Source organism: Mangifera indica, chromosome 10 (genome assembly GCF_011075055.1).
Source record: "Mangifera indica cultivar Alphonso chromosome 10, CATAS_Mindica_2.1, whole genome shotgun sequence".
NCBI classification, from domain to species: domain Eukaryota; kingdom Viridiplantae; phylum Streptophyta; class Magnoliopsida; order Sapindales; family Anacardiaceae; genus Mangifera; species Mangifera indica.
In genome coordinates, this window is record NC_058146.1 from 10,740,857 (window position 1) to 10,812,945 (window position 72,089).

A 72,089-nucleotide genomic window follows, 5' to 3' on the forward strand; every position below is an offset into this window, starting at 1 on the left:
GGTTCATGTAGGAATATGATTTTTTCCTAATAGTTGGGAACATATAAAGGTGCATATGATCCATAATGAGAATATAAAGACTTTTGTTGACATTTCTGATGGCATTAAGCTAAAGGACGAGTGTTTTGAGGTGGGTGGATCAAGTACTCATGCATACATTGCAAAATCTTGTTCCAAGAGTTATTTATGGCTTCAAATGTAAGTGGTACAAGTCTAAGAAAAGGAAGAAGGCCACATAAGGCTCAAATTATAAGAACAAGCAATTAAAACGATATAGAGTGATAAACATGCTAGAAGAAGAGACAAAACCAAGATGACATGTTGCAATGGTAGCAATAAAGGTTATATCACCCATGAGTGCACGAAGCCAAAAAAGATATTGTCTCATTCTACTTTAAGTGATGAAACGTTAGTTTCCAGTACTATACAATTAACTGAGTCTTATTCTACATGGACTCTAGATTTAGGAACCATAAACCATATAACCTATGATAAAGAGGTTTTTGTGGAATTTGATTGAATTTTAAAGAGATGAGATGGATTTATATAGGCAATAATATTAGGGGTGCAGTGAAAAGAATAGACATATATAAATTAGTTTTGCAAGATAGTCAGATCCTATACCTACATAAAGCCCTATAAGCTTTAGATATTTAATTAATTTTTGGTCATAGTGTTTGTTCTACTTAAACTAAGATATAATTTGAATTTATCTAGGAACTTGGTTAAAATATATATAATAGTGTTGACTTTTATGGATTTGGTTTATTGCCGAATGGTTTTTATAAACTACAACAAATATTAAATTTAAAAACAAAATATTTAGAGACAATTATAATTTTGTCCCAAAATGTAACTTTTAGAGATAAAATTTTAATTTTGTCCCAAAATAATTATTTTAAGGGACAAAATCTTAAATTCGTCCTCGATAAGTTAAGATTTATTTTTAAGGACATTTTCAATGTTGTCCCAAAATGATTATTTTACAGACAATTTAATTAGGGTGGCAAAATGATAATTTTAGGGGACGAAATCTTAATTTTGTCCCAAAAAACGTACGATTTATTTTTAGAGACAATTTTAATTTTGTCCTAGAATTTCACTTTTAGGGACAATTTTATTTTTGTCCTAGTATAATAACTTTAGGGGATGAAATTTCAATTTTGTCCACAAAAACATAGAATTTACTTTTAGGGACAATTTTAGTTTTATCCTAAAATATTACTTTTAAGAATGAAATTTTAATTTTGCCCCCAATAAGTTAAGATTTATTTTTAGAAACGATTTTGATTTTGTTCTAGAATGTCACTTTTAAGGACGTTTTTATTTTTATCCCATAATGATAATTTTAGGAGACGAAATTAAAATTTCATCCCCAAAAGCATAGGTTTTATTTTTAGGGACGATTTTAATTTCATTCTAGAATATAACTTTTAGGGACGATTTTATTTTTGCCATAGAATGATAAATTTAGGGGATGAAATTTTAATTTTTTCCCCAAAAACATAAAATTTATTTTTAGAGATGATTTTAATTTCTCTCTAAATGTTACTTTTAGAGACAAAATCTTAATTTCATCTCCAAAAAGTTAAGATTTATTTTTAGGGATAATTTTGATTTCATTATAGAATGTCACTTTTAGGGACGATTTTATTTTTGTCCCAAAAAGCAAAAATATAGGTTTTACTTTTGAAGATGATTTTAATTTTGTTTTAGAATGTTACTTTTAAGGACAAAATCTTAATTTTGTCCATAAAATGTATGATTTATCTTTAGTGTCTAATTTAATTTTATCTTAGAATGTCACTTTCAGGGACGATTTTATTTTTGTCCCAAAATAATAACTTTAGGGGATGAAATCTTAATTTTATCTAAAAACATAAGATTTGTTTTTAAAGATGATTTTAATTTCATCTTAGAATGTTACTTTTAGGGGTAAAATCTAATTTCATCTACAAAAATATAAAATTTATTTTTAGAGACGATTTTAGTTTTATCTAAAATATTACTTTTAGAGATGAAATCTTAATTTCATTCCCAATAAGTTAAGATGTATTTTTAAGGACATTTTTTAATGTCGCCCATAAATAATGATAATTCTAGGGATAATTTTATTTTTGTCCCAAAACAATTATTTGAGGGGATAAAATCTTAATTACATACCTAATGATTTGGTTTATTTTTAGGCACATTTTTAATTACGTCACATGATAATAATTTTAGAGGCAATTTATTTTTGCCTAAAAATGATTATTTTAAGGAATAAATTTAAGATTTAAGATTTATTTTCAAGGACGATTTTAATTTCATCTCAAAAAACATAGGATTTATTTTTACGAATGATTTTATTTTTGTCCTAAAATGTAACTTTTGAATACAAGTTTATTTTTGTCTTTGAAACATAATTTTAGGGGATTTCCAAAAATGCATGATTTATTTTTAGGGATGATTTTAATTTCGTCTAAGAATGTTACTTTGGGAACAAAATTTTAATTTTATCCTAAAATATTATTTTAAATCAAATAAACCTCGAGTTAAAAGATGTTTGTTTCCGATTGATTTTTGATTGATAATTCAAATTTAGATCTCAATTCAATTTAAATTCATCACTAAGTTAGTTACAAATTTATAATTCAAATGGGTAGTTTCATGGCAACCTTCTTCGTTCCTTTTTTTTATTATATTATTTTTGGTTCGCTAATTTTCTTTAAAATCTGAAAAATAGCATTTACAAAAACAAGGCTCCAAAATCAATCACATTTCTTCCTCTTTGAAGGTAAATCTTCTTCTGAATTACTAGTACTTCACTTACTAATTCTAATCTCGCACGAATTCTTTCTGTAATTTTGTTTCTTTATCATTTTTTCTTTCTGATCAAGAAACGATGTAGTGTTGATTCTTTTATGGTGGTGACAAATACGGTTGATGAAACCACAAAAATATGCAGTCATTAGTAATCATATTAGTTAGCCTATAAATTATGTGATAATTTGTGGTAGCTTATTAATTTCGAAGTGTTTTTTTTTAAGTTTCCATTTGTGATTTTTTTGTAGAATTTGTTTTCCATATTAATTGTGTTAGAGAAAATTTTTCATTTTGATATATGATTCATCTCCAGTTTGATATCTATAGAGTGAGTACTAAAAATCGTAAGTCAACTTAGTAAACCTCGACCTAACTAGTTACTTGGATTCTTAACTTTCATTCTATCAGACCTTCCATATGGTTAGATTCTGTGTTTTGTGTTCATTCCTGGATGATCATTTATGTTGCATATGACCTTTGCTTTGTATTGTTAACACAAATTGATGTGTTCATCGTTTTAGGCAAGGTTTATTTGAGTCTATGGTATTAATTGATTTTTTAAAATTTTAGTCAAACCTAATTAACAAACGTAAAATGTATTATGTATATTATGTGTCTATTATGCTTCATCTTTTATGCTAAAGCTAATTATAGAGCATGGCTGCTATATATGACTCATTTTTTTTTCTATTTATAGCATCACTATTATGTCATCTGAGCCAATGGACAACTTCCAGGTAAAAGAAATTGTTGTTGATTAATCTTATAGGTCCAATTTAATATATTTATGTGTATATGCTGACAGTTGATAACTTATTTAATTTGATTTTTTAAAAAATCTTGTGCAACACTATCTATTATTTTTTCATGAGCAAGTTTGTAGGATCTATGTCATTGTTACTGTAGTTATCTTTCTAGTCTCTATGCTTTCATTCTTTCTTTTGAATCCAAGTTAATATGGCAAATAGGTGAAACTGCTCATATATGTCATTTTCTATGGTGGATCTAGGGAAGGTAAAAGAGATTGTGAGGTGGAAAATGGTGATTCAACCTTATTGGAAATGGAATTTGCTTTCGGTAGTTTAGTTGAAAGAATTTTGCTTTATGACAAAGGAGTTAAGGGTTCTGGTCATTGTCAATGGACATGTATTTTCCATGGAAGTAGCTTGTTTCAATGCTACATGAGTCAAAATAGTGTGATCTTAATCATATATTCTTACAAGCTATAAGGTTTTCATGATTCTTCTTTCATATTTTTAGAAACTATTAACATTATACATCATCTTCTCTTTGTCTTGTGCCATTACTTTAAACTTATAATGTAATGTTTCAATGGCTTCAAAGTACAAAATTGGTTGTGTCAAGATATGACATTTCTTTGAAAAATACTCTATGGTGAGATGGAATACAAAACAGTTTGTTCCCTTCTATCCACTTTTGAACTCTTTTTTTTTTTAAATGAATAATACAAGTTTATTTTGTTTTGATGCTTAGAAAAAAATAAAAGTTTATTCCAGCCCATATACTGATATACCATTCACTTTACTTAATTTTATTAGATGTGGGACTCACTTTCTTTTTAATTGAGTCCCAACACCCCCATTCAAGAGCAACTACCATAGACTATTAAACTTATTGTTTGGCTTAATTGGTTTTTAGTCGGGTACATTGTCACTTGTATCCAGGAATACTTTAGGTTGTTAAACCTACTGTTTGACTTATGTTTTAATACCATGTCAAAAATATATATTAAGCCTATAAGTGTGAAGATTGAAACTCATATTACACAAAACCAATTAGCTTATATTAAAGTCTAATCCGCACATTCATATGCCACTCACTTTAATTAGATATAAGACTCTCTTTCTTTTCATTTGAGTCTCTAACAAATCTCCAAAAAGGCAAATTGGCATGGGGTGTTAAGGATGAGATTCAAAAACTCAACGACACTATCAACACTATCAAATCTACTCATCTTGATGATGAGGAATAACATAACAAAATGAACCAATAGGTATGGTTCCAAAGGCTTAAAAATGCATTTTACAGTGCAAATGACTTGTTAGACAAATTTTTTACTAAACTTCGATGGTGCGATGTGATGAATAGAAATAGATAGGAAAATGAGAATGTCATAAACTATTTTCAATTAAGGATGTGGGTGTATGTCTACGAGGATTTTACAGTGAAGATAATTTTTAAAAAGATAACAAAATCTGCAACTCAAAAAGAAATGAATTACAAGAACTCCTTAGAAAAGAAATTGATGGGAAAAGATATCTATTAGTTTTGGATGATGTATGGAATGATAAGCAAAATAAATGGAATGAGTTGACTAATCTATTAATGAATGGTTGAAAAGGAAGCAAGATATTGGCTACTGCACGTATTAAAGTAGTTGCTAAAGGTACTAGTAAACTTGAATCTTATGTTTATACCTTGGCAGCACTAGATGAAAAATAGTCTTGATCTTTATTTGCTCAAATTACCTTTAAACATGGGGTGGAATCATCAGATTCAAAATTAGTAAAGATGGGAAAGGGGATTGTAGCAAAGTATGGTAGAGTACCTCTTGTCATAGTGATAATAACACTATTATTGTCTAGTAATACTAAGGTAGATATTGGTTAAATTTTAAGGATAATGAAATGCCAATGGTGATTAAAGAAGAAAGTGACATTTTACCATCACTCAAGCTCAGTTATGATCATCTAGCTTCAAAATTGAAATAATGTTTTACGTATTATGCATTGTTTCCTAAGGATTATAAGATTAAGAAACAAAAATTTATTTTTCTTTGGATGACATAGTGGTTTCTTCAAATGTCAAACAATGAATGTCCAAAAGATGTTGGTAATAAGTATTTTAGGACTTTATTTTTAGGATCATTTTTCCAAAATACAGAACATGATAGATGGGACAATATACTCACTTATAAGATACATGATCATATGCATGACCTTGCAGAATTAGTTGTACGAATTGAATGCACAATGCAAACTTTTGATAAGGTTAAAAGTATGAATGTAAGATATTGTCATTTATCACTTGATTATGGTTAAGTAAAAACATCATGGACATTTCTAGTTGTGTTATATAGTGGAAATAATATAAAAACTTTGTTTTTGTTTTGTAGATTAAATTGAGGTTTCAACTTGGATGATGGTGATGAAATTTTAACAAGTTATGAATACTTATGAGCATTAGATTTTGGAGGGTTAAGATTTCATAAACTGTTGAGTTCAAATAGGCAAAGATATTAGGGTTTAGAATATTTTGGGTTGATTTTTCTCTCTTCAATCATGTACTCTCTCATCTCTCTAAAACCTTAAACACTTATCCCTTACTGTTTATTACTTAACCATTATTGGTTTTCTCTTGTCTCGTCCGTCTAGCTGATGGCCCTTTTAATACTAGCCTCCCCATTGGGGACCCTTCTAGTCTCTAGTTTTCCCCTTGTTTTTCTTTTTTTTTCCCTTTTTTTATGGTTTGTTTATGTCATTTCCTTTTTGCCTATATTATGGAGTGTGTGGTTATGTCATTTTTCCTTTCTATGTTGTTGTAGTACCTGGTTGTTCTACATTTAGGTGGTGGTGTTGGTGTGTTTGGCTTGGGTTTTCTATTTTTGTTTATGTATGGTGGCTCCAACTTTCCTCTTTCTAGTGGTTTCCTTGTGGTGTTCCTGCTTATAGTGGCATATTATTAGGTTCAATTTTGTGCGTTGCATTTTGTAAATTAGTTTACTCTATCCATGTGATTCCTTTGCTATGTGACCGCTAGAGTGTTTATTTTTGCCAATGTGTTTTATTTGGCCTTGTTATACGCTTTTTCCTCTCTATGTAGGTTGTTTTTTTATAAAGCAGGGTGTTGGAATTATGTGGTTCTTTATGGTAGCATCGGATGGTTAGGGTCCCTTAGCTTAGTTTTTCCTTTGGGGTTATACGTGATGGCAAGAAGATTGTAATAAAGTTAGAGAATTTCCCCCCTCCTCCAAGGAAGTCTCCAAATAGAACTTTTATAGCTTTGCCAAAGGAAGTCGTAGACTAAGGTGCTAAAATGTGGGAGTTATGTGTAATCAGTTTCTTCCTTAGTGGAAGGATTCCTTTCCTCATGGTGAGAAGATATGTCGACAACATGTGAGCAAGTTTAGGCCTTCAAAAGATCACTACAAATGGAAGAGGAATGTTTATTCTCAAGTTCAAAAGTGAAAAGATCTCACAAGAGTTGTTAAGGAAGGAACTTGGGTTGTAGGAGGCTAGCCTTTTTTTGTTCAAAGGTGAATGAGGAATTTGTAATGGAAACGGAGAACATCAAGGTAATGATAGTTTGGGTGAAAATTTATGATATTCCATTGGAATTTTGGAATGCCAAATGGCTAAGTCACTTGACGAGTAGCCTTGGAAAGCCATTTTATTTGGACTCGGTGATAAATGATAGATTATAGTTGGAATTTGTGAGAGTGTGTATTGAAATGAAGATGGAAGAAAATTTTCCAAATTTTATTGACATGAAGCTACTAGACAGAAGTAATATGGAATTAAAAGTTAAATACAGTTGGAGGCTACTGAAATGTAGTAAATGTAAAAGTTATGGCAATTTTTAATAAAAATGTAGAATAAGTGCTGAGAAGAAGTCTTGAAGCAGTGACCTACATCGTAAAAGGAGTCTTGGAAGTAGAAAAATAAGCAATGATAAAAAAGCTATTGTTAAAAAAAATTTGTAAGAATGGGGTTGCTACCAACTCATGATATTATTGGTAATAAAACTAAAAAGCTCCCAGAACAATTTGTCACTTTATTGAGAAGGTAGTATTCAATGAGACGAAAGGGAGCATTGAGTCAATTCCTAAGGCTTATGAGGCTAAATTAGCGGAAAAAAAAAGAGGTGATTAAGATTAGTAAGGAGCAAGCTAAAAAGAGTAAAGAAAAATAGTTGTTGATAAGTAAGAACAAAAATGGGAAACCTTTAGGCATTAGAATCAATAAAGGTAGGAAAGAGGAAGAAGAGCCTAATTCAGATGATGATGAAATGGAATCTCTTTTAGTTATAACATTCAAAAAATTAGTAAAGGTAGATGAAAAAGATATAAATAAGGCCTTTAGCATCACGATGAGCAAATACCAAAAGAAGAAACTTACTGAGAAGAGGGGAGTCTAATTCCACTAAACCTTATAATGTTAATCTTGTAGCTTGGAATATTAGGGGATTAAACTCACCATTTAAACAAAAAGAAGTAAAACTTGTTATAGCTAAGAATAAGTTGACTTGTGTGCTATTCTTGACACCAAGATGAGGAAGGAAAACATAGAGAAGATTAGAAGAAATATTTTTGGTGATTGGGATTTTGTGAATAACAATAACCTTCATTCTAGAGGTTGTATTTGGCCGGCTTGAAACCAAAGAATTGTGAATGTGTCGATTAGCAGTATAGATAAGCAAAGCATTCATATAAAGGTTACCATTTTATCCAACAAAGATAAGTTTTTTTTTACTATGGTTTATGGTATGAATTGCTATATTGATAGAAAAAAGCTTTGGGAGAAGCTTAAAAAGATTTATGGCTACTTAAATCAATCCTTGTGGATCATCCTTAGAGACTTTAATGCCATAAGAAATAGTCAAAAGAAAGATAGAGGTTATAATTCGTGGGAAAGACATACAGATGAGTTAAATGAGTGTTGTAAGAATATTCAAATAGATGACCTTAAATATATAGGTAGTTTCTACACTTGGAATAACCAAAGTGAAAGAGAAATGAAAGTAAGTTACAAGCTTGATAGAATTCTTGCAAATGAGAAGTAGGTGGACAAATTTCCAAGATCTTTTATTAATTCCTTTTTGAAATCATTTTAGACCACTGCTAGAGTATCCGCATTGGTATGAAAGAGATGCAAACTAGAAGACCTCCTTTCAAGTTCTTCAACTGTTGGGTGGAGGATTGAAAATTCATACAAGTTATAGAAAGCGTTTGGAAGAAAAATATAAGAAGTAGTCCCATGTTTAGGCTTTATTCTAAGCTTAAATTAGTCAAGGCTAAATTAAAGGAGTTAAATAAGAAGAAGCATTAGTGTTTGTCTGACAGAGTTAAGCTTACTAGGAGCGATATAGAAATAGGTCAAACTAAACTTTCTAGATCCCTTTATGATGGTAGCTTTATTAAAGAAGAAAAAGAGAAAACTCAAGAGTTTAGAAGATTAAGTTAGAGAAAGGAGTCTTTTATGAAGCAAAAATATAGAGTGAATTTGTTAAAAAGAGGATAATCAAATTACTTGTTATTTCCATAAGTGCACTAAAGGGAGAATTAATAAAAATGCCATTGAAAACATTTGTTGTGAGGATGGAAAACTTGTGATGGATAAAGAGAAGGTGAAGATGAAGTTCATTGATTTCTTTAGAAAGCTTATTTAAGAGCAAAGTCATATATAGGAAGAGAGGAATATTAAGGAGGTGTTTGATTATAAAATTCCTTTAAAGAAAAGTAGTAACAAGATTTGAGAAGTCATAGGAGAAATGATAAAAGAAGTCATCTTTGCCATGGGTAACAATAAGGCCCAAAGTTTGGATGGCTTTAGAGCTTATTTTTACAAGAAGGCTTGAAATGTGGTTAGTCAAGATATGATTGTAGCTATCAAGGATTTTTTCAAGAACGATGCTCTCTTTAAAGAGGTAACTTGCACCATTATTGCACTTGTTCCTAAATGTCCTAATCCTACCTTTTGTAAAGACTTTAGATCTATTTCTTATTGTAATACAATCTATAAATGTATTACTAAGATTATGGCAAATAGACTCAAGTGTATCCTCTCTAACTTCATTAATCAAACCCAAATAGCTTTCGTAGAAGGAAGAAAGATTGGTGATAATATCCTCTTTTGCCAAAAGCTAATGTATAAGTATTATAAGGAGAATGGGATCAGCAAAAGATGTGTCATAAAAGTTGATCTCTTCAAAGTTTATGATACAATTAGATAGGAGTTTTTATTGAAAATGCTTTATGTGATTAGGGTTTACCTTACTTTTGTAGGATGGATTAAGGAGTGCATTACCACGCCTTCGTAGTCTATTTGCATAAATGGGGAATTAAATCTTCAAGAGTTCTAGAGGATTGAGACAAGAGGACCTCATATCCCCATATCTCTTTGTTATTGCCATAGAAGTTCTCTCTAAAATTCTCCAAAAGATGGTAGTTAAAGATAGGTTTGAGTTTTATGGAAGTGCAAAAAGAATGGTGTCACTCACCTTTGTTTTATAGATGATCTCATTATTTTTTGTAAAGCTAGTGTTACATCTATTGACTTAGTCAAGAAGGCTTTTAAGGAATTTTTTAAGTGGTTAGGTTTAAAGGCTAATGAGAACAAAATTTGTGTTTTTTCTCTAGAGTTACTAAGGATAAGAAGCTTGAGATGACTAGGCACTTACATTTTGGAGGAAGGGATTCTTCCTTTTTCTCACCTATGTGGTGATCTTTTCCAATCTCTCCTTTAATGATTGCAAACCTCTTTTAAGTCGTATTCTAGGAAAAATTCTTTCTTGTAAAAACAAGTTTCTTTTTTATGCTAATAAACTTATGCTTATCAACTTCATGTTGTTTAGCATTCAAATTTATTGGGCCTCTATATTCATGCTTCCCTTTATGGTAAGCAAGGAGATTGAATCCATGATGAGAGCTTTCTTTTGGATGAAGTTAGTCAAAATAAAAGGAAAGTCAAAGTACCTTGGAATGAAGTATGCAAGCCAAAAAATGAAGAAGGTTTTGGAATTTTTAGCTGTAAGGAATGGAATAAGGCTGCCTTTTCAAAACACATGTAACACCTAGATTCAGGTATATCAGTAAACACATGTAACACCTAGGTTAAGGGTAAATTAGTCCAAAATGCTTATAAAACCATCAAACTATTCATTTTCTTCTTCCTTGGCCGAGAATCTCCATAATTTTACTAACGCTTTTTCTTCAAGCAAAAATTCAACAAAAGATCTAGCTAAACCACCTAATTTCCAGAGCCTTTAGTTATAAAAAGTTTAGATCAATCAATTCTAGTAAGTTCTAAGGAAAAAAAAATTAATTTTTAAGAGATGTGGAGTTTAGAGTTTTGATAGATGATTATGTTTTTGGTTGATTAAGGTTGCTAGGAAGAACAAAAGAAGGAGGATAGACTTAAATCACCTAATTAGCAAAGAAAAGGTAAGAATTTCATACTTTACATGAAGTAATTTGAGTTAGGTTATTTAAATAACCTTTACTTATATAAGTGTCTAAGGTATTAGAATTAAGGTGATTTATGCTTAAAAGAATAAAGAAATTCATTAGGACTTATGATGTAATTTTTGCTATAAGAGTATTTTCGATATTTCATATTCTTGGGGTTAGCTTAGTGGATTATGTGTGTTGATTATGTGAGAAATGATGAATTGATGAAAGAATTTGCACTAAAGGTAAACATGTAATTTTTAACCATAAGGGTAAAAGTGTCATTGAATGTGATGTAGGTTAATTTTTGCTTAATTATGTACATGATATGTGGAATAACCCTTACATTAAGCCTATGTTGTATATTTTGAAATTAATTTGATGCATGAGATATATATAAATGCATGAGAAAATAATATGATGTTTGATAAGGAGTAAAAAGAATAAGGGAAAACAATGAATGGACATATTTCATATTATGGTTATACATGCATACATGAGGAATCATAACATATACACGATTTCAGAAAAATAAAGAAAGAGGAAAAACATTTTTTAAGTTATGCATGTTTTCAGGAAATGGAAAACAAGTTTTTTTTTGGGTTTTATAATGACTCATATGATACAGGAAAGCAGAAAGCGTACTAAAAATCTTTACATATGAGCTATACTGTGTGAACAGCAAACAAAGATATCGATTGTACTGTATGGACAACAAACAAAGATATCAACTATATTGTGTAGACAACAAAGAAAGATATTAGTTGTACTGTGTAGACAGCAAAGAAAGATGTCAGTTGTATTGTATGGACATCAAAGAAAAAATAGTGAAATATGGGTGTAAGAGAGGATTGTACCTTATATAGTGACTGCAAGTACTGTCCTATGTATTCTAGATCGATCAATGAAAATATTTGACAAATAAAAAAAAAGAATTAGCAAATATTTTATGAAAGTTATTTGCATTAGAATCATGTATGCAAGCCTATGTGGCTGATAAACAGTTTAGAAAGATGTATGATCAAAAAATTGAAAAATCATGGCATTCATACATGTATAAATCATAACAAGTGAATCATATTTGTATAGTAAGAAAAGGAATGAATATGTGAATGAAGAGAATTATGATATGTGTTTAATACGTGTTCTGTGTTAATTATTTTGTATGTGAATAGCCCAGACACATTGAGTATAGAAGAGATTAATACTAGTATGAAATGCTTTGAGTATTGAGTATGATTTTCTTACTGAGTCATGGTTGCTCACTCCGTTTAATTTAATATTTTACAGGTAAAGAGTTACAGCAAAGGTTTCCGAATAGCACTAGTGAGACATAAGGCTAAGGGAGAAAAACACCATATTTTTTATGTATATGCGAATATACGCATATATATATATACACACACACACTTGATATAGATATTGGTGGATATGTATATATGTTGTTTCCTATATGTATATATGTGATTGTGTATATATATATCTATATATGTATATATATATGGCTAGTCTTTGAAATTGGTTATAAAGTTTCTGTGGATGCTGATTTTTATGATGGTTACTATTAAGTATTTATTTTGTTAATTGTGATTATATTGATGAAAATCCAGTCGATTGGTAGGACTGGTTTGTATGACTTGTTAATTAGGAGTGTTATAGGACATTAAAAAAAAATTTCCTTGGGCCCTCTATAATAGGAGAACTCTTATCGTTTTTTTATAGCACACCTATTGGTTAGAAGAGGTTTCAACACATATAGGACCTTTGCAACCCTTTAAGCACCTCCCTTTTGGTAGATTAGATTAAAACTAATAGAATTGGGAATAAAAGTTTATGGGAGATAAATATTGAAAATTCTAACCTTTGGAATTGGAAGAAATTAATAAAGCTTAGGGAGTTTATGAATAATAGAGCCAAGATGAAGATTCGTAATGGTAAGGTTGTTCTTTTTTGGAAGGATTGTTGGCATCCTCTTGGTCTTATTGTTGATAGGTTTGGAGAAAGAATTGCCTATAAAGCTCGTTTGAATTTAAATTACAAAGTGAAAATGATAGCCAATGGAAAACCTTGGAGATGGCCTACTGTTTTGTCTTGGAATTTAATAGAGGTTAAGAACCTAATTGATTTTCTGCTTTTAGGTGAAAAAGGCAGGTTGGTGCGACTCCCAGATCATGATGCTAAGTTCTCTATCAACGTAGCTTGGAATGAAATTAGAGCTAAAAGGCAATACGTTTATTGGAGTGGGGTGGTATGGCATAAAAAATATATTTTTAGACATCTTCTTATTCTTTGATAGCTATGAAGGGAAAGTTTCCCATGAGAGCTAAACTTACAAAGTATGGTGTTATTAATTTGGCAAAATGTGTCCTTTGTAATAAAAAGAAGGAAGAATTGAACAACATTCTTTTTTAATACTTTTTTAGCCAATTCATTTGGTGTAGGTTGCCGAAGTTTTGCCACAAAAGATATATTTGTCAACCTTGGAGCATTTATGTGGAAGGGGTCACTCATTCTTAGAGGAAAAAAAATTTGCCAAATTTGTTGTTAAAGATGAGTCTTGCGGCCATGATGTATGCAATTTGGATAGAAAGAAATTGAAGGTGTTTCTCAAATGTATTTTCTTCTAAAGCACAGATTATAGGCAACATTAAGAGAGTTTGTGGCCATAAAGGAGCAAAGTTTGAGAATATGAAAAAATCAAAAAGGAATGAAGAAATTGCTAAGAGATGGGGTTTGTCGAGTTGTATCTTCAAAGAAGAATTACAATGTTAATACTTTGGATTGCTTGTTTGTTGCTAGTTTATCTAACTTATGGGTTATTTTGCATGTTTACATTAGATATGTTGAAATGGTCATGGTTGTTTAAGAAGGCTGAGCCCTAGGTTTCAGTTTTGTTTCATAGCAATTTGTTGCTTCTTATGGCTAGTTCTTTCTTTGCTCTTGTTTTCATCCTATTGGCCCATCTCTTGTTTGCTTAGTTGAGTTATTGATAGTCTTGTTTTAGATAAAGGCTATGTTGAAGGTCTTTCCTGCTTGTTCCTTGATTCTTGTTGGCCCCTTGTACTCTTTATCATTAAGAATTTTGAAGGTAGAAGCTATGTTACCCTTTTATTTCTGGTTAGGTAGCTACATTGATGTTTGCTAGATTTTGCCCTTTAAGGAAGCTGTTTCTATTAGTTTCAATTTGTAGGAATTTTTTTTGTTGGTTGGATAACTTCATTTTGCTTATTGGAGTTGCTTCTTTCTTTTCTTCCTATTCTGAGAAGGCTTAGAGTTTGTGGTTGGTGTTGTCATCTTGTCTTGTTGTACATGTGTAAATGAATGTATATGGTTATTTTTCTTTATGGTTGTAAATGTGTTTTGGATTGGTTTGCTCTTTAGTCGTGTGCAGTACTCTTTATTGTTTTCAATCTTGTTTTTGTTTGGCAGGATAGAAAGAAAGGGAGTGGTGTTCTTAGGTTGTTGCATGTCTTTGACTCTACCATTTCCTTTGTTTTGGGCTTTCGAGTTCCCTTGCTTTATTCAATACTTACATTCTATTCGCAAACACAGTTTATTGAATCAAGTCTAATTTTTCATTAACTACTTGTTTAAAAACTTTATTTAAAATATTATGTATTTATTTGGATATCAACCTTGTAGGCAAAACATCCAAGTCTCGAATTTCCCATGGTAAATCAGTTAGAAATGAAGTTTGGCAGTGCTTAAGGAAGCACTTGAGGAGGATATAATAAGAACCAATCATTTAGTTAAAGTTGGAAATCTATTTAGAAGAAAGTTGTGTAAAGACTGCCTAGCATTCAATGATGTCAAATTTTAATACACTTCCATGGTGGCAAGACAATCCAAACAAGGACAAAATGCTTTCCCTTAAGGCAACTGAAATCGTGGCCTCTAAGAGAACATTAAGTATTTCTTCTAGAGTAATATAGGAAATCTTTAGTTATAGAAACTATAAATATGTTTATGCATAAAGGTGGTTAAGTCAAAATCATGCATTGAATGAAAAATATGAAAGTTAGTCAGTTACTTTGTACAAATGTCTACTCTTTCTACTTATCATTCATTTCCTTGGTTGGCAATCTAATTTATTTATTTATGAGCAATGTTATATGTACATATTTTTTTATATAATTTAGATATATAAATGATGTGTCATCATTTGATTGAGTATTATTTTATCTTTAATTCAAAATCATCTAATTGTATGATAATATATTATCTGTGTATTCAAATTATATATAAAAAATATGTATACATAGTTTTATTATTTATTTATCTATATATATATATTCATGCAGGTTTATAGTGAAATTGAGGTTACATTGCCTTTAAGAGGAAGTAGTCACCCCTCTTCTAGGCTGGCCACCACACATAAACCACCTATAGGTAATAAACGAGGTGTTTCTTTAAAATTTGGTCACTTAGCATGAAAGACAATCTCTAATGAAGCAATAAAGGGATTAAAAAAATTGAAAACTTATAGAAGTTAAAGAGATTGAAAATAGACTTTGTTAGTTTTGCTAATTTTGTTGTGACTGCAAACAAGAGAATAAGATTGAGTTTGTCTTTTGTATTTGATACGTAATAGTGTTTACTTGTAATGATGCTTGCCACTCAGCTCGTTCATATGCTTTGTCCTAATTTGTTCCTTGTATTATATTTGTGAGTCTCCAAACCAAAATATTATAGAATTGATGAATGTTTTTATGTTTTGGCTTTTGTAATGAGCAATCTGTATTTGTTATTCAATTAATTAAAAGAATTCCATTTGAAGATACTTTAATTACATTTGCATTTTAATTCTCGAACTCGATTATGGTTAAGCTTGTTTCTACAGTATTGAGTCCATACAAGTCAAGCGTAAACATCACTTAACACATTGAGCTCTAACTTGAGCATATATCCTTCAAAACTCATTGAACTTGATTATGTCTAGGCTCAAGTTCAACTCTTCTTATGCTAAGTTAAGCTCAAGTAAGTTAAAACTCAAACTCAACTCAATTTGAGTCCATCCCTAATTTTAGATTACTAATTTGCTTTGTGAATAGACGATGCAAAATTTTGCACTAGATAATAAAATCTTACGATTATTTAGTGCATGTTCATACGAATTTTCAACAATTCTACGCATTATTATAGATCTTTACTGGCTTAAATAGTTATGCCAAAACATAAATTCTTTTGGATCAGAGAACTTCTTGTTCGATATTGCACAGTTTTCAATTGCTTTTTTAATTATATAATATAATCTTGATGATAAAGTGGACAATTTTTCTAGTACAAGCCTTTTTTTAGAAGCATTACCAATTATACAAAGGAATTCTACACCCTTTCACTCATAGTTTCTATGTGATAATATTATTTCTTATATCTTTAAAGTTAAGTAGATTTTTCATTGGATCTACTTGAATATAATGTATCATTTATGCTTAATTTAATCTCATTTTTCAATAAAATTGTGGCTTTTCTGAAGCTTTCAACAAGATTTATTGATCTTGAAATCATGTTTACTTTAACTTCAATTAGTGCTAAAGTTAAGAAAAATTACATTTCTTTAAGAATTGTGCTTATTGTTGCACTGTCCACCAAACATATATCTCCATCATTAGTTTTTTAAGTTTTTATGTTTCAATTTAGGAGTTCATATCCTTCCATTTAAAAATTACTTTAATTATAACGTATACAAAATAGTGAAATAAAGGAGAACATGATAATAAAACACAAAATAATATTCATAACTCCAAAATAAGGATTTATTATGGATTTTAATTATGAAAATTTTTGGGCATGCACGTCATTAGTCAAGTGACATATGTTTTTATTCTTGAAAGAAGTCTTAAAACATCAAGATTCATTAGATCAATATGATCTAAATCATCAAAAAATTTGATTATTTTTTTATAGATGTTTAATATAGATCTACCTAATGTTTGTATATACTACATGTATGCAACCAATGACGTTTACAACCACACTGATTATTTTATAGTTTACTCTATATTATTTTTTATTTCATTTCAATCTTAGTCCACTTCTGAAAGGTATGACTAAGATTTTCTATTATAATCATTTTTGGGTCAAAATTGTTTCATCCAAGATGTTACTGTCACCTATGATAATTAATTTTAGTAGTTGTGTTCACTTTAGGGAATGATGCATTGTTTGTGAGGTGAGTTTAATAGTTTTTCATTAACAAGAAATATAACATTAATTTAGAATTTCTTTTCCCGATATTGTTATTACAAGATCACATTATAAGGATGAAATGTGAAAAATATTTTCTCTTTCACATTACTTTAATTAGGGAAAAATTCTAAAAATCGCAAAGTTGTACTAAATTACAGAGCTATTAGGAGTATTATTAAATCTAATATTTAAATTTATCTTTCAAAATTTTTCACAAATTTAGTATATCTATCATTATATCCACATATTCACTATGCAATCATCCAAGAATGTGATGTCTATAATATAATGGCATTAGATTTGTCATTTTGGGATATTTTATTTAATCACTTTTTCAAGGCTCATAAATTCTAGGTAGAGAGTCATGTAAAAAGTCAATTTAATTATATCTTTCCAATTTTAAAAAATTCAGGTTCAAATATTGTCCATACTCATAGAACTTATAGTTTTGTAAATAATATATTGAGATTAATTTTTGAATCTTCAGTTTAGATATTTTCTCATATTTACAAAATTTCTAGTTTAGAGTTTACGGTTTAGGGTTTAAAATTAATATTTAGAATATTAATATTCAAACTATTATAGTATTTTAAATTTTAATTCTAATGATATTTTAGACTTCAAATCCATATTTAATTTATACAAACTTCAGATTGCAAAAGAGATATAGTTATTATAAAACAAATAACTATTTTGATGAAATTTGGGACTTTGAGCCCATATATATATAAATATATCAATAAAATTATATGTACTTATTTTTTATACATAATTTATGTACACAAATGAGATGTTATCATATGATTGAATATTTATTTATCATATGATGATACATGTTTTAAAATCATCTAATTATATGATGACACATCACTGTATACATGAATTATGTATCAAAAATGGGTACATATAGCATTGCTCTAAATATATATTCTCACAATTTTACAAACTTTAAGTTACAAATCAAATACAATTACTATAATACAAATAAATGTTCAAGTGATATTCATAATTTCGGGCCCAGATTCATGATTTTACAAACTTCGAGTTACAAATGCGATGCAATTATAATTTGCATTTACAAATATGGAACAATTATAAAAATTGATATAACTACAGTTTGTTATTCACAAAAGGAAAAATAAATATAATAAAAAACTTAAACAGAATAATAATTAAAATAATCATAATTTGTATTATACAAATAGGATAATATCATAATTGAGATATCTATATTTATACAATACACACAAAATAGTAATATAATTAAAAAATAACTAATATTAAAATAAATCTGAATAAATCATACTAGTAATATATTATAAATATACGAAGGAAATAAGAGTTGAGGCAATTGAGAGGCAAGTTGAGAAACGTGAATATAAGTTACTTTTTTGAATGAATTTCATTTGTACAAGATGAGAGGCATTTAAATGCATTCCCACTGCATCAACTGATTTGATTAACTGGAAAGCTACTTGGATAGGTAACAATTATTTTATAACAGCTTTAAGCTAATTAGTTTTAGAAGTGGTTCTGTTTCAGTTTGAAGTTATTAACTTTATTAAGTTCAAACTAAAAAGATCAATTCATTTTTTAATCAAATTGTATTCTAGCTATAATCAGTTTGACTTAATTCAATTTAAGTTTATAGTTTAGATTTCTGATTCAGATTTATAGTTAATTAATAAAATAATATTGTTTGATTTATTATTAGATAAAAAGATATTATTTTATCAATAAATAATAAACTTGAGTCATTGATTCGAATTATAAATTCGAATCGAATTCGAGCTAAATTAAACTAAACCATTTTTTGTTCAATCCAAATTTAAATTATCTTTAATTTTAATTTGATAAATTCAATTCGAATAATTTTTATTTAAATTAAATTAAAATTAAAGGATCTTCTAGCTGAACTCAGTTCACATAGGCTCTACCTATTTTGAAGCTTTAGGAGTAATTACAAAGTTTCGTAATTACATATATTAGCATTTCTTAAGTTGATTCAAATGAATTTTAATGATTGATTCTCACGCAGGCATTGTACGGATATGTTCAAGACTCAATCGTCTCAAAGTCAATGAATGATTCTCCCCAAGGACAAAATCACAATGTTAATTGTTTAGTTTTCTAGATTGTAAATCATATTTTATATATACAAATGTATGGAGTTATGGATATCCACCATCTGGTGGGTAGACCCTGCCCGGCGTACCACAGAACGTGGCCAAAAAAAAAATTGGTAGTAAATAATGTTTTGATGCAAATAAAGAATTACAAACCCTTAATAGATTAATGTTTAATATTCACAAAGCAAAACATCCTGCTGATAGTTGCTCGTCTTTTTCTATCATTACGCCAAGAATTTACTACCTTTTTCCTTTTCGCTTTGGATTCCATCAACAAGTCAAGTATCTTGTTCATATTTTATGTTAAGAGTCCTGACTTTTGTCTATAAACATCACCAATATTGCCTTACAACTAATTTTTACAGCTACCTCTTGAAAAAAATCAGTTTGTATCGCAGCAACTGAGAACAAATGGCTGAAGGCATTCTATTTAGTGTTGCGGGCAAAATCTTGGAAGGGTTGGGATCCTTGCTTCTCCAAGAAGGCAAATTGGCATGGGGTGTTAAGGATGAGATTCAAAAACTCATCAAGACTGTCAACACTATCAAATCAACACTTCTTGATGCTGAGGAGCAGCACAACAAAATGAACCAATAGGTAACCGATTGGATCCACAGGCTTAAAGATGCTTTTTATGATGCAGATGACTTGTTAGATGGTTTCTCTACTGAACTTCGATGGCTAGAGGTGATGACTAGAAACAAATTGGCATATGAGGTACGAATCTTTTTCTCCGATTATAATCAAATTGCATATAGTCTTAGAATGGCTCATAAGATTAAGACTATCAGGGGGAAACTCGATGATTAAAAATGATAAGCAGTTTCACTTTTCTGAGCGTCCTGTTGAAAAGGGAGTCATAAGTATAGAAAGGGAAACTCATTCTTTCATACGTGCAGAAAAGGTAATTGGAAGAGATAATGATAAAAGTAAAGTTATAAGACTTGTATTGGACTTAAATGATTCTATGAATGTTTCAGTTGTTACCATAGTTGGACTTGGAGGAGTAGGAAAAACCACACTTGCTCAGCTTGTTTATAATGATGAAAATGTCATAAACTATTTTCAGTTAAGAATGTGGGTGTGTGTCTCTGAGTATTTTACAGTAAAGACAATTGTCGAAAAGATAATAAAATCTACAACTCATAAAGAACTTGGAAATTTTCATTTGAACGAATTGCAAGAATTCCTTAGAAAAGAAACTGATGGGAAAAGATATCTACTAGTTTTGGATGATGTATGGAATGAAAAGCAGAATAAATGGGATGAATTGACTAATCTATTCATGAATGGTTCAAAAGGAAGCAAGATACTAGTTACTACACGTAGTAAAGTAGTTGCTAAGGTTACTAGCAAACTTGAATCTTATGTCTATCCCTTGACTGGACTAGATGAAAAAAAGTCTTGGTCTTTGTTTACCCAAAAAGCCTTTCAACATGGGGTGGAACCAAAAGATTCAAAATTAATAGAGATAGGCAAAGGGATTGTAGCAAAGTGTGGTGGAGTTCCTATTGTCATAATGACAATAGCACAATTACTGTCTGGTAATAATAAGGAAGATGATTGGCTGAATTTTAAGGAAAATGAAATGTCAAAGGTGATTAAAGAAGAAAGTGATATTTTACCATTGCTTAAGCTCAGCTATGATCATCTCCCTTCAAACTTGAAACAATGTTTTGCTTATTGTGCATTGTTTCCAAAGGATTTTAAGATTAAGAAGCAAAAATTGATTCATCTTTGGATGGCGCAAGGGTTTATTCAAATGTCAAAAAGAGAGTGTCCAGATGATGTTGGTGATAAATATTTTTTGACTCTACTTTCAGGATCATTTTTCCAAGATCCAGAATATGATAGATGGGGCAATGTAGTTGCTTGTAAGATGCATGATCTTATGCATGACCTTGCACAATCGGTTGCAGGAATTGAATGCATCATGCAAACATTTGAAAAGGTTGAAAAAGTGAATGCAAGATGTCGCCATTTATCTCTAGATTGTGGTGAAGTAAAAGCATCATGGAAATTTCCAGCTGTGTTATATAGTGGAAATAATATAAGAACTTTGCTTTTATTTTTTAGATTAAATCGGGGTTTCAACTTGGATCATGGTGATGAAATTTTAACTAGTTATGTATACTTACGAGCATTGGATTTTGGAGGGTTAAAATTTCATAAACTTCTGAGTTCAAATGGGGAACTTTTGAGTTTAATTGGTGAATTGAAGCATTTGCGATATCTCAATTTTTCTGGTGGAGATATTAAAATACTTTCTGATTCATTGTCAAGACTAATAAATCTGGAAACATTAGATCTGTCTTACTGTAGTGAGCTTATGGAACTACCAAGAGATATTAAAAAAATGGTGAACCTTAGGCATCTTATAAATAAAAAGTGTGATTCTTTAACTGGAATGCCACATGGACTGGGGCATTTAACCAATCTTCAGACCCTACCACTATTTGTAGTAAGTCAAAGAACTAAAGAGGCCAACAGAAAAAGCAATCATAGTGGGACAGAGGAATTATATAGGCTGAACAACTTGAGAGGAAAACTCAAAATTAAGAACTTGAAATTTGAGGAAAGTAGCAAGTTGGCCGACTTAGAAGGGAAGCAATTTCTTCGGTCTCTGACATTGGATTGGGGAACACGTGATGGTAGAGAGTTTCAGGGAAATGAAGGAATAGATGAAGTAGTGGTGCTAGAAGGTCTAAAGCCACACCCAAATCTTAAGAAAATTAGTGTGAGATCATTCATGGGTGTTAAACTGTGTGATTGGCTTTTATCTCTTACAAAGTTAACTTCAATTAGTATTAAAAAATGCAGAAGATGCAAACATATCCCACCATTGGATGAATTGCCCTGTTTGAAGACTCTGTGTCTTAGCCATCTAGATGATCTGGAGTATATTTCAGATGAAGCAAATAAGAGTTGGTTCAAATTGCCAGCAACATTCTTCCCATCCCTAGAGCAATTTACCCTTTGCGATTGTCCTGAATTAAAGGGATGGTGGAGGAAGCATGATTATAATGATACAGAGTTGCCTTCATTTCCTTGTCTTTCCAAATTAGATATCCAAAACTGCCCCAATTTGATGTTCATGCCACTGTATCCATCTTTGGTAGAATTGAAATTGCTCAAGACTAGCTCGAAACCGCTGCAGCGGATGATGACGATGACGTTGAAGAATAAAGGGGAACCATCAACTTCCTCTTGCTTTTCCGCCCCTCTCTCCAATTTAAAGTCAATGCTTATGTTTAAAATTCCTGATCTAGAATCTCTTCCAGTGGGTGCCTTGCAAAATCTGACTGCTCTTGTGGATTTGAAAATTTTGTCATGTCCAAAAATTAGTCAAGTGGATCAAGCATTAAAGTTTCTCCCATCTTTACAAAATTGGAAAATTACATCCTATGAAGAACCTGAGCCAGAATGGGAAGATATTCGTCGTATGTGTCTTCGTTTCATACCCGATTTCGGTTGAATCCAGAGGAGACTTCTTCTTAAACAGGTCAATACTTCTCGATCAATCATTCTTAGTACTTTTTTTTCCCTATGGCTATTTTTGAGTAAATACTTGTCCTTTTAATGTCTTCTGATTCAGTTCCTTGTTATTCTATTTGCAATTGTTATGCTGCTTCAACAAATATGCAGATGCAAGAATCATCAACCATCCGCTAATATTTCTTATTCTTGTGTTTACTAGGGGGTGATGCTATCAAGCTTGAGTCATGGGTATGTGATGCTATCAAGTTCAACTTTGAACTCAAACTATAAGAGTGTTAAATTAATAGGCTTGTAAGCAGTTTGCATATATAGATAAAATAATATCGTTTTATCTAATTCAAAATGATGTCATTTTGCATTGCTTACATAATATAAGATTGAAGCAAATTAACGTTTTTTTGCTATATAACTATAGTCAAAGCAATGTTTTCATTTTTCAAATTTATCAAAGTTATTTCGTTTTTAATGTGATGAATTCTCATAGTTTTACACCCTAATCTCTTTCTCAGACAGTCCTCCAAACCTCTCAAATCATAGTTGACGTTATGTATTCTACAAAGGCTAACCGATTTCTCCCATAAGTTAGTTTTGACTCGGTAAGATTTCTTATTTATTTGTTTAATAAGAATGATTCTGTGAAATTGTTGGTTGTCATTTGTGAAATTATTGTGAAGTGTTGTGGTTCTTCCTTCGAATATTGTTGTCGGTCATACCACAAAGCTTTTAGCTTTTGCACTTATTGAGCTCGTAAAAAACAATTTAAAAACCTAGAGGGTTATGGGATGTGCCCCCACTTTTAAGGTGGCTTGTGACGAGATCCAAAGGGCAAGTTTAAAATGACCCGTAAAAATTTTAAAATATTTTTAAAATTAAAAGACTTAATTTTTGACCATTTAATTTACAAATACGTTGATTGAAAAGGTGGGAGGGAGAGAGTTGATCGTTAGTGACGGGAGGTTAGTCACTAAAGATGAAGATTTGGAAACCCAAGTTGAATAAGGATTAAACTGAGATTTTTTAAAACTCTGGAGGGCAACTATTTATGACAAAAAGATAAGAGTTTGCAATCCTAAATTTGGGGAGGGGAAGAATTAGTTTTTTAATCTGAAAAATATGAGGTTTGGGGATAGAAATAAAAATTTCAAAAAATTGAGAGTAATTCAAAATATGAGTTTAAATAAAATTTTTAATTAACGATTTTATTTCAGACAATAATAGTGAAATTTAATAGATGAGTGGATACTTGGATTCATGGTTTACAAAATCAGACTAGACCAGACAAATCACGAATCGATAGTTCAAATGGTTTCTAAAGTTAAAAAACCCGTTTAATGGATGTTTGTGGGCTAGACTGTGACTGGACTGGCGGTTTGTTTTTGGTTCGCGGTCCAATCTGGTTCAGCCTGCTTTGGTCCTCTCTAATAAAAAATATAAATTGAAAAAAAAAAACCAAAACCAAAAACACCTCTCCTCCAACCCTTTCTTTTGCATTGCCGATGTTCTTCTCACGCGTTGCTTCTTCTTCAACTTCGACTCTTCCTGCAGAAAGAGCTTCCAAATCTCAAAGTTTTATGTGCAATCACCGGCGGGGTCACTCACCATGTGCCCTTCTTGTGAAAGGATTGGTGGCATTGCTGATAAGGCTCCATATTCAATGGCTAAATCCCTTTACCCATTTGACCTGCCTGGCCCCTCTTCTTGTTGTTTGCTTTTACTATTTTGGTGATCCACTGACTCTTATCCAATCAATCAGATTTGAAGACATTTAGCAAATATTTAGCCACATATCTACGTTTTATTTTAATCATGAGATAATACATTTTTGGTCACATATTGACTTAGAAATGAAATCAAAGTTAAAACCTAGTACTTTGTTGATTTAATTATTAAAAAATTATAATTTTATGCAATCTGAGTGCATATTTTGTGTATGTCTATAACTTTATTTTATAAACTAATAAGTGGACTCTACTGTAAATTTATATATTTCATATTTTAGTATTATAAATTATGAATTGTTCATATTGTTATACAAAATTGAAAATTCGATTTGATCAGTTGGTCAAAATGGTCTAATCAGTTCATCCAAAATCAAACCTCAAAATAGTTTATTATTCGATTTGATTTGTAAATCTTTGTTTAAATTTTCAATAATTAGCAAGTGAATAATTAAGTTTACATCAAATCTAGATGGAAAATAGTCTTTTGGCCTTTGATGAATAAAATGTTATTGTCCAAAAAACTTTAGGGCTGACGACATGCTTTGCTAAAACTTCAAATGGGACATTTGGTTCTGGAAATGTTTTATTATTAAAATCGAAAGAATTTGAAGATAGATTACTTTAAAGATTATTGAGTAATCTTTTAATACCTAAGTGATATGTGATAATCAGATTAACTCTTATATTACCTCTCACATCACCATTGATAATAAAAAATTATCAGAATCTTTTATTACTTAGTAATATAAATAATAAAAGATAGATAAGTAATCTTTAATCTCGCTCAACCAAATGCACCCAAAGAGTTTCATTCCATGATCCAACCAAATCCACCAAAATATTCTCAAAATTTATCAGTTATGGTCACCATTCACCCCATATGAAACGATATCATTTTCCTTTTCCAACCAGAATCATCAAATTTATTGGGTTTTAAGAAGGTTAAAAGTAAAATGAAAAGAGGAAAATTGGGTATACGGTGGCCTTGGACGCCTCATGTGGCCGCTGCCAAGACTCCCGTAGGGTATGTGCATATTCCTACTTTTTTGGAATGTTTAAATGTGGTCAGTGTTGTTTACACAGGTTCGTCAGACCATAGAGAAAGAGTTTGGTAAATCCATCGACGATGTCTTCATGGATTTTGTCAGAACTCCTTTGGAAACAGCATCAGTAAGATCCTCCTACTATAATTGGTCGTATTAACTATTGAATCAGTCACTGCATTATAGGATTTTTGTTCAGGCACGAATTTCTCTACTGATTCAAATTTAAAGTGCTGGGTCTGCATTTTGGGGTTTAGGTGACTCACTGTTATGTTAAAATTTGTAGAGTGAAAAGTCTGGAATATTTGTTTATGCTTTTATTATCATAAGTTATGACAAAAATTTTAGAGAATATCTAATGAAGAAGAAAACTTTTGTCCCAAAGAAAATAATTTCAAGTTTTATCACTCAATATAAAACTGTTATATTTCAGGCTTATTCTTTTAACAAATAGGCACATCTTTTTGTTGTAACTATTATGTAACATGTAGCATGGTAGTTATGTAATGGAAAGGAGGGAGTTTTTTTCTTTTGTGCTTTTAGTTTGGATTGGTGGTTGACCTAACTGGTATCTGTGCGATACTTTGATCTACTGTTTACTTTGGAAGTTGACTTTCTTAGAATAGATAACACTGCCTTTTCATTTTCAAATGCTTAATATTCATCGTTTTTTTTTTCTTTTTAAATTCTCAGTCAACTGAATCTGTCCTCATGCTGGAGTATATGGATGGGATACGTTTAAATGACTCTGAATCTCTGGAAGCTTCTGGTGTTGACCAGCAGAAAATTGTGGAAGAAATTACACGTGCATATGCCTAGCAAATTTTTGTTGATGGATTTTTCAGTGGTGATCCTCATCCTGGTATTTGTTCTCATGTGATTTCTTTTATTTATCCTTTATGTCTTAAACAGTATTTTTCACCTTCAGAATGAATTCTAATATTAGCACTACAATGAAAATTGGTTTTTTCTGATTACTAATATACCACTTGTTCTACAGTCAATTCCTCTGACCTACTTCAATGCTTTAATGCAGAAAATTTCCTTGTTAGCAAGGAGTCTCCCGACCGTCCAATTTTGCTTGATTTTGGGCTCACGAAGAAACTATCAAACTCTGTGAAACAAGCACTTGCAAAATTTTTGTTGGCTTGTGCAGAGGTTTGGCTGTTTGGGTCAAATTTTTTGTTATTTTTTTCATCATAAAAATTATATTATAAAGAACTTGTACAAATTTGAAAAATTATCTGATGACGCAATATATTGATTGTGTGAGTGTCTATGAGTTAATTGCTCTTGCATTAAAGACTCGTCTGTTTCTTCTTAGCAATAATCTTTTACTTTCTCTCAACATTCATTATTTTCATTAAATGCCTGAGGCTAGACCTTCATTAGTTTATGTACTTAGCTTATTAGGTATTTATCATAGTGCTACTAGCTTGTTTTGATGGGGGAGAATATCCTTTTTTCAATATTTTTCATCAACTTTGTGAGTCGGATTTGTATATGACTTTTTTAAAATTTTATTATTTATCAGAATTTTAAATCTGAGTCCTTTAAGAGTTTGAATTGACTAACCTTTCTTAGAGCTTGTCTTTCTGCTTTAGACATATCTTCAAACTATTTCTCTTTGCAAACTAAGAAATCAATATTTTTGTCTTTTTCATAGGGAGACCATGTAGCTCTTTTGTCTGCCATTGCAGAAATGGGACTTAAGCTGCGTCTAGACATGCCTGAGCACGCTATGGAGGTCACAACTCTATTCTTCCGTGAGTCCACGCCAGCAAATGAATCTCATGCATGTTTACACTACTCTAAGATTCTCTTCTCAACTGGGATTCTCCTTGTGTACATTAAATGAAGCTAATCTCCTTGTGTACAGAAAACCAGGGAAACCATAACTCAGGAAAAGGTAAGAAGCATGAAACATATACAGGAAAAGATGCAGTTTACCCAAAAAGAAATTAAACGCTTTGATCCTGTAAGGCCATACCATCTCCCTTTTTCGGTATGTTTGTCTAAGACATTCATTAAAAATAAACGTTTATATTTTTATAACATAGTTAAACAGTTTGGTTCTAGTTTGATGCCTTCCCTGGTGATTTTGTGATGTTTTCAAAAGTCCTTACTCTTCTTATAGGTATGGTATAGAGGCCTCAATTGCTTATGTTTTTTTAACCAACTTTGCATTTTTACCTCACTGTCTAACATTGTTCAGGTCTTCATCTATGATGAATGTTCGCATTGTATATCTGGATATTATGAGAACATTTGCTGAATCTGTTTTAGAAGGGTCAGTTCATTCTAAACTTGATATGTCATCTCATTACATTTGCTACTGTCATATATCTGACTACAATGTAATTTAACTGCTTAGAAACATGAACAAGGGACCAGCAACAAATCCCCAGTGGATTTATGATTCTCCAACCCATTCTGAAGTGGAGGCCAAGTTGAGGGAATTCTTAGTTCAGTTGGGGAACGAGGATAAAATACTTGGAATTTAGGTCTGCATCAATTTTAATTTTTGCATGACAGCTTAATAACCTGAATGGTATCTTCCCAATTATTTCATTTTCAAAGCTTGTAATATTTTTTTTTGTTTACTTTCTATATCTTTCCCTTCTACTTCTAGGGTTGTTAGTTTTCCATGCTTGGGGCGCTGTAGTAGTCTCGGTTAACAGAGAATAAGTTGATTGAGCCCATTGACTTTTTTAGAAGCCTTCATTTTTTTCCAATTATTTAAAGTGTAACCAGTTATTAGATGCAAAATAATAATAATAATAATGATTATTATTATTAAATACAACTAATAAACAATGGCAACTAATTAATGCTTCTATCCCCTAGAGAACATTGGATGATCCGGTATCTGCAAATGTTGTTGATATGATATAAGTTGTTGAGCTAATTTTTTTTTGGTATGGTGACGTTTAATATGTTGCTGGAAATAGATTTGTAAGTAAATGCAGGACTTTGCATATAACAAACCTGATTACCTGTATTGCTTTATAAATAATAACACTTATTTAGTCTGAAATTTATGCGACTCATCCAAAATACTGGAAGTGGAGATGTCTGCTGAATGGCTAGTAGAGCTAATCTCCAAGATCTTTAAATCATGAGAATCACCTATATTGTTGCTAGACAAAGCAAGGAAGCAAAATTATGTGTTTAGATTCTAAGTGTAAAGTATGAGATTTGGATCACACAGTGGAAAGTATGAGCAACTACTGTGGGGTTTATATGACCTTGGGCTCTCCCATCTCAATAGCTAATTTTTAAAGCATGGTTTTTCTAAGGTTCGTACTATTTGGTACCAAAGCTATCACTATATTTTCCAGTTACAATTGTGCGATGCAGTAGTGACGTCGTCATTACAGTGTTCACTTGAGACTAGTAGGGAGCCAGCGTATAGTCAGCCCGCTTGGGCATCGGGCTGCGGAGCATGATAATATGTTAAGATCACAAGTATAAGGTATGAGACTTAGATCCAACATTGGAAAGTATAGACAACTAGTGTGGGGTTTATATGGTCTTGGGTTCTCCTATCTCAATAGCTAGATTTTGAGGTATGGTTCTCATAAAATTCGTATCACTATATTTCCAGGTGGTTGGTAACATGGGTTACCTTGAGAGACTTACTTTTGTTGTAGACATGAACAAAACCTTGATCTACCTCTCTAAGATTAAAGTGGAGAGTGTTATAAATAATATGTTTATACTATTTTGATATCAAGAGAAAGTTTAATAGGAATAGGCATTTATAGTGAATATTGAAGAAAAATATGTAACGTTTGTTGGATTATTAATAAGCTTATTTCTCTAATTTTGGATGCCAAAATATGAAAAAGCAGAATTGAAGCCACAATTATTCTTAATTTTTTATGAGATTTTCATCAATGATGTCTTCAGGTTTGTGCGTACAAAGATGGTAAGGTGATTATAGATACTGCTGCCGGAGTGCTCGGTAGATATGATCCTCGTCCTGTTCAGCCTGATAGTCTTTTTAATGTTCTTTCAGTAACAAAGGGCATTACAGCAGGATTGTTACACTGGCTGGTTGACAAAGGGTGCGTTAATGTTCTCATGGGTACTATGCTTTATGTTTGTGAATCTGTATGCTTTGCTGTGCTAAAATTCTATTTAGCTAGTTGTTTTATGTCCATTAATATCTATTCCCTGCACATATACAGCAGATAATCAGGTTTCTAATTTATGTTGTTGAGGTCTGGCTAGACATACTAGAGAAGTGTTTCCTTTTTTTTTTTGCAAGGCAAGATTTTCTGATGTTTTGCATGGTCCACTTAAACTGCATGTCAAAGGACTTTGTTATACATAGCACTTAGTTCAATATGATCCAGTAGAATTAAATGTTGACATGGTTAGAGATTTACTTGCATGACCTTTTTTAAATTTTGGTGATTTACCTGAGAACTTCTTAACCAATAGAGATATGCATTTGTAAATGTCCTCACTGGTATCAAACCATTGGTTTTCTTGTGATACACCTATCTCTTTTGGTTATTTAAGAAACTTAGAATTAAAAAAGTAAAATCAAAAGATTTGGCTACCAAAGTGTCCCTCAACCTGAGTTTTATTGACTGGCTTTACACATTGTTACCCAAGATTTCAAGTTTCTAGGATTTTTTTTATAAAAATCCAAACTAATCATTGATTCCAAACAAAAAATCAGGGGTTAGCAAAACCGGTTGACCATTAAAACTTTTAAGAAGATGACTTGGGTTTGAGTTTGATAGGTACCTGAAGAAACTATACTACTGCTTAAGACCAGAAATTGCAAACTCACCAATAAAATAGGGCTGGAGAATGGGCTCACACTAGGACGTATAACACCTACTGCAATAATCTTGCCAACTATCTTTTCAATCTCATTTTTTTGGAAATAAGGATACCGATATGGTCTTATGTTGGGTGGCGACACCGATGGTAGAAGCCTAATGGCGTGATCATAGGTTCACTTGGGTAGGAGTCCTGTAGGTTCTCAAAATAGGGCCTGGTATTCCTCCAACAATTGGTTCAATCTTGGCTCACTCGGTAAGGTGGCTAGTTCCTCTAACTTTTCCATTCCCTTAAGTTCTAACAAATACCTTTCCCCTAATTGCCTTATTATATTAACCACTGCCTTTAAAGAAGCTTCCAGACAACTCAATGAGGCTTCCCCTTTCAGCTCAGCTTTCTTTCCCTCCCAGTTAAAAATCATGGTTTGAAGCTTCCAATTTACCTTGACCTTACCCAACTTGCATAGCCAATCCACCCCCAGAATGATGTCAATACTCCCTAATTCAAATGAAAAGAAATTTTGCACTACCGATAGCCCCTGAAATTTCAACTCCACATTGTCACACCTGTGAAGGAATTTGGCAAGAAAATTAAAATTTTTAATTTATGTTCACATCATATGTAACAATGGTATTGAAAAGTTTACATGGTTTTTCAAGAAATAAAATATATAAACATGCAAACTACTTTGTACCTTGTAATTTGATTTGAAGTTTGGAAGCTTGAATCACTAAAATAAGTGATCTCTTGACTTACACCATTCAAGGAAGAAAAATGGAGAAAGGAGAAGCTTTTCCCGGCAAAGAAGAAGAAGAAAAGAAAAATGTGCATTTTTCTTTATTTTCTCTCACATTTATTGCATTAAAACTTGATAATTATCAAGTTAAAACACATGCTTAATTCTCATTGGTTGATAAATAAAAGAAATGAGAATTTGACACATGTTAAGTCATTTGTGCCCAAAATTAATCATTTTAACTTTCTAAACAATTTAAAAGGTGTAAAATGACAATTTTGCCCCTTTTCCGAATCTTATTCGAAAAGCATAATTTTTATCCTCGGAAAGTGCTAGCCAACCATGGATAAATATTTTCAGCTTCATAACACCATTTTCTTCCTTGAAATATAGGTGTGACCTTCAAGGTTCATAGTGACGTAGCCGTGGGCCCCATATCGGACGATACGTTTCATTATATCATTATATAACCTAAAACTGTCATTAACCGATATACTTCATTTTCCGCTACAAAATGAAGCTCCCACTGATCATGTGGTATCATCTAGCAATGTCCCATGACCCCTACATCACAATGAAATACAAGCTTCACATAATATCAAATGAACCTTTCTTACTCACACTTACCATGTAGTTCAATCCCTCCGTCATTACATCCCGATTAAACTTGGATTCATGGAATGTCAAAATCCAATATTTAATCTTTTCGAATATCAAGTAATACATCATAACGTGTCACATCGAAACTCTTTTCTTGTGGTCTTTTATCTACACTGGCCAGTGTCTTAGATTTTCATGTTTTTCGATATTCGTATGGGAACTCGGGAGCAGTCGAGCTGACGGATCCTTGTATGATCATCACTTGTCCTCTCGCTCAAGCAACATATGATCAAAACGGCTTCTGAACGAGACATGATTAGCTTCGTGGTATACACCGTATGAACCATACGTTCCGGAACGAAGCACAACTGTGATATCTCAAGTCAAAGGATCTATACACTAGTATGATTCACGATGTATCATTGACTACATATTAATGCCCATGTGATCATCGTTCAGCGGTCACGTTCGATAAACAATATAATAAAATAACCTTTAATCAGTTCTCTAACCATCAAATGGTTCCATTGTTTACCCATGTGTATATCCACCATGTCTAATATCATCCATTGATATACTGTGGTGATATAGCACACACCCACTATGCAATACTATTGCCCAAACAGATTGCCTATGTAGGGAACGATTTGATGACATTTATTAAAACTCATCGGGACCTTTCACATGTCGTATGCATGTAGTTAATATGGATGTAATATACAACTACAACATATATATATATATAAGTGACATTGAAAACATGTGAAGTATAACAAAACTTTTCTTTTATTAATAATGTATATGCAAGATATACAACCCTTAAAACCAATTAAAGCGATTGGTTTTTAGGGCATATTCTAACAACCTGCCCTCTCCTTTTACCTTTCTCTTGTCTCCTAACATGATGACAAATCTTACCGGTGTAGTTGGTGCTTGCAATTCTTTCACTAACCTTTTGGAAATGAAATTGTGGGTGGCCTCGCTGTCTAACAAAGCCACCACCATTCTCCCGTTAATTGAGCCACGAAATTTGATGGTCTTAGGAGAGTCTAACCCCACTATTGAGCTAGGGTTCAAAGTCAACTCCATCTCTTTCTCCTCCAAATTCACCTCTCTATCATCAATGGCTTTAGTCTATTCCCTTTCCTCTTATTCTTCTGAAGTTATCATCACTCAAAACTGCTTGAAACAACACTTATGACCTGGATAATATCGTTCATCACATCTGAAAAACATACCTTTCTCGAGTTTAGATCGAAACTCCTCATCAGAAAGACATTGATAATTCCCTTCTCTTCTTAACTACGTTGTCGACGTCGCAGAACTGCTAACGCCTCTGTTTGGCTATGGCGTGATGCAGTTAAGGGTGGGATGGTTGCATAGAGTCAAGTAATTTTGAGTGTTTGGGTTAGAACGCGTTGGGTTGGTTTAGATCGAGTATAGGTTGGTTGGGTTGGATCGATGGGTAGGCTGGTTATAATGTGAGTTTGGGCTACTGGGTTGGGCTAAAGAGGAGGCTTTATAAAGGTTGAATTAGTTGAGTTCATAAAGTGGATTGGGCGAATTTGGGCTTGGTGTTAGGTCTTAAAAATTAGGCGGTGTGGATAGCTTCCGAGTCAGGCGTCAATGACCCAATTCTTTTCTTCTATTTCCTATGCCTTGATCATCGCCTCCTTCAATGTGGGCGACCAAAAAAGCTTCACTTTTGCATAGACTTCTTGTCTTAGTCCATTCATGAAGGCTGAAAATAGGACCTCTTCTACTGCATCACCTAAAGGTGTCGAGATGGGCTCAAATTGGCTATGATATTCTTCCACTATATCTATTTGTCTCAAGGCTATAAGGTCCTCATATAGGGACCCATCCTGTGTTGAACGAAATCTTATCAACATCTCCCTCTTCAGCTCATTCCAGTCAACAAAGGGTTGTCTTGTTTCACATCATTGAAGCTACCTTAAAGCCTTCCCATCTATACATACTGCAGCCACAGCTAGTTTCTCCCTTTCAGTTAAATGATTAATGGAAAAGTATTGTTCGGCTTGGAATATCCAACCTACAGAGTCTTCTCCTATGAACACTGCTAACTCTAGATGTCGGTGAACCATTTCACGTTAGTTATCTCCGATATGAGCATCGGCTTCATCTCTCTATTCTCTTGAAACTCCTTTATGTCCTGTTTCCACATGTTTGGTCGATGGTAAGGGTGTGGGTTCCTTATTCAGTGATGTCTCCGACGGGGATGATTGGGGCTCCATCGGAGCTTTCCCTTTGCTGGAAGGTCCCTCATCTCTCACTGTCAACAACTTTCTCAACTCCCTCAAGTACTCTTTCATGGTTTCTATTCCAGTCTCCATGCCTTGTAATCGATCGTTAACGTTTTGTATGTTATTGTTCATCTCTCCTAGCCTTCCGTCGAACCCATCCATTCTATCCTTCATGGTTTCCAACTCGTTCTCCATTCCGTTGACCTTAGCCTTCATCCTCATCATTGGCTTTGATACCAGCTTTGATAGGTACCTGAAGAAACTATACTACTGCTTAAGACTAGAAATTGCAAACTCACCTGTAAATCCACTCAATTGCACCCACGATTCCCTCGAACAATGCAATTGCGGACAAATTGTAATTGGCAATCTTAAGTTAGCACTCTTTTAATGGAACAGTAAACGATTCATAAAAGTTAATCCATAAACGTTCATTCATTCATTCATCTGAAATTAAATCAAAATGTAAAAGTCTTTACATTCAAATCTGTAGCACCCAACTGGAAAACAACGATTGTATTATAAACAAACCAAGTAAATTTCCCCAAGTTTCCCTAGGCAATTCTAGAGGCCTAGTGCTCTCCCAAAATCATCCTATCTCCCTTCTTTTCTGTCTGCCCCCTCTCTTTGCTTCCCCCCTCTTTTATATTGTTATCCATCATTTTCTTTTCTGTTGGTGGTCCTAGTGCCTGCATGCATGCCCTTTACTCCACTATTGCACAGCCACATGTCTCTGCATGAATTGATTTGTTGTTGAGCCTGCTGCCACCACGTGTCCCACCTTCTTGTGCTCTCTTTTTCCGATTGATGTATACTCGAGACCTAACAGAGTCTTTGCCATGTTTATGAAACCTGAAAAAGTTACTTGAAAAAAAAAAATTCAAGTTTCTAGTGCATTTCATGTCATTCATCATGAGCAAAATAACAAAAATCTTTATTTTAGGTGTCAAGATACCCCTCTATCTAAAATCTTAGCCTAGTAGGTAGGGAGGGGGTTGTCAACATTGATATTTATCTAGTAGACTCTCTCTCATAGAACATGGATTTTCTTTTTCTTTTTTTCTAATCTAGTTGAAATGTAGGGATTTAAAATTTGCAACCTTTGGCAATGATATTGTGTTAAGTTACCACTCTACCTAAAAGCTTAAGCTAGATATCAACATTGATATTTAATCCAATAAGCCTAAATTGTGAGAGACCAATGATACATACTTACAAAGCCAAATAGTAAATACTCAGATTAATCATTTTAGTTAGTGAAAGATGTAATAATAGTGTAGACTTCAGAGCTTCTTTCATTATATCACGCTTGGTGTATTTTGAGATAATTAAATAATCCGAGTTTGAAATCATATGGCTTTAGTTCACGAACTATTCTATCATACCCTATAGAATTCCAAAAAGATTCTGTGAATTTGTCAATGATTTGTACTGGGAACAAATCTGCAGACAGCAAATTGATCCATAACGATTCTCAAATTGATGTATACTTTGGTACATGAGAGACCAGTGTGTGATCTCAATTGTCAATGTTAGTTTAGCTGTTCTTCAATTTTACAAATTTTGGCATTTTGTCTTGCAGAAAACTCAAGCTTGAGGATAATGTTGCTGACATTTGGCCTGAATTCGGATCAAATGGAAAAGATCTCATAAAGGTTTAAATCTTATCCTATGATCTTTTTAAACATGCCCTGTGGTAAGCCATTCTTATGAAGGTAACTGAACATAACTTGGTTTTGGATTTTAGGTCCATCATGTTCTTAACCATACTAGTGGTTTGCACAATGCTTTAGATGAGATGGGACAGGAAAATCCCATTCAATATACTGACTGGGATGTTTGTTTGAGTAAAATTGCTGCATTAGAACCTGCAAGTAAACCAGGCCAAAAGCAGGTCTATCACTATCTGTCTTTCGGTTGGCTGTGTGGTGCAATAATTGAGGTATTACAGCTTGCTTATGTTGCTTTCAATTGAATAGAACTTTCAACTATGGTTTCAGTCAGAAGATTTATGAACCCTGAAATCTATAGATAACAAATATCTTACCTATATTAATATGTTGATGTGTAAAGATGCCATGTAATCCTAGGTATGCCAGCTGGATTGATTGTGAGTAGATCTTTTTGCTGGCCGTCAGAGTGATCAAAGAATTTGACTATATTTTCAACTTCTCTATGTAGCCCCCTATGCTAATGATAAATTTCAATAATACAGCGAGCATCCGGCAAGAAATTTCAGGAGATTCTTGAAGAAGTATTCGTTCGACCCTTAGATATAGCAGGGGAGCTATATGTTGGAATTCCACCAGGTACTTGTCAAACTCCACTTTCTTGATCTTCTCATGTTACTTCATCCAAAGCTTACAGGTATATGTGTACACAATTATAATCTAATAAAAAGAACAGAAATTTTGTAGTCTACCATAATCAATGACATTATGATGCCTTTCAATGTCTATCCTTCAGGTGTGGAATCTCGACTAGCAACTCTTTCAATAGATGAAAATGATCGCATAAAGTACTCGAACACATCTTATTATTCTGCTCTGTCCCCTGAGTTCCAGCTCGAAAAAGTTGCAGAGATCATCACCCTCTTGCCAGTTTTCTTCAACATCTTGTACTTTCGCCGTCCTGTCATTCCTTCTTCTAATTTACATTGCTCAGCTCGTGCACTTGCACGCTACTATGCTACTCTAGCTGATGGGGGAGAGATTCCACCCCACATTCCTCTTTATCCAATCCACCACTTGGCAGTCACCCTCACATCCCCAAATTTCCTTCACAAGAGAAGTCAAAAAAACCAAAAGGTAAGAAAAACAAGGGTGTGCCTTCTTCTTCAGAGAACAGTACAAATACCAAGGGTATTGGTGGCAAGATTTTTAATAACCCTAGAATCCATGATGCGTTCCTGGGTGTGGGTGAATACGAGCATTTGGCCTTGCCAAATGGGCAATTTGGACTGGGGTTTGGGAGGAATAAAGCTGCTGATGGATCAATTATCGGTTTCGGGTACGCAGGCGTGGGTGGATCAACAGGTTTCTGTGGCATAAAAAACAGATTTGCTATAGCAGTGTCATTGAATAAATTGTCATATGGTGTTACAACTGCAAGAATCATGGAGTTGGTTTGTTCAGAGCTCAAAATCCCACTGCCAGTGGAGTATGGTAAAATCAAGGACTTTGACAAGCCTCTCACTCGCTTAAATTGAGTATCTCATATTCCCATTGTATAAATTATATCCTCATCTTATATTGCCTCCACAAAAGCTGAATAAGTATACATTTCAATCAAGTTATGATATTGAAAAGATAAAGAGGAAAAAAGAAAACTATTTTAAAATTAAAATAATAAAAATAATATGATTAGTTTAGGATATTTTTGTAATTTCAATAAAAATAAGATACTTACATTAAGTGTTTAGGAAAATGGGTCGACAAAAAAAATTTTAAACTTAAAAAATTTTTTTAGGTGAATGTTTGTAGACTAGGAATTTTTTGGTTTGTCAAATTTTAGATAAAAAATAATAATTTATTCAGTAGAAAGGAAAAGAGAGAGAGAAATGGCTATGCTATTGAGTAGTAAGATATTTGATAAGATTTTATATGACTATTATATCTTTACAATTCTTTTTTTTTAAGGATGGATTTGAGCCGAGTTGACTCGAGTTCAATTATCGATTCAATTTGAATAAGTTTGAACTCAAACTCGAGCCTAAGAATTTCGCACTATCTCAAAGCCCGTAATTTTTATTTTGATTATAATAACAAACTAAAGTCTGCACCGTAACCTCGAAGCCCTTAATTTTTTACTACATAATCTCAAGAAAAATTATAATGTAATTTCTAACTTAATTAATATATCTCTCTTGTACAAAAGTGCACAAAATGGACAAGTTAATTTTGAAAATAATTTTGTGGTGTCATGGAGGAAATAAAAAATCTTTTTGTTTGGCCTAAATCAAACACCCAAATAGTGGCATGAGAAGTTTGATTATGCAATTCTATGTGATGGTTTTTCTTCTATTGAAATAGATAAATATGATTATTCTAAACTAGTTGATGATGAATGTGTGATTATATGTTTATATATATGTAGATGATATGCATATTTTCAGTACTAGTCTTTAGATAATACATAAAATTAAAGGATTTATTGCTTCTAACTTTGAGTGTTATTTTGGGTGTGAAATTAGAAGGAAGAATGATAAGATAATGCTATCTCAAGAACATTATGCGGAGATATGTTTAAACATTTTGATGTCATACTCAATTGAAGAAAAAACCAAAGTGATCCAATAGCTCAATATGATTATTCGCATATTATTAGGAGATTAAGAAAATAAACACACAATTCTAAGTAATGATCATTCAACCACATGGGTTAGACTAATGAAATATTTTAGAGGTATCATGAACTCTATAAATGGTTTTCCCATTGTATTAAAAGGATACATTGATGATAACTAGATCTCAAATTCAGATGAGACAAAAGCCACTAGTGGTTATGTATTCACCCCTGGTGGGACTGTTATTACGGAGAAATCAACCAAACGAACCATTGTTGCAAAGTTAGAGTTTGTAGCTCCTCAGTTGGCTGATAATGAAGCTAAGTGGTTGAGAATGTTCATAGCAAATATACTGTTAGGTATAAAGCCAACATTTTCCGTGTTTATGCATTGTTATTTCCAAGCAACAAACAGTTTCCAATGTAAAAAGCAAACACATTCGTTTGGGACATGATGTGGTTAAAAAGCTACTAGATGATAAAATTATATTCATAAATTATGCGAAGTCCCAAGAGAATTTGACCAATTCTTTAAACTTTCAAAGATAAAATTAATTATTTAAACATTGCGATGAATGGGACTTGAACAAATTTGAGATACAAACAATGATGGTCGTCAAATTTATGGCTTACATGACACATCAACAATTTATTTTATCAAACATAATTGTATTTATTTAATATAATAATTAATATTTAATAAAATTTTAAATATCTAAATTTAATTAATTAATATAAAGATATGACTTCTTATAATAAAAAATATAATTATTTATGATAAAAAGAGATAATGCAACTCATTATAAGTATGTGATTTTTTATAGAAAGTCATAATTTACTACAACACACTTATAATAAAAAAATATAATTATTTATGATTTTTTATAAATAGAAGTTGATCCCTTCTTTACACCTAACACCATACTAATACTACAACACACTAATAGCAACAACTTATAATTAGAAAAACTTAAGTTATTTTTATCCATCATTAAGCAAATGGGTCAAATGAGAGAAATCAATATCTTTTGAATTCTTCATGAATTCTCTTTATCTTTTATACATTTCAAAATATAATGGATTAGGATATATTTATCTACTTTCAAACTATGTGAAGAAACATGAAGTTTAAGATTTATGGGTATAATGATTTGATGCTTAATTTATCTTCATGAATGAAATTGTGATTTACATGCACATGATAGTTTGATGTTTAATTGTTTCTTTATAATAAATGTAATTATGATTTACATGTGGTATCAAAGCATGTTTTAGAAACTCATGTTTTTCCATTAAAGATTTTTGATTTAATATATAGTTTAAATTAAATTTGTTTGACTGCGTATAGAAGTAACAACATTGATTTGTGTATAAATGTAAAGAATGAGTCTTTGTATGGCGTAGACAAATATGACATATTCTTCGTCTTTTCTTTTCTAAAGAATGCATATAATGTATGTCACATTTTTATAAATAAATGCATTAGAATTTGTAATATCCTTAGTTATGCTCTAGAGGCACTAGTGTCATTTTCCTAAATTTTCATTTTTGACTTGGGTCAAATCTAGGTCAAAATCAAAAATAGAATTCTAATCGGGTCAAAATAAAAGGGGGCTAGGATTTGGCCACCCAAATATGTATTGACAAAAAATAAAAAATAAAAAAACAAAAATAAAACTGTGATACCGTTAGGCGAATCCCACATCGACAAAGCACGGGAGAGATGTTAGGTCTGTCTATGTATCCCACATTGGTTAGTGGTGGGAGAATTTGATTGGTTAAATAGTCTGTGAGCTCCTTAACTGTTAAGACGCATGTTGGGTTGCAAAGCCCAGAAACAAACCCATGATGGACTGTGTGTCCAAAGTGGACAATATCTTGACTGTGGGCCAAGTTATTAGACCAGGGATGTTACAAATGGTATCAGAGCGGCTCTGCATGTCCTCTTAAATGATGGTGGGACAAACCTCAGCGAAGACGTTGAGTCCCATAAAGGGGGGTGTATGTGATACCCTTAGGCGAATCCCACATCGACAAAGCACAGGAGAGATGCTGGGTCTGTCTATGTATCCCACATTGGTTAGTGGTAGGAGAATTAGATTGGTTAAATAGCCTGTAAGCTCCTTAACTGTTAAGACACATTTTGGGTTGCAAAGCCCAGAAGTAAACCCATGATGGACTGTGTGTCCAAAGTGGACAATATCTTGATAATGGGTCGGGTTATTGGATCAGGGATGTTACAAAAACCCTAACTAAGGTGGGATGTATTACATATCTAAGCAGCTTCCCACCATGTTTAAAAGTGGATTATGTCACCTTTCCTTCCCTATTAAAATACCAAACCAAAGAGCAACCTTCTAAGAATTGAAGAGAAGAAATCTGATAGATAGGGAACTTTCTCTAATAACCCCAATCTTAAAGAAGAACCAACCTGCCGCCATCTTTGTTCGAGCAAATTTTAGGTGAGTATGAACATCTCTTTCTTCTCTCAGATTACATAAATCTTGGCCTTGTTTTATGCATGTTTGGGGTTAATTTTTGTTGGCTTTATGCACTGGACTTTTGTTGCAAACCTTGAAAAAAAAACACTTGAATCCTAAATATTTGTGGATGAAATATGCATATATAGTGTGTGCTTGTATATGTTGTGTATGTGTTTTTTTTGTATGAATTGTTGGTTTAATGATGGCCTCTTAGATGGCTTCTTGATGGCTAGAATCCCATGAATGAATACATGGTTGTATGCTTCTTGCTTGACTTTGTTAAATATATTCCTTTTGATTTTATTCTAATCAGATCTAATTCTAATTTAATCTGATTTTGATTGAGTCTGATTTTGATTTGTTATTTATTATTTTTCTTATTTTATAGGCCAAGAATTCTAATTTAGTTATTTATTATTTTCCTATTTCATAGGATTAAGATTTTAGACTTGACCCATTTGCAATTAACTGCCTAGGTGGTAGTTGGTGGGAGTTGAGAAAATGGGTGGTAGTTGAGGACATATTTAAATGTCCCAAAACTATAGAAAGAACCTCCTTTGTGTAAAAGAATTACATTTTTTTTTCTGTTCTTCCTCTCCTCCCTACACCAAAATACACAAGCTTTTCTCTTCATAGAAATGCAAGTAAATGAAGCAAACTATGTTGTGGATATGAAAGTAATAATGCATCGTATGTTGTAGATCATCCAACAATTAATTCAATGCAATTCAGGAACACAATTAATTGTTTTCACTATTTACAGAATTGGCATTATTTTCCAACTTTGGTATCAAAGCCTAGGGTTGATGAGTTTATTTTCCAACATTGGTATCAAAGCACTATTTCGACACATAGGACCATGTTTTGGTGTGTGATAGCTTGTAGATTATTGCTTTAAGTGTGTCAAAGTGCATGAATGCTTCCTTCCAACATGCGACAACTATTTATACTTAGTTCGATACTTGGAACAAAATCTATAGGTCCTAAGAGCATAAAAGCAAGTAATACCTAATTTCGACTTATACAAACATGTATCGGTATTTCAAAACACATATTTCTAATTCATGCAAGCTCGTTGACTAAAGATCATTACATATAATATAATATGTGATTAACTGATAATCTAATATATATATATATAAAAAAAATAAAAATTTAGACTTAAAAGTAAGTAAGATTCTTTTAATTGGAAAAGAGATGATGTATAGTCTAATTATATTCATGCATAACCATTAGATTCATGTAATAAATGATGTTATTTGAGACAAAAATGTGAAGAACTTTTAGGATTATGTAGATATATTACAACTTGCTAAAGAGCAGCGCATAGTAATAAATATTAAAAGAAAATCACTACTTTATTGCTATTTCCAAATCAATGAAATGTGAGACATTTGGCTTATCATAGAGACCTTATCATGAATAAAGTAACTTGTAGAATTTTACGAGATGATGAAATGGTCCTAATCATAGTTGTGATGTATTTGTTGTATCACATATTATAAATGTTAAATGTGGCAATTCCAAGATTTGTAGGATTTAATGAAATTCTCATCCATAATTAATATTAACGTAATTAGATTGAATTTTAAAATGTCAAAACATTTAAGTCATGAAAGGTGATTAGGAATATGACGAACTTTTGATTTTGTGTCTTATGTGAGATATTTTAAATTTTAATGTGCAATTACAATAATTGATGTGTATGTAATTGCAATAATTAATGTTATGTATGATATGTCTCTATGATCTAATTAACCAAGCTATTCTAGAAATTATTGATTTGAATAAGGCCAAGAAACTGAATAGGGATAATTATAACGTATGACATTTAAAGTTACATTATATCCTAGCTAAGCAAAATGTCTTCAAGGCCAAAAATGAGGTTATGGAAGAGCCATAGCTAACTAAGGGGTAGAAACCTGAATAGTGTCTTACACAAACATAATACGGACACATATCACGCATGTAAGAAGAAAGATTTCACTGTGTGTGGTATCTTGATCAGTTCCATGAATAATAATCTGGTATACGAGTATTAGCAATGCCCAATTGTACACGTCCTAAGAATGCTTTTCAAAGAAAAGTTTAGAGGAACTGTAATCCCTAAACTAAGGCAATTGATTGTCAAATTTGACATAAATAAAAAGTGTAACATCCCTGGTCCAATAACCTGGCCCACTGTCAAGATATTGTCCACTTTGGACACACAATCCATCATGGGTTTGCTTCTGGGTTTTGCAACCCAAAACACGTCTTGACAGTTAAAACGCTCACAGGCTATTTAACCACTCAAATTCTCCCACCACTAACCAATGTGGGATACATAGATAGACCCAGCATCTCTCCCGTGCTTTGTCGATGTGGGATTCGCCTAAGGGTATCATAGGTATCACATACACCCCCCTTTACGGGACTCAACGTCCTTGCTAAGGTTTGCCCCACCATTGTTCAAAAGTACACGCGGAGTTGCTCTGATACCATTTGTAACATCCCTGGTCTAATAACCCAGCCCACTGTCAAGATATTGTCCACTTTGGACACACAGTCCATCATGGGTTTGCTTCTGGGCTTTGTAACCCAAAACGTGTCTTGACAGTTAAGGAGCTCACAGATATGGGTTCGCCTAAGGGTATCACAGGTATCACAAAAAGCTTCTCAAAAAATCAATAAAATTATATCTGAAAGACATTTCAAATATGATTATGGAGCTAAAGTCAGCTAGGCACAACTTGATAGATGAACAATAGGTTCATGTAGGAATATGATATTTTTCTAATAGTTAGGAACATATGAAGGCACATATGGCCCAAAATGAGAATATAAAGACTTTTGTTGACATTTCTCACTGCATTAAGCTAAAGGGCGAGCGCCTTGAGATAGTTGGACTAGATACTCATGCATACGTTGTAGAGTTGAGTTCCAAGAGTTATTTATGGCTTCAAACGTAAGAGGTACAAGTCTAAGAAAAGGAAGTAGGTCGCATAAGGCTCAAAGTACAAGGACAAATAATAAAAATGATATAGAGTGATAAACATGCTAGAAGAAGAGACAAAACCAAGATGACATGTTGCAATTATAACAATAAGGGTTATTTCACCCGTGAATGCACGAAGCCAAAAAAGATATTGTCTCATTCTACTTTAAGTGATGAAACGTTAATTTCTAATACTATATAATTAACTGAGTGTCATTCTACATGGATTATAGATTTAGGAACCACAAACCATGTAACCCATGATAAAAGGATTTTTGTGGAACTCATCGAATTTCAAAGTGATGAGATGGATTTATGTAGGCAATAATACTAGGGGTGTAGTAAGAGGAACAGACATATGTAATTTAGTTTTGCAAGATAGTCAAATCCTATACCTACAGAAAGTCCTAAAAGCTCTAGATATTTGACAAATTTTTGATTTTAATACTTATTCTACTTAAACTAAGATTTAATTTGAATTTCTCTAGGAACTTGGTCAAAAAATATATAATAGTATTGATTTCTATGGATTTGGTTTGTTGTTGGATGGTTTTTATAGGTTTAGACACCCTTTATTATGATAATGATAATGTTTTTAATTATTTGCTCTTCTAAAGGTATGGATGTGAATGCAAAGGTATCTTCTTCATGTTTTTTGTTTGAGTCCTAATATTACTACTTCTGTCTATAAACATCACCAACATTGCTTGTCTTATAATTAATTTCTACAACTACCGCTTGAAAAAAATTATTTTGACAACAAATTGCTAAAGGAAATTGAAAATCTTAGGGTCTTTACTTCTTGTCGGAAATATATATTAGACTAATAAGTGTGGAGATCAAAACCCATATTACATAAAACCAATTGGCTTATGTTAAAGTCCAATCCACACACTTATATACCACTCACTTTAATTAGATGTGAGACTCTCTTTCTTTTTATTTGAGTCTCTAACACCTTCACTTAAGTGCAACCACTATAGGTTGTTAGACTTACCATTTGACTCAGTCGATTTTTAGCTGGGTGTTTATCACTTGTATCAAGGAACACTTAAACTGTTAGACGCACTGTTTAGGTCGTGCTTTAATAGCATATTGAAAATATATTGAGCTTATAGGTGTAAAGATCAAAACTCATATTATGCAAATTCGATTGGCTTGTGTTAAGGTCTAACCCACACACTTATATACCACTCACTTTACTCAATTTTATTAGATGTGAGACTCTCTTTATTTTTATTTGAGTCTCCAACACCCTAGCTTAAGTGTAACCACCATAGGCTGTTAAACCTATGGTTTGACTCAACTGGTTTTTAGTTGGGTGCATTATCACTTGTATCTAAGAAAACTTTAGATTGTTAAACCCACTATTTGGCTTATGATTTGATACCATATCAAAAATATATATTAGACTTATAAGTATAGAGATCGAAACCCATATTATACAAAACCAATTGGCTTGTGTTAAAGTCCAATCCCCACATTTATATACCACTCACTTTAATTAGATGTGAAACTTTATTTCTTTTTATTTGAGTTTCTGATACTTCTCCAAAACGGCAAATTGGCATGGGGTGTTAAGGATGAGATTCAAAAACTCAACGACATTGTCAACACTATCAAATCTATTCTTCTCAATGCTGAGGAATAGCATAACAAAATGAGCCAATAGGCAACTAGTTGGTTCTAAAGGCTTAAAGATGCATTTTAAAGTGCAAATGGTTAGACGATTTCTCTACTAAACTTCGACAGTGTGAGGTGATGAATGAAAATAGATAGGCAAATGAGAATGTCATAAGCGATTTTTAGTTAAGGATGTGGGTGTATGTCTTTGAGGATTTTATGGTGAAGATAATTGTTGAAAAGATAATAAAATCTACAACTAAAAAAGAAATGAACTGCAAGAATTCCTTAGAAAAGAAATTGATGGGAAAAAGATATCTACTAGTTTTGGATTATGCATAAAATGATAAGAAAAATAAATTGAATGAGTTGACTAATCTATTAATGAATGGTTCAAAAGGAAGCAAGATAGTGGTTACTACACATACTAAAGTAGTTGCTAAAGTTACTAGTAAACTTGAATCTTATGTCTACACCTTGGTAGGACTAGATGAAAAAAATTCTTGGTCTTTGTTTGCTCAAATTGCCTTTAAATATAAGGTAGAATCACAAAATTAATAAAGATGGGAAAAGGGATTATAATAAAGCATGGTAGAGTTCCTCTTGCCATACTGACAATAACACTATTAATGTTTGGTAATACTAAGGCAGATGATTGGTTAAATTTTATAGATAATGAAATGCCAAAGGTGATTAAAGAAGAAAGTGATAGTTTACTATTGCTCAAGCTCAACTATGATCATCTCCCTTCAAACTTGAAATAATGTTTTGCTTATTGTGCATTGTTTCCTAAGGATTATAAGATTAAGAAGCAAAAATTTATTTATCTTTGGATGGCACAAAGGTTTCTTAAAATGTCAAACAATGAATATCTAGAAGATGTTGGCAATAAGTATTTTAGGACTCTACTTCTAGGATCATTTTTCCAAAATCTAGAAGATGATAGATGGGGTAATGTTGTTGCTTGTAAGATGCATGATCATCTGCATGACCTTACCGAATTAGTTGCAGGAACTAAATGCATAATGCAAACTTTTGTAAGGTTAAAAGTGTGAATGTAAGATATCACCATTTATCACTTGATTATGGTGAAGTAAAAGCATCATGGACATTTCTAGTTGTGTTATGTAGTGAAAATAATATAAGAACTTTGCTTTTGATTTGTAGATTAAATTGGGGTTTCAACTTGGATAATGGTGATGAAACTTTAACAAGTTATGAATACTTACATGCATTGAGTTCAAATAGGCAAGGATATTAAGGTTTAGGATATTTTAGTCGATTTTTCTCTCTCCTATCATGTGCTCTCTCCTCTCTCTAAAACCTTAAACACTTTTCCTCTTCTATTTGTTGCTTAACCTTTGTTGGTTTTCTCTCATTTCCTTTGTCTAGCTGGTGGCCCTTTTGGTGCTAGCCACCCTATTGGGGACCCCTCTAATCTTTAGTTTCCTTTCTATTTTCTCCTTTTTGCCTTTTTTTTATGGTTTGCTTCTGTCAGTTCCTTTTTGTTTGTGTTATGGTATATGTGGTTGTGTCATTTTTCCTTTTTGTGTTATTGGGCTGTTTGGTTTTTCTATGTTCAGGTGGTGTTGTTGGTGTGTTTGGCTTGCATTTTCTATTTCTATTTATATGTAATGGCTCTGGGTTTCCTCTTTCTAGTGGTTTCCTTGTAGTGGTATGATAGAAGTGGTGTCAGTGCTTCCTCTTTAGTTGATGCTCATTGCTTTTTATCTTTAGGAGAAAAGGTGTTCCTACCTGTAAGTGGAATGTTGTTAGGTTCAATTTTTTGCACTAGTGTTTTGTGGATTTGTTGACTTTATCCATGTGGTTCCTTAGCTACATGGCTACCAGAGTGTTTATTTTTGCCAACATGTTTTATTTGGCCTTGTTGTAAGTTGTTTCCTCTTTTATGTAGACTATTTCTTTTTAAAGTGGGATGTTGGAAGTGTGTGGTTCTTTGTAAGTAGTGCTAGATGGTTGGGGTTCCTTAGCTTAGTTCTTTTTATGGGGATATGCCTCTTTCTGTTAAGAATGGTGATAGTAAAAACAATCCCTCTATGCTGAAACCTTGGAATAAATTATTCGACTGTAAAAAGATTGTATCAAAGCTAAAGTATTTCCTTTATCACTTAAGGAAGTCTCTAAATAGAGCTTTTGTAGCTCCGCCAAAGGAACTCGCAGACCAAAATGCTAAAAAATGGGAGTTATATGTGACTAGTTTCTTTCTTGGTAGAAGGATTCATTTCCTTGTGGTGAAGAGATATGCCGAAAAAATGTGGGCAAGTTAGGCATCATTACTAATGGAAGAGGAACATTTATTCTCAAATTCAAAAGTGAGGAGGATCTCATGAGAGTTTTTGGGGAAGGAACCTGGGTTATGGGAGGCTAGCCTTTTTTGATTCAAAGGTCGAAAAGGAATCTAGTAATGGAAACAGAGAACATTAAGGCAGTGGCGGTTTAGGTGAAAATTTATAATAATCCATTGGAATTTTAGAGTGCCAAAGGGCTAAGTCTTTTATCGAGCAGCCTTGGAAAGCCATTTTATTTAGACTCGGTGATAGAGGATATATTATGACTGGAATTCGTGAGAGTGTGTATTGAAATAAAGGTGGAGGAAAATTTTCTAGATTTCATTGACACAAAGCTACCAAACGAAAGTAATATGGAATTGAAAGTTAAATACAATTGGAGGCCATTGAAATATAGTAAATGTAAAAAGCTATGGCCATGTTCAAGAAGAATGTAAAATAAGTGCTGAGAAGAAGTCTTGGAGTAATGGCTTAAATCCAAAAAGGGGTCTTAGAAGTAGAGAAAAAAGCAATGATAAAAAGGTTTTTGTTAAAGAATTTTGTAAGAATAAGGTGCTACCAATTCAGGATATTATTGGTAATAGAACTAAGAAGCTCCCAGAACAATTTGCTCACCTTATTGAGGAGGTAACATTCAATAAGAAAGAAGGGAGGATTAAGACAATTCCCAAGGCTTATGAGGCTAAATTAGCGGAAAAAGGAAAGGAGGTGATTAAGATTAGTAAGGAGGAATCTAAGAAAAGAAAAGGAAAAGAGTTGTTGATAAGTAAGAACAAAAATAGGAAACCTTGAAGCATTATAATCAATGAAGGTGGGAAAGAAGAACAAGAGTTTGATTCAAATGATGATAAAATGGAATCTCCTTTACTAATGACATTTGAAAAATTACTAAAGGTAGATGAAAAAAGTATAAATAGGGCCTCAATGAGCATGATAAGCAAATACCAAAAGAAGAAACTTACCAAGAAGAGAAGACAGTCCAATTCCACCAAACCTTCTAATGATTAATCTTGTAGCTTGGAATATTAGGGGATTAAACTTCGCACTAAAACAAAAGGAAATGAAACTTGTTATAGCTAGGAATAAGATTGACCTATGTGTTATTCTTGAGACCAAAGTGAGGAAGGAAAATAGCGAGAAGATTATATGAAATATTTTTAGTGATTAAGATTTTGTGAACAACAATGACATTAATTCTAAGGGTAGTGTTTGGGTGGCTTAGAACCAAAGAATTATAAATGTGTCAATTATCAATATAGATGAGCAAAACATTCATATAGAAGTTATCATTTTATCTAGCAAAGAAAAGTTTTTTCTAACTATAGTTTATGGTATGAATTGCTATATTGATAGAAGAAAGCTTTGGGAGGAGCTTCAGAAGATTTATGGTTGCTCATATCAGTCCCTGTGGATCATCTTTAGAGACTTTAACGTCATGCAAAATGGTCAAAAGAAAGATGAAGGTTCTAATTCATGGGAAAGATATAAAGATGAGTTAAATGAGTGCTACAAGAGTATTCAAATAGATGACCTTAGATATATGGGTAGTTTTCACACTTAGAATAACCAAAGTGAAGGAGACAAGAGAGTGAGTTGTAAGCTTGATAGAATTCTTGCAAATGAGAAGTGGGTTGACAAATTTCCAAGATCTTTTGGTTGGTTCCCTCTTGGAATCATTTCAAAAAACTACTCGAGTATCCTCATTGGTGGGAAAGGAATACAAACTAAGAGGCCTCCTTTCAAGTTCTTCAACTATTAGATGAAGGATTAGAACTTCATGCAAATTGTGGAAAGTGTTTGGAAGAGAAGTATAAGAGGTAATCTTATGTTTAAGCTTTATTCTAAGCTTAAATTGGTCAAGGCTAAACTAAAGGAGTTAAAGAAGAATAAGCATTATTGGTATTTGTCAGAGAGAGTTAAGCTTGCTAGGACTGATGTAGAAAGAGTTTAGACTAAGCTCTCTAAATGCCCTTATGATGGTAGTTTGATTGAAGAAGAAAAAGGGAAAGCTTAAAAGTTTAGAAGATTAAGTTAGAGAGAGAAGTCCTTTATAAAGCAAAAATCTAGGGTGAATTGGTTAAACGAAGATGATCAAATTACTTGTTATTTCCATAAGTACATTAAAGAGAGAGTTAATAGAAATGCCATTAAAAGCATTTGTCGTGAAGATGGAGAACTTGTGATGGATAAAAAGAAAGTGAAGATGGAATTTATTGATTTCTTTATAAAGCTTCTTCCAGAGCAAAACCATGTGAAGGAGGAGAGGAATATTGATAAAGTGCTTGATTATAAAATTCCTGTAGAGAAAAGTAGTCACATGATTAGAGAGGTCACGAGAGAAGAGATAAAAAAGTCATCTTTGCCATGGGTAACAATAAGGCCCTGAGTTTCGATGGCTTTAAAGCTTATTTCTACAAGAAGGCTTGAAGTGTGGTTGGTTAAGATGTGATTGAAGCTATCAAGGATTTTTCAAGAATGGCACTTTCCTTGAAGAGGTAAATTGCACAATTATTGCGCTTGTTCCTAAATGTTCTAATCCTACTTTTTGCAAAGACTTTAGACCTATTTCTTGTTGTAATATAATCTATAAATGTATTACTAAGATTATGGCAAATAAACTCAAAGGTATCCTCTCTAACTTTATTAATAAAGCCCAAATGGCCTTCATGGAAGGAAGAGAGATTGGCCATAATATCCTCCTAGCCAAGAGCTAATGTATAAGTACCATAAGAAGAATGGGGTGAGCAAAAGATGTGCCATAAAAGTTGATCTCTTCAAGGCTTATGACATGGTTAGATGAGAGTTTTTATTGAAAGTGTTCTATGTGATTGGGGTTCAACCCACTTTTGTAGGATGGATTAAGGAGTGCATTACCATTCCTTCTTTTTCTATTTGCATAAATGGGGAATTAAAAGGTTTCTTCAACAGTTCTAGAGGATTAAGACAAGGGGATCCCATATCACTCTATCTCTTGGTTATTGCCATGAAGGTTCTCTCTAAAATCCTCCAAAATATGGTAGTTAAGGATGGGTTTAAGTTTTATTGGAAGTGCAAAAAGAATGGTATCACTCACTTTTGTTTTGTGAATGATCTCTTTTTTTTTTGTAAAGTTAGTGTTAAAGCCATTGACTTAGTTAAGAAAGGTCTTGAGGAATTCTTTAAATGGTCGGGCTTGAAGGCTAACGAGAATAAAAGTTATGTTTTTTTCTCCAAAGTTACTAAGGATAAAAAGCTTGAGATAACTAGACGCCTACATTTTGAGGAAGAGATTTTTCCTTTTTCTTACCTTAGTGTCCCTATAATCTCTTCCAAATTCTCCTTCAATGGTTGCAAACCTCTTTTAAGTCATATTATAGGAAGAATTTGTTCTTGGAAAAGCAATTTTCTCTCTTATGCCAATAGACTTGTGCTCATCAATTCTATCTTGTTTAGCATTCAAATCTGTTGGGCCTCTATCTTCATACTTCCCTTTAAAATGCTATCTTGTTTAGCATTCAAATCTATTGGGCCTTTATCTTCATACTTCCCTTTAAGGTGATCAAAGAGATTGAATCCATGATAAGAGCTTTCTTTTGGGCTATAGTTGGTCTAAATAAAAAGAAAACCAAAATAGCTTGGAATGAAATATACAAGCCAAAAAATGAAAACGGTCTCAAAATTTTTAGCTATAAGGAATGGAATAAGATTGTCTTTTCAAAACACATATGGGACCTTTGGAAACCTTTAAGCAATTCCTTTTAGGCTAATTAGATTAAAACTAATCGATTTGGGAATAAAAGTTTAGAGGAGATAAATGTTGGAAATTCTAGCCCTTGGAATTAGAAGAAATCAATAAAGCTTAAGGAGTTTATAAAGAATAGAATCAAGATAAAGATTGGTGATGGTAAGACTACTCTTCTTTGGAAAGATTGTTGGCATCCCCTTGGTCCTCTTATTAATAGGTTTGGATAAAGAATGGCCTATGAAGCTCATTTGAATTTAAATTGCAAAGTGAAGATGATAGTCAATGGAAAAGCTTGGAGTGGGCTACCGTTTTGTCTTGGAATTTAATGGAGGTAAAGAACTTGTTGATTTTCTGCCATCAGGTGAAAAGGACAGGTTGGTGTGGCTCCCCAACCATAATGGTAAGCTCTCTATCAACATAGCTTCGAATGAAATTAGAGCCAAAGGGTAATAGGTTTGTTGGAGTGGGGTGGTGTGGCATAAAAAATATATTCTTAGACATTCTCTTATTCTTTGGATAGCTATGAAAGGGAAGCTTTCCATGAGAGCTAAACTTGCAAAGCATGGTGTTATTAATTCGACAAAGTATGTCCTTTGTAATGAAAAGGAAGAAAACTTGAACCACCTTCTTTTCCAATGCTCTTTTAGCTAACTGTGACATAGAAGATTTATTTGTCAACCTTAGAGCATTTATGTGGAAGAGATCGCGCTCATTCTTGGAGGAAAAATAGCTTGCAAAATCTTATGTGCAAGATAAGTCTTACAGTCGCGATGTATGCAATTTGGATGGAAAGGAATACAAGGTGTTTCTCAAATGTATTTTCTTCCAAAGCACAAATTATGAGTAGCATCAAGAGAGTTTGTGGCCATAAAGGAGCAAAGTTTGAGAATATGAAAAAATTAAGAAGGAATGAAGAAGTTGTAAGAGATGGGGTTTGTCGAGTTGTATCTTTAAAGAAGCATTACAAAGTTAATGCTTTGGATGCCTTCTTGTGGTTGGTTTATCTAACTTGTAGGTTATTTTGTAGGTTTACGTTAGATATGTTAAGGTGGTCAAAGTTGTGTAAGAAGGTTGAGCCCTGAGTTTTAGCTTTGTTTGATAGTAGTGTGTTTACCAAGGGTCTAGCACAAAAATGAAAGACCTTTTTATTGTTGCTTCTTGTGGCTGGTTCTCTTTTTCCTCTTGTTTTCGTCGTGTTGGTCCATCTCTTGTTTGTTTAGTTGAGTTGTTGGTAGTCTTGTTTAAGATAAAGGTTATGTTAAAGGCCTTTCCTGCTTGTCTTTTGATTCTTGTTAGCCCCTTCTTCTCCTGGTCATTAAGAATTCTGAAGGCAAAAGTTATGTTGCCCTCTTATTGTTGGTTGGGCAGCTGCATTGAAGTTTGCTGGATTTTGTCCTTTAAGGAAGCTACTTCTATTGGTTTTAGTATGTAGGAATATTTTTTGTTGGCTGGATAGCTTTATTTTGCTTGCTAGAGTTGCTCTTTGCTTTTCTTTCCATTTTGAGAAGGCTTAGAGTTTGTGATTGGTGTTTTCTCCTTGTCTTGTTGTACATGTGTAAATGGATGTATATGGTTATTTTTGCTTATGGTTGTAGATGTGTTTTGGGTTAGTTTGTTCTTTAGTTTTTGTGTACAGTGCTCTATCTTGTTTTCAATCTTATTTTTGTTTGGCCAGATAGAAAGTAAGAGAGCAGTGTTCTTGGGTTGTTGTATGTCTTCGGCTTTGCCGTTTCCTTTGTTTCGGGCTTTTAGGTCCTTTTGCTTTCTTCAATGCATACTTAGCAAAAAAAAACTATTGAGTTCAAATGGAAAAGTTTTCAGTTTAATTGGTAAGTTGAAGCATTTGCGATATCTTAGTTTTTTTGGTGTAAATATTAAACTACTCTCTGATTCATTATCAAGACTAATAAATTTGGAAACATTAGACCTCTCTTACCATAGTGAGCTTATGGAACTACTAAGAGATATTTAAAAAAAATGGTGAACCTTAGACATTGTAAAAATAAAAGTGTGATTCTTTAACTGGAATGCCATATGGACCGAGGCATTTAACTAATCTTCTGACTTTACCACTATTTGTAGTAAGCCAAGGCCAACAGAAAAAGTAATCATAGTGGGACAGAGGAATTATATGGGTTGAACAACTTGAGAGGAAAACTCAAGATTAAAAACCTAAAATTTGAGGCAGGTAGAAAGTCGGCCAACTTAGAAGGGAAACAATTTCTTCGGTCTATGACATTGGATTGGTGAAGAAGTGATGATAGGGAGGTTCAAGGAAATGAAGGAATAGATGAAGTAGAGGTGTTAGAAGGTCTAAAGCCACACCTAAATCTTAAGAAAATCAGTGTGAGATCATTCATGGGCGTTAACTATGTGATTGGCTTTTGTCTCTTACAAAGTTAACTTCAATTAGTATTAAAAAATGTAGAAAATGCAAACATGTCCCAACATTGGATAAATTGCCATGTTTAAGGACTCTGTTTCTTAGCCATATAGATGATCTGGAGTATATCTTAGATAAAGCAAATAAGAGTACGTCCACATCGCCAGTAACATTCTTCCTATCGCTTGACCAATTCACCCTTTACGATTGTCCTGAATTAAAGGGATGGTGGTGGAAGCATGATTATAATGATACAGAGTTGCCTTCATTTCCTTGTCTTTCCAAATTAGATATCCAAAACTGTCCCAATTTGATGTTCATGCTGCTATATCCATCTTTGAAAGAATTGAAATTGCTCAAGATCAACTCGAAACCGCTGCAGTAGAATATGACGATGACATTGATGAATAAAGGAGAACCATCAACTTCCTCATGCCTTTCTACTCCTCTCTCCAACTTAAAGTCAATGCTTCTATTTAAATTCTTGAACTAGAATCTTTTTTAGTGGGTGCGATGCAAAATATGACTGTTCTTATGGACTTGAAAATTCTGTCATGTCGAAAAATTCTTCAACTAGATCAAGCATTAAAGTTTCTCCCATCTCTCCAAAATTGCATAATTACATCCAATGAAGAACCTGAGCCTAAATGGGAAGATATTCGTCGTATAGGTCTTTGTTTCATACCCAATTTCGTTTAAATTTAGAGGAGAATTCTTCTTAAATAGGTTAATACTTCTCTCCAAATTTATCGATCAATCATACTTAATCCTTTTTTTCTTATTATTATTATTTTTTGAGTAAATATTGTCCTTTAATGTCTTTTGTAACAGTTCCTTGTTATTGTATCAGCAATTGTTTTGCTGCTTCAACAAATATGCAGATAGAGGAATTATCGTCTTATTTCTTGTTCTGGTGTTTACTAGGATGAATAAAAAGTTCAAAGAAATATTAATGTGTATATATGTTACATATAATATTTTCTGGTTATATTTCATAACGCTTACAACTTCCTTATCATTTAGATAATGGAAATGTAGTGCACATTCCAATAGCAGAGCATTGAATGAAGGGTGGATGTTAGGCATAATTTGGGATAATTTTAACTAGGGATTGATCCCAACCAAGTTAGCTTGAGCTTAATTGTCAGTTTAACTCGTTTGAGCTTGAAATGAACAATCAGGGGTCAAGCTTGAGCCATGAGTATATGATGTTATTGAGTTTGAGTTTGAAGTTGAGCCATGAGGATATTTGATTTGATAGGTTTGCAAGCAACTTGTGTATATAGATAAAACAACATCATTTTAACTAATTTAAAATGATATCGTCGTTTTGCCCCAATATAACTTTATGTAAACGGTGTAAAATGGCATCTTTTAACAATATAATTTAGAGTCCAAATAATATTGTTTTACTCCAAGTTTATTAGAAGAAGCACAAATTCTGGACTTCTTTTTTGGTCCTCTTATATTGATGATGAACTCACAATATGAGCACAACAAAGGTAAAATTGCAAAACTTCATGGTTACTTTGATGCTTTTTCTTTTTACATAATTATATAATGTAGAATATGGTCATAATAACATACAAAAATATTTGGTGTTGTAAGCTAGAGAGACAATGATTCACTTGATTTTAATGGATGAGCAACTATTCATAATGATTGAGCATGATGGCTTCAATTTTTTTGGCCAAGTTCTTCAGCCTTTGTACGAGAAAATTGGAAAGAAGCAAGCTAAGCCAGACTATCAAAGAGTTGTTTATGTTGAAGCAAGAAGACTGAAGAAAATTTTTAAATAATGTACCAAGGAATCTTACTTTTGGCTTGTGAAGGTTTGATGCGCAAAGCATTGAGTACATGATGACCACTGCACATTAGGTGGATCAAATATGATCGTTAAATAAAATAATAATAATTTTGCCCAACTAAGGCCCTCAAAGAGAGGATTAGACATTACAAAGACGATGTTTAGTTATTTCAGGGACTAAGAAATAAAAAATATGGTAACTATTATTTGGATTTTTTTTAATAATCAATTTCATGAATGAGGGAAAATTTTAATATGCACAGGAGGTTGTTGTGTGATAGAAATCTCATAACATATTAGGTGCACAACTCACATTATCAATCTATTGGTCCAAGATAGGGTTGATAAGATTAAACAAGTTATTAAAAACATCCAGGAGAGTGTTAAGAATGTCAAAACAAGTGAGGTGAGGTAGTTGTCATTGTGAGTTTTTGAAGATTTTCAATGACGTAACCAATATAGTAAAAGGACTAAGGAGATTTTTACAGAACAGGAATTTGATCCTGATCCGAATGTGGCAAGCATGATTACTAGGATAACAATTAAGTTTGATAAGTATTGAGAGAGGTAAATGTGTCTATGGCTATTGCGAGCACTATGGATTTGAGGTAAATAACTTGAAATGAATTGTGGGTTTTTTTATTTCTACATATTCTGTTCTCATTAGACATATTACTAATTTACTTATTTCTAATTTGTTATTTATCTTTGTGAATTTTCTATGATAAAGTTTGATATGTTAAGTTGACTTTTCCCATTTTATATCATTAATAGAAGACCATAGAATCATTATACAATGAACGTGTGGATATTGTTTTCACAAAAATACAAAACATCCCACAATCATAAACACAATTTATTGAATCAGGTATAATTTTTTATTAACTATTTGTTTAAAAACTTGATTTAAAATATTATGTATTTATTAGGACGTCAACCTTGTAGGCAAAACATCCAAGTCTTGAATTTCCCATGATAAATGTTAGATTTTAGGATCATTATTACACCGAGTTTCAATTCCAGATTCACATATATGAGAAAGGGTTTTAAGAAACACAAATAATCAAATCAAGATGCAAAAGATTTACTTGGTTCGGGTTACCAAATTGAAACCCTACATCCAAAGCAGAGACAAAGCTTTAATCGAATCCACTATGAATCAAAATAAGAGTTCAACTTACAATATAACAAACTTTCGACCAAGACGCAGAAACACCGACAACATTAATTGATAACAGGAGCCCAATAACAAGTCATAATACATAGACTTAGAACCTCTTCAGTTGATCAAAGAAATCCAGAAGATTTCCTCTCTAACTCAAACCGTAGAGAGACTTCTAATGAGAAAACCCGAGGAGCTGTAATCGAGAGAGAAAAAAATAAAAGCTTCCAGCCCTTTCTACCATATTTTAGCCATCCAAGGGAAATGACTTTTAACCTTAAAGTTTAGAAAAAAAGACTCGAAGGACTAAATTACCCTTTGACTTATAAGAAGACTTAACAACCCTTATAATCATCACACAATTACGATTCTACCCTTCAGGTTTAAGCCACACTACATCACAAATCTCCACCTTGGCTTAAACCTATAAGTGAACTCCATTAGATCTTTCTCTGCAAGCAACAAAAACATTACACTTGACATACTTTAAGCAAGCTTAAAGCTTCTCTAAACTTGCTTATAGGTACTGTTTTTGTTAGGACATTAGTTGGATTAGCACTAGACTCAATTTTCTCAATCCTAAGTTGACCACTAGACATAATATCTCTAATAAAATGAAGTTTTACATCAATGTGCTTTGTTCTCTCATGAAAAACACTATTCTTTGAAAGATGTATAACACTTTGAGAATCACTGCAAACCACAGATGCAGCATTTGATAATCCCAGTTCAGCTAAAATTCCCTTTAACCATAAAGCTTATTTCACAGTTTCAGTTAAGGCTATATATTCTGCTTCTGTAGTCGACAAAGCTACAATATGCTGCAAATTGCACTTCTAACTCACCACATTACCTCTAAAAGTGAAGATAACATCCTCTTACCAGAGTATGGTTTGTAGCATTAGTGGTATAAAGTAAACCATAACTTGATGACCCTTTTAGATATTTTAATAACCACTTAATAGCATGTCGTTTCCTTACAAAGATTACTCATAAACCTGCTAATTAAACTAATAGCATAAGCAATATCTAGCCTAGAACCAATCATTGCATACATCAAGCTACCAACTATATTAGAATAAGGTAGATTTTTCATAAAATCAGATTTATCATTAGATAAAACAGTTGTAGCTTTTAATCTAAAATGAGCACCTAATGGATCATTTATAGATTTTGCTTCAGACATTTTATAAATTTCAAGAATCTTTTTAATATAAACAGATTGAGATAGAAATAAGTACTCTTTTGTTCTATCTCTCACAACATCCATTCCCAAAATTCTTTTAACAGGACCTAAGTCTTTCATTTCAAATTTAGAGTTTAGCATGCGTTTCAATTTATTTAAGACAGGTTTGTTTTTGGAAACCAAGAGCATATCATCAACATATATTAAAAGATAAACATAATCATCATGTTCAAATTTCATATAATACACACAATGATCATAATTGCATCTAAGAAAACCAATAAAAAAAACAAATTCATCAAACCTTTTATACCATTGCCTTGGGGACTGTTTCAATCCATATAATGATCTATGTAACAAGCAAACCTTCTATTTAGTACCAGGTTTTACAAAACCTTCAGGTTGCCCCATGAATATTTGTTCTTCCAGTTTTCCATGCAAGAAAGTTTTAATGACTTCCATTTGTTCAACTTCTATATCAAACAATGTTGCCCAGACAAAATGAGTCTAATAGATGTTTGTTTGACTATAGGAGAAAAAACCTCATGATAATCCACTTATTCCCTTTAAGAAAAACCTTTTACCGCAACTTTAGCCTTAAATCTAGGTTCCTCTATCTAGGTATTCCAGGTTTTCTTTTGAACGCCCATTTGCAGCCAATTACTTTCTTGTTTGGCCTATCCACTAAAGACCATGTATTGTTTTTCCATAAAGAAAGCATTTCATTTTTCATGGCTTTTTTCCACTGAGAACTATAGTTACTATCACAAACCTGCTTATAATTCAAAGGTTCATCCATTTCAATCACATCACCTATTTGAAAGGCATAGGATATAAAATTTGCTTGTGAAAATCTAGTAGGAGGTTTTGTTTCTCTTCTAGTTCCATCTCTTACTAATTGATAATTGGTTAAGTCTGGATTTTCATCACTATGTGAACTTTCACCATGACCCTGTAGTGGTGGTTGCTGATTCGAGCCTAAGATTTCATACTTTAGAGCATGAATTAAATCCAAACCCAAATCAGGTCTACTACTTGACTCTTGAGACTTACTAGAAGAAGATGAAATACTATAAGTACTTTTAACAAGTGTCTCCACCTCAAACTGAACTTGCTCAGTTGATTTATTAGTAGAGAAAAGATTTTTATAAAATTTAAATTCATTGAAAGTAACATCCCTACTAACAGCACACTTTTTCTTATCAATCAACCACAATTTATAACCCTTTGTACTTGATAGGTAGCCTAGGAACACAACTTTTGGAGCTCTTGGATTTAACTTTCCCTGATTCACATGCACATATGCTAAGCAACCAAATGGTCTTAAATGATTAAGAGATGGTGGTCTATTTGACCACATTTCCATAGGTGTTTTAAAGTCTAATACAGATAATAAGGATCTATTTATTAGATAACATGCAGCTAGTAGAGCTTATACCCAAAATCTTTTACTCAAACCTGAATCAGACATTATACACCTAACTTTATTAAGAATTGTTTTATTCTTTCTTTCAGCAAGACCATTCTATTGAGGGGTTTCAGTATAGGTTCTATGTCTAAGAATGCTATGCTTTTTACAAAAATCAGAAAACAATTTATTACAATATTTAAGCCTATTATCAGTTCTAAGAACTTTAATTCTTTTCGCAGTTTGATTTTCAACCAGTGTTTTCTAGTCCTTAAAACAATTAAATGCTTCATCCATTTGTTTTAGAAAATAAACCTATACTCTCCTAGAGTATTCATCAATGAATGTGATAAAATTATGAGAATTTGATAAGGAATTTGGAACTTGAGGAGATCCCCACAAATCAAAATGCACATAGTCTAAAATACCTTTGGATCTATGAGTGGCAGGTGCAAATTTCAATTTATGAGATTACCAAGCACACGATTTTCACAGAAATCAAGATAAGATAAGGTTTTTGAATCAATTAATTTCTGTTTAGTCAATTCATGCAAGCCAGCTATACTAATGTGCCCTAATCTTTTATGCCACAATGCAGTTTCATTTTTAATATCAATATCAAAATTCATAACATCAGAAACTACATTACCATCCAAGATATACAAACCATGTGACAACTTTCCTTTCATCACAACCAAAGATCCTTTTGTTACTTTTAACGTACCATTTTATGATTTATAAACAAAACCACTTGAATCTAAAAGACCCAAAGAAATTAAATTTCTTCTCAATTTTGGTACAAGTCTAACATTCTCTAGGATTCTAATAGAACCATCATGCATTTTAAATTTCACATTGCCAACAGTAATAACATCACAAGAATCATCATTTCCCATTAAAACTTTCCCCCCATTTACATACTTTAAATTAGTAAGCCATTCTTTCTTTGGTGTCATATGAAATGTGCAACTTGAGTCTAATATCCACTCCTTATCTAGAACTCTTTCAGATGGAAGTAACACTTCAACACTTTCATAGCCATCCAAAAAATTTGCCAATTCTTGCTTTTCATAATGATTAACATGCATTTTCTTTTTCTTAGGATAGTTTCTTTTAAAATGACCTTCCTTATGACATTGCCAGCATGTTTTCTTAGACCTAGACTTAGACCTAGAAGGTTTTTTCTCTTTCTAACTATTTCTTTTATCAGACCTACCTCTAACTTGAAGACCTTCACACAATGACTTTTTCTTAAATTTTATTTCTAGGTCTTTAGATCTTAATGCACTTAGAACTTTTTCTAACGATAATGACTCTCTACCATGCTTAATGGTTGCTTTCACATCTTTAAAATATTCAAGCAAAGAGTTTAAAATTATTATTGCTTGATTTTTATCAGATATCTTTTCATCTATACTATTCAAATCAATAACAATTTTATTAAACTCATCAAGATTATCATCTAAAGATTTTGTTGAGTCCATTTTAAAGCCAAACAATTGTTTTTTTAAATAAATTTTTTTTGTCAAGGATTTAGTCATATACAATGATTCAAGTTTTAGCCATACTTTAGCAACAGTGTCAATATCATCAATCTTTCTCAAAACATTATCAAATAAATATAATATAAGAAAGCTATAGACAGTTTCCATTACCTCTATTTTTTTCTACATCAGCCATACCCTCTGAAAAATCGGATTGACTCCTAAGAGCTTCAGCACATTTCTGGTGTACCAAGACTGTAAACATCTTTTTTCTCCACATATTAAAATCTCCCCTTCCATTGAATCTTTCAATATCAATCCTAGTCTATACCATCTCCTTTTACTTTAAAATCTTTTAATTCTTTTCTCAAAAAAATGTTAACAGTATCACAGAAACATAGGTACACAATCAAATAATTATCATAGATAGGGCATTGATAAAGTAGTGAACAAAATTCAACAAAAATACTCAATATAAACCCTAAAAAAAGCTCTGATACCATTTGTTAGATTTCAGGATCATTATTACACCGAGTTTCAATTCCAAATTCATATATATGAGAAAGGGTTTTAAGAAACACAAATAATCAAATCAAGATGCAAAAGATTTACTTGGTTTGGGTTACCAAATTGAAACCCTATATCCAAGGTAGAAACAGAGCTCCAGTCGAATCCATTATAAATCAAAATAAGAGTTCAACTTACAATACAACAAACATTCGATCGAGAAGCAGAAACTCCAGTAAGATTAACTGATAACAGGAGCCCAATAACAAGTCACAATACACAAACATAAAACCCCTTCACTCGAACAAAGAAATCTAGAAGATTTCCTCTCTAACGCAAACCCTAGAAAGACTTCTAATAAGAAAACCCGAGAAGCTAAAATCGAGAGAGAAAAAAATAGAAGCTTCCAACCCTTTTTACCATATTTCAGCCATCTAAGGAAATGACTTTTAACCCTAAAGTTTAGAAAAAAACTACTACAAGGACTAAATTACCCTCTGACTTATAAGAAGATTTAACAATTCTTATAATCATCACACAATTATGATTCTGCCCTTCAGGTTCAAGCCACACTACATCACAGTAAATCAGTTAGAAATGAAGGTTGGCAGTGCTTAAGGGAGCACATGAGGAGGACATAATAAGAACCAATCGTTTAGTCAAAGTTGGAAATCTACCTAGAAGAAAGTTGTGTAAAGACTGTCGAGTGTTCAATCATATCAGATTTTAATACACTTTTATGGTGGCAAGACAATCCAAATAAAGACAAAATGCTTTCACTTAAGGCAACTGAAATCGCGACCTCTGAGAGAACATTAAGTTTTTCTTCTAGAGTAATATAAGAAATCTTTAGTTATAGAAACTATAAATATGTTTATGTATGAAGGTGATTGGGTCAAAATCATGCATTAGATGAAAAAATATGAAAAGTTAGTCAATTACTTTGTACAAATATCTATTCCTTTTGCTTATCATTCATTTCCTTGGTTGGAAATCTAATTTATTTTTTTATGAGCAATGTTATATACACATTTTTTTGCACATGATTTGGACATGTAAATGATGTGTCATCATTTGACTGAGTGTTACTTTTTCTTTAATTCAAATTCATCTAATCACATGATAATATATTATATGTGTATCCAAATTGTATATAAAAAATGTGTACACATAGTTTTATTATTTATTTATCTATGCCATTTACTTTCATGCAAATTTATAGTGAAATTGAGGTTACATTGCCTATAAAAGGAAGAAGTCACCCTTCTTTTAGGCCAGCCACTACATATAAGCCACCTATAGGTAATAAACAAGGTGTTTCTTTAAAATTTGGTCACTTAGCATGAAAGACAATCTCTAATGAAGCAATAAAGGAATAAAAAGTATTGAAAACTTAAGTTAGAGAGATTGCTAATAGGTTTTGTTAGTTTTGGTAATTTTGTTGTGACTGTAAATAGGAGAATGGGATTGAATTTGTCTTTTGTGTTTGATAGGTAATAGTGTTTGCTTGTAATAACGCTTGCCACTTCAGCTCATTCATATGCTTTGTCCTAATTTGTTCCTTGTATTGTATTTGTTATTCTCCAAACCAAATTATTGTAGAATTGATGAATGTTTTTATGTTTTGGCTTTTGTAATGAGCAATCTGTATTTGTTATTCAGTTAATTAAAGGAATTCCATTGGAAGATACTTGAATTAAATTTGCATTTTAATTCTCAAACTCGATTAGGGTTAAGCTTGCAGTTATAGTATTGAGTCCATATAAGTCAAGCTTAAACATCACTCGACACATTGATCTCTAACTTGAGCATATATCCTTCAAAACTCATTGAACTTCATTGAGTCTAGGCTCAAGTTTAACTCTTCTTATGATAAGCTGAGCTCGAGTAAGTTAAAACTCAAGCTCAACTCAATTCTAGTCCATCCCTGATTTTAGATTACTAATTTGCCTTATGAATAGACGGTGCAGAATTTTACACTAGACAATAAAATCTTGTGATTATTTAGTACATGTCCATGTGAATTTTCAGCAATTCTACACATTATTATAGATCTTGGGTGGCCTAAACGGATATGCTAAAATATAAATACTTTTGGATAAAAAAACTTCTTATTTGATATTGCGTAGTTTTCAATTGTCTTTATAATTATATAATACAATTCTGATGATAAAGTGGATAATTTTTCTAATACAAGCCTTTTTTTAGAGGCATTACCAATTATACAAAGAAATTTTGCACTTTCACTCATGGTTTTTATGTGATAACATTATTTCTTATATCTTTAAACCTAAGTAGATTTTTTTTTGGATCTACTTGAATATAATGCATCATTTATGCTTAATTTGTTCTCATTTTTTAACAAAATTGTGGCTTTTCTGAATCTTTCAACAAAATTTATTGATCCTAAAATTGTGTTTACTTTAGCTTTAATTGGTGCTAAAGTTAAGAAAATTTTCTTTTCTTTAAGAATTATGTGTGTTGTTGCATTGTCCACCAAACACATATCTCCATCATTAGCTTTTAAAGTTTTTATGTTTTAATTTTGGAGTTCATATTCTTTCATTTAAAAAATTACGTTAATCATAACATATACATGTCAGTTTTTTCTTCATGGCTTCATGGTAATTACTTCATGCAGTTACTTCTTCATGGTGTAATGGTCTATAACTCCCATGCATTATGGTTGGTAACTCCCATGCCATAACTCCACACGTTGCATTGCATTCTTGTTGGTAGAATGCTTTTTAAGGCTATCAACAGGGTCCTTGGGTGAGTTTTTTCTACAAGTGAAAACATACACTAATCTATTAGAAAAAGAGATCACCTAGAAGACGAAACTTGCAAGCAATTTCCAGAGGATTATACTGCATCAAATCGTCAAGCAATGGCTGGAGGTTAGTGTTTAATATTCTGTAATTTAATTTTGGTTTCTATCTTACATACTCGGTATATATATGCTTAGATAGAGACCATATACATGTTCTAACATTTGGTATCAAAGCTATTTTATGCCTCTGCCTTGCTTTGATTTGTATAACATACAAAATTTTTTGTTATCCCGAATTTCTTTAGAAAGAGAAAGTTGGCTATTGGCATATTTTGTTTAAAATTTTTATTTAGATGAATTCTACATCAAAAACTGAGAATTTTGATATATGGAATGTCAAAATCAGAGTTTTGTAGGCTGATTTAGAGTGCAAAATGTATACGGGTCTGAAATAGGGTCTATTGACCCGAATCTTGACCCGACTAGAGGTCAGGGACGATTTTCAGATGACGTGTCATACGCGTCACTTCTGCCTCTTTTGTGTAGCACTGTCAGCCGACATGACATCTACATTCATTTGCAGCGGATGACATGTCGTTCATCTGCTTTATTAAAATGAAAAACTACTTCATCTCGCGTTTTGAACCCAGACCATAAGGGACAAGGTTCTGAGTGAAATACTTGCCACCCAACCAATTTCAATTTTGTTGGGAATATGGGGCATCGTACATTCTTATATGCTTTAGTTTTAGTTTTCATAAAATTTTAGTTTGCTAGAACCCGTTACCATCCTCTACCATGAAAAATAAAAGCTGCTAGAGTTCAATTTGAATATATTATAGATTTTGGCCTTAATAAAATATATTTTTATAATATGTGATTGCCAAAATTTTTATTATTATTTTTAATTGGATAATTTAAGTTTCATTTATCCAATTTTTAGTGTTTATTAAATAATTTAATATTATTTATATGATTAATTTTATGCATAATTTTTGTTTAAATGAAATTATACTTTAAATAATTTCTTAAGGATTATATGCATAAAATTAGATGTCATGTGATTAATATAATATTTGATTGATCATAGAGTAGCCACAACATCTTTGATTATATCAAAATTATACATTAAGTATCATGGGATCACATTTAGTTATATGACATCAATTGTAATTAATCAATGTAAGTATGATAAATTTTATCCCACAGGAATTTTTATTATATTTATGTGATTAATTAGGATGAAATAACAAATTATTTTTCTTAATCTACCCATAGGAATTAAGAAAAGGAATATAATTTGGTAGTTTCATCATACGGTTTATATATTTGTATATAAACCTATTTAAATTAAAAACTTAGCCCACAGGCAGTTTTTATGTTATATGGTTTATATATTTAAAGCATGTTTATACATTGGTAGAACATGATATTACTTTTGATAGCTTCAAATTTAGTGACTTAAGCGTGTATATTAATATTTATTTGTAGTTATTCAACTTGTGAATTTCTCTGATAATGTATGTGATGTTCCTATTTTGAGTGGTGACAATTATAAAATTTGGAAGGAGAGAATTCTTCTCCAATTAGAGTGTATGGACATTGATTATGCTATTAGGAAGGATGAACCACCTACAGCTACAGAAACTAGCACTCAAAATGAAATTGCCCTGTATGAGCATTGGGAGCGATCTAATCGCTTGAGTATGATGTTCATCAGGACACACATATCTGCTAGTATTCGTGGTTCAATCCCTGAGTGTAATAATGTCAAGCAATTACTGAAGGCTATTGATGAACAGTTTGAGTCTTCAGATAAAGCACTTGCCAGCACTCTAATAACAAAGTTTACATCAATGAAGCTCACTAGTGTTAAAGGTGTGCGTGAGCACATCATGCAAATGAGGGATATTACGGCTCAACTTAAGGCTCTTGAGATTGAGATGTCTGAATCTTTCCTGGTGCATTTCATTCTAAATTCTCTTCCACAATAATACGGACCTTTCAAAATCTCTTATAACACACACAAGGAAAAATGGTCAATCAATGAACTTCTGACCATGTGTGTTCAAAAGGAAGGAAGATTGTTGATTGAAATGAATGAAAGTGCACATATGGTTACACAAGGGAAGAAGAAGAAAAACCAAGCTAAGTATAAGGGAAAGGATAAAATATTCAATTAGCCTGAATTTAAGAAGGAGTCCAAATATTTTTTCTGTAAAAAGAAATGACATCTAAAAATGGATTGCATTAAGTTTAAAGTTTGGCTTGAAAAGAAAGGTAATCCAATCTCACTTGTATGTTATGAATCTAATATGGTTGATGTTTGTTATAACACTTAGTGGATTGATTCTGGTTCTACAATCCATATTTCAAATACCTTACAGGGCTTTCTAAACCAAAGGAAGTCGATGGCCAGTGAACAAAGCATCTATTCAGGAAATAAGATGCGTTCACATGTGGAAGCGGTCAGAACGTGCAGATTAGTTTTAGATTCTGGTTTTGTTTTGGATTTAGAACGAACCTTTTATATTCCAAGTTTCTCTAGAAACTTGATTTCTATTTCAAGACTTGTACCCTTTGGATTTTCCTTTACATTTAATGAAACAGCATTTAGTTTGATTTATAAATCTACAGTTGTGGGAAATGGTACATTATCTGATGGTTTGTTCCAAATTCATTTACAAAACAATGTTTCATTTAATTTGATGCATGTTCAAGATAATATTGGTATTAAAAGAAGTGTTATGAATGAAAATTCCTTTATATTGTGGCATCGGAGATTAGGACATATCTCCATAGAAAGAATTAAAAGGTTAGTGAATGATAGAGTACTAGATACTCTAGATTTTACTGACTTTGATACTTGTGTGGATTGTATAAAAGGAAAACAAACCAACAAGTCAAAGAAAGGTGCCAAGAGGAGTTCAGACATATTAGAAATCATACATACAGATATTTGTTGTCCTGATATGGACGCTTATGGTAAAAAATACTTCATCTCATTTATTGGTGATTATTCACGATACATGTATCTTTACATGCTCCATAACAAGAATGAAGCATTAGATGCCTTTAAGGTTTTCAAGGCAGAAGTAGAGAAACAATCTGGAAAACAAATTAAAATCGTGAGATCAGATAGAGGTGGAGAATATTATGGTAAATACACTCATGATGGAGAAGCACCTGGTCCATTTGCAAGGTTTCTTGAAGAAAATGGGATTGTTGCCCAATACACTATGTCTGGTTCTCTGGACCAAAATGGTGTAGCGGAAAGAAGAAACCGAACTCTATTGGACATGGTGTGGAGTATGTTTAGCAGCTCTAAACTTCCTAAATCACTGTGGGTAAAAGCTCTTAAAATGACAGTGTATATATTGAACCGAGTTCTAACCAAGGCTGTTTCTAAAACACCATTTGAGTTATTTAAAGGTTGGAAACCGAGTTTGCGACATATACGCATTTGGGGATGTCCGTCTGAAGTAAGAGTTTATAGTCCACATAAGAAGAAATTAGACCTAAAGACTATAAGTGGTTATTTCATTGGATATGCCGAAAATTCTAAGGGTTATAGATTTTATTATCCATCACATAGCACTAGAATAGTGGAATCTCGAAATGTAAAATTTCTTGAAAATGACTTAACAGTGGGAGCGATCAATCTCAGGATTTAATTTTTGAGAAAGATCATTCAGGTACTCAACCACCCATTTCGAGTAATAGATTGGTTGTTATTTACAACACCTCTCAAGTTCAAATGGATGTTGAATAACCAATTAATGAAGTTCCACAAGTTGTTGATAATACTCTAGTAGATCAAACTGTTCAACAACCTTCAAATATTGTTGAACCACCAGTTGTACACTCTACTCCACAAGAGGATAGTGTTACAACATTAAGAAGATCAACTAGAATGAAGAAATCAACTATTTCTAGTGATTATATAGTGTATTTACAATAAATTGACCATAATTTAGGAGTCGAAGATGATCCTATTATGTTTTCACAAGCAAAGGATTGTAGTAAATCTATTTTGTGGTATAATACTGTGAAAGATGAGATGAAATCTATGAAGAATAATGGAGTCTGGGATCTTGTCAAGTTACCTAATGGGGCAAAGACCATTGGGTGTAAATGGGTCTATAAAACAAAGAAAGACTCATTAGGTAACATCGAGAGATATAAAGCAAGACTCGTTGCTAAGGGTTTCACTCAAAAGGAGGGAATCGATTATACGAAGACTTTTTCTCCTGTATCTAAGAAAGATTCTTTCCGTATTATAATGGCATTAGTAGCCCATTTTGACTTGGAACTACATCAAATGGATGTGAAAACGACATTCCTCAATGGAGATTTAGAGGAAGAGGTATATATGAAACAACTTGAAGGATTCTCCTCTAGTGATGGTGAGCATTTGGTGTGCAAGCTTAGGAAGTCCATCTATGGATTGAAACAAGCATCCCGTCAATGGTATTTGAAATTCCATAAGGTTATCTCTTCATTCGATTTTGAAGAGAATATCATGGATCAATGTATATACCAGAAGGTCAGTGAGAGTAAAATTTGTTTCCTTATTCTATATGTGGATGATATATTACTTGCAACCAATGATAAAGGATTGCTTTACGAGGTGAAACAATTTCCCTCTAAAAACTTTGATATGAAAGATATGGGTGAGGCGTCTTATGTCATTGGCATTAAGATTCATAGGAACAGACCTCAAGGCATACTAGGTCTATCTCAAGAAACCTATATCAACAAAGTTTTAGAGAGATTTCGGATGAAAGATTGTTCACCAAGTATAACACCAATTGTGAAGGGTGATAAGTTCAATTTGAACCAATGCCCTAAAAATGAACTTGAAAAGGAACAAATGCAGAACATTCCTTATGTTTCAGCTATTGGAAGCCTTATGTATGCTCAAGTTTGCACAAGACCTTACATTGCATTTGTTGTTGGGATATTAGGAAGATATCAGAGTAACCCAGGTATAGACCACTGGAGAGCTACAAAGAAAGTGATGCAGTACCTTCAAAGGACCAAAGAATACATGCTTATATATAAACAGACTGATAATTTAGAGGTAGTTGGTTACTCCGATTCGGATTTTGCTGGCTGTGTTGATTCAAAAAAATCAACATCTGGATATATTTTCTTGTTTGCCAACGAAGCCATATCTTGGAGGAGTGCCAAACAGTCATTGATTGTTACATTTACCATGAAGGCTGAGTTCGTTTCTTGTTTTGAAGCTACATCACATGGTGTATGGTTGAAGAGTTTCATATCTGGGCTTAGGATTGTGGATTCTATTTTTAAGCCGATAAAAATTTATTGTGACAATTCAGCTGCTATTTTCTTAGCTAAAAATAATAAAAGTAGTAGTCGAAGTAAACATATCGACATTAAGTGTTTAGCCATTAAGGAACGTATAAAAGAAAATAAAGTGGTCATTGAACACGTCAGCACTGAATTGATGAATGTCGATCCTTTGACAAAAGGCATACCACCAAAAAGTTTTAAGGATTATGTAGAGCGAATGAAAGTTGGTCTCATGTTGTAATTGTGATGGAAGTTGGTTCCATCATGTGATTTGATGTATATACATTTTCTATAATAAAATTATTCAGTTTTTCAATTGATTAAGTTTTCTCATTTTATGTGCACATTTTGGTTGAGAAAATAATCAAATTTGGACCCAAAATAAACATAAGGTTTATTCATTAAGTTATAGAGAAATGAATACATCGTGATACATGGAAGATAATACTCGTTCTTAGAGGACTTATTGTCATGATTCGTGTATTTTATTTCTTTACTTCAGTATATAGATTGATGGGTTACAGACCAAGTGGGAGAATGTCAGTTTTTTCTTCATGGCTTAATGGTAACTGCTTCATGCAGTTACTTCTTCATGGCTTAATGGTAACTACTTCATGCAGTTGCTTCTTCATGGTGTAATAGTCTATAACTCCCATACATTATGGTTGGTAACTCTCATGCCATAACTCCACACGTTGCATTGCATTCTTGATAGTAGAATGCTTTTTAAGGCTATAAATAGGGTCTTTGGGTGAGCTTTTTCTACAAGTGAAAACATACACCATTCTATGAGAAAAAGAGATCACCTGGAAGACGAAACTTGTAAGCAATTTCCAGAGGATTATACTGTATCAAACCGTCAAGTAATGGTTGGAGGTTAGTGTTTAATATTCCACAATTTAATTTTGGTTTCTATCTTGCATACTCAGTATATATATGCTTAGATAGTGAAATGGAAAAGAACATGGTAATAAAACACAAAATAATATTCATAACTCCAAAATAAGGATTTATGATGAATTTTAATTATGAACATTTTTAGGCATGCACGTTATTAGTCACGTGACTTATATGTTTATTCTTGAAAAAAGTCTTGAAACATCAAGATTCGCTAGATCAACATGATCTAAATCATCAAAAAAATTGATTATACTTTTATAGATGTTTAATATAGATCCACCCAATGTTTGTGTATACTACAGGTATGCAACCAATGACATTTACAATCACACTTATTATTTGATGGCTTATTCTGCATTATTCTTTATTTCGTTTCAATCTTAGTCTACTTCTGGAGATATGATTGAGATTTTCTATTATAATCATCTTTGGGTCGAAATTGTTTCATCCAAGACCTTACTCACACCCATGATAATTACTTCTAGTAGTTGCATTCACTTTAAGGAATGATGTAATGTTTGTGGGGCAAGTTAGATGGTTTTTCATTAACAAAAAATATAACATTAACTTAGAATTTCTTTTTCTGATATTGTTATTGAAGGAGCATATTATAAGGATGAAATGTGGATAATATTTTCTCTTTCAAATTACTTTAATTAGGGAAAAATTCTAAATATTGCAAAGTTGTACTAAATTACAAAACTATTAGGAGTATTACTAAATCTAATGTTTAAATTTATCTTTCATATTTCTCCACAAATTTAGTAGATTTATCATTATATCCACATATTCACCTTGCAATCCTTCGAAAATGTGATATCTATAATATAATGACCTTAGATTTGTCATTTTGGGACATTTTATTTAATCACTTTTTCAAGGCTCATAAATTCTAGGTGGAGAATCGTCTAAAAAGTAAATTTAATTATATCCCTCCAATTTTAAAAACTTCAGGTTCAAATATTGTCCATACACACAAAACATCTAGTTTTGTAAATAATATATTAAGATTAATCTTTGAAACTTCAGATTTAAATATTATCTCATATTTACAAAACTCTTGGTTTTGTAATTACTATTTAGAATATTATAGTATTTAAAACTTTAATTTTGATGATATTTCAGACTTCAAATCCATATTTAATTTATGCCAACTTCAAATTGCAAAAGAAATATAGTTATTATAAAACAAATAAATATTTTGATGAAATTTGTGACTTCAAGCCCATATATATATAAATATATATTCTCACAATTTTACAAACTTTAGGTTACAAATCAAATACAATTACTATAATATAAATAAATGTTCAAATGATATTCATAATTTCAGGTCCAGATCATGATTTTACAAACATCAGGTTGCAAATGAGATACAATTATAATTTGCATTTACAAACATGAAACAATTATAAAAGTTGACATAACTACAGTTTGTTTTTCTCAAAAGGAAAAATAAATATAATAAAAAACTTAAACAAAATAATAATTGAAATAGTCATAGTTTGTATTTTATAAATAGGATAATATCATAATTGAGATATCTATGTTTGTATAATATACATAAAATAATAACATAATTAAAATATAACTAATATTAAAATATAATTAAAAGATAACTAGTATTAAAATTTACCTAAGTAAATTGTATTGATAATGTGTTATAAATATAATAAACATACGTAGAAGATGATGGGTTGAGAGATAGATTTATATTATAACCGAAGGAAATAAAAGTTGAGACAATTGAGAGGCAAGTTGAGAAACGTGAATATAAGTTACTTTTATGA

At 32.1% G+C, this 72,089-nt stretch overlaps 1 protein-coding gene and 1 pseudogene across 1 annotated transcript; both read left to right on the forward strand.

The window, feature by feature from the left end:
• Positions 1-20,113: 20,113 nt before the first annotated feature.
• LOC123226727 (disease resistance protein RGA2-like) lies at positions 20,114-22,786 on the forward strand. Its single transcript, XM_044651261.1, has one exon. It carries the CDS (start codon positions 20,114-20,116, stop codon positions 22,784-22,786), a length of 2,673 nt encoding a protein of 890 aa, XP_044507196.1.
• Positions 22,787-26,526: 3,740 nt separating this feature from the next.
• LOC123226728 lies at positions 26,527-37,278 on the forward strand (annotated as a pseudogene).
• The last annotated feature ends 34,811 nt before the right edge of the window (positions 37,279-72,089 follow it).

Excerpts from the sequence above, each read along its gene's own strand:
- LOC123226727 (XM_044651261.1), top strand. The coding sequence starts at position 20,114 with ATGATTAAAAATGATAAGCAGTTTCACTTTTCTGAGCGTCCTGTTGAA.